General features: G+C 37.2%; 3 protein-coding genes across 4 annotated transcripts; 1 reads left to right on the forward strand and 2 right to left on the reverse strand.

Annotated features, from left to right (window-relative positions):
* The first annotated feature begins 21,492 nt into the window (after positions 1-21,492).
* LOC109241396 (serine carboxypeptidase-like 51) lies at positions 21,493-28,794 on the forward strand. The gene is made up of 13 exons (XM_019408139.1): positions 21,493-21,811; positions 22,245-22,339; positions 22,475-22,582; positions 23,120-23,360; positions 24,128-24,171; positions 24,283-24,350; positions 24,446-24,551; positions 24,641-24,840; positions 24,946-25,015; positions 25,273-25,323; positions 25,679-25,731; positions 25,959-26,091; positions 28,388-28,794. The coding sequence occupies exons 1-13, from the start codon at positions 21,664-21,666 to the stop codon at positions 28,460-28,462; spliced, it is 1,392 nt and encodes a 463-aa protein (XP_019263684.1). The 5' UTR covers positions 21,493-21,663; the 3' UTR covers positions 28,463-28,794.
* A 2,375-nt stretch (positions 28,795-31,169) lies between these two features.
* Positions 31,170-55,985, reverse strand: LOC109241397 (syndetin). Of its 2 annotated transcripts, none has more exons than XM_019408140.1 (25): positions 55,437-55,985; positions 52,741-52,908; positions 51,315-51,389; positions 49,282-49,360; positions 47,143-47,207; positions 46,640-46,725; positions 45,704-45,812; positions 45,444-45,530; positions 45,133-45,216; positions 44,496-44,615; positions 44,309-44,340; positions 44,092-44,224; positions 42,625-43,080; positions 41,155-41,690; positions 41,014-41,077; positions 40,797-40,899; positions 40,451-40,626; positions 37,921-38,046; positions 37,480-37,550; positions 35,705-35,767; positions 33,301-33,373; positions 32,001-32,120; positions 31,824-31,901; positions 31,643-31,693; positions 31,170-31,559 (listed from the first exon to the last, which is right to left on the reverse strand). In XM_019408140.1, the coding sequence occupies exons 1-25, from the start codon at positions 55,704-55,706 to the stop codon at positions 31,458-31,460; spliced, it is 3,327 nt and encodes a 1,108-aa protein (XP_019263685.1). In that variant the 5' UTR covers positions 55,707-55,985; the 3' UTR covers positions 31,170-31,457. The 2 variants fall into 2 exon arrangements, with proteins under 2 accessions (XP_019263685.1, XP_019263686.1); XM_019408141.1 differs by having other exon boundaries at positions 45,704-45,793; positions 46,636-46,725; positions 55,437-55,984.
* Positions 55,986-63,176: 7,191 nt separating this feature from the next.
* LOC109241389 lies at positions 63,177-63,971 on the reverse strand. The gene has a single exon (XM_019408132.1). The coding sequence runs from the start codon at positions 63,969-63,971 to the stop codon at positions 63,177-63,179; it is 795 nt and encodes a 264-aa protein (XP_019263677.1).
* Between the last annotated feature and the right edge of the window lie 8,118 nt (positions 63,972-72,089).

Here is a 72,089-nt window from a genome sequence, read left to right on the forward strand (position 1 = left end):
TTGATCCCGGCTCCATTTCCGTTGAGAACTTTGCTGCTCGTTTGCCTTGAGGGTGAACCTCTTTTCAAACCGACTGGGTTCAGCCTTAGGACTTCATGATGACTCGCCCGTGTGGGCTCTAGCCCTTTTACTTTATTCTGCTCTTAGGAACTTTGCCTTTGACTTTCTTTCTTTTCCAATGTCTTTGCTTCGAAAGCATCAACCACCATGGTCAATCGGGATTGGACTGACGCGTCCGCTGAGGCTAGGTATTTTCTTTGACTCTTGCCAGGCAGAGCCCTGTGAAACCGGTCTTGCCACCTTTTCTTTGTAATTGTTACGGAATCAGAGTTAAACCGAAAGGGATTCAAAGAAAAGTATGCAAAAGGCAAGCATATGATTTTAAAGAGAAGCGTCCCTTTCAGGGGAAAAGAAGGACCTATCTGGGGTACATGCTGGCTTCAAATGACATGACATGCTTCTTGGACTGGACGCCCGACCCACACAAACTTTCCAGTTTCTCGTGAACCCATTGATCCTTATTTCAAAACCAGGGAACCTTGCCAAGACTCTTTTAGTGATGTGATATCTTCTTTTCGGTCGACAGCGCCCTTTGCGGGTTTTCGCCTATCGACCTCTCTCATTTCTCTTCTCACCGTCGCCCGATAGTGCTCTTTGCGAGTTTTCACTAAGCGGACTCTCTCATTTTCAGTTTCTCTGCTCACCATCGCCTTATGGTGCCCGAAGGTTTTCACCGATAAGACTCTCTCATTTTATTTCTCTCAATTTGAATTGCATCGAATTCCAACAATGACGTTTCTATTTCCTTGCTTTTGCCAATTGATCGGAAGGACTTGAACAAGGTCTTTGGGTAAAAAGGATTTTGGGCGGAACTATAACTTTGGAACCATTTCGGCGGATTCATAGCCGACCCATCATATCATCTGCCCCAGTTTCAATTTTTGGGGAATTAGGATTTTTGTTTTGGTGTGACTGAACCTCAGGGAGAGGCTGCCTACGTATCCTTTCGGAATCAAGTCAAACGTAGTTCAGACAAAACATTTGGTTTTGTTGTTTTTGTTTTTGTTTTTGTTTTCTTTTTCTTTTTCTTTTCATCATATTTTTTCTTTTCTTTTCTTTTCTCTTTTTTCATATTTTTTTTCTTTTTTTTGTCTTTTTCTTTTCTTTTCTTTTTCAATAATACTTTCGGGTTCCAAAGAGGGTAACAAAGGAGGGGTAACTGGCTCAAAGGGTTTGCGAAAGATTGATAGTGTTTGGATAGCGGGAATGAAAGCCTCCGTCATCTCAATTGAACAAAGTCGTCACCGCAGAGAATCTAGACATAGTACCTTTTTACTGTATCTGCATTCACAGCTGCTTCGGGATCATTGCCTACGATGTCTCCCAGATACAATGCTCCTCTTGGCAATATCTTTTTGATGATGTAAGGACCCTTCCAATTAGGAGCAAATTTTCCTTTTGCTTCCTGATGATGTGGAAGAATGCGTCTTAACACGAGTTGTCCCACTTCAAAATTCCTGGGATGCACCTTCTTGTTGTAAGCGCGGGCCATTCTTTATTGGTAAAACTGCCCGTATGTGCCCCGAGTATAGCACACTCTTTTGTTGTAATGTATGTACCTTTCCAAACCGCGAACCAATTTTCCTTCAATTGTTCCAATTCTTCGTTTTATTTCCTCAAGGTTACCCCCTTTGCACTTCGACTCTTGATTCATTATTTCGAAATCTGACAGCGTTTTGGGATCTAGGCATGAAGTCCGCAAGCATGTTATGTTATTTAAAGCTGCATTATCAGAGCTAAAGAGAAGAAATAAAGGAGAAAAATAGCAAAATCAGAAAGGACAAAGAAAAATGAACGATGAAATATATATTTCATTTCTTGGAATTTTGAAGATAACAGGGTTCACATTCGGGAACTTAAAGACAAGAAACTAAAAGAAACATCCGAGTTACACCCTGTAATAACTCGGGATGCAGAAAAAGTAGCAGGACGGGTCTACCGGGACTCCCGCCTGATCGGGAATGGCGTAGCCTTCCAGTTTTGAAGCTTGGCGCTTGGTCCCATGTATAACACCGCAGCGATGCTAGTGCCCTCTCCCGGCTGGACCATGTGGGTTTCGTAGAGCATTTTCCTCATTACCCCACGTATTTCCTCAATTTCTTCAGCTGTGAAAACCTTATCATCTTCCTCTTTACTGCACTTAAGCTTGACAAAAGTTTCATACAAATGTACCACCTCATAATCGGCCATTTTCATTACTTCTGCTTCCTCAACACTCACAGGCTTCTTAGGCGGGAAACGCCTTCTGGTGGCATTGTTTACCTCCTCTACATTTGAATATTTCTCAACAGGGGGGTTTTCTAGCAGCTCTCCCAAGATCTCTTTACCCTTGTACGCAACCACCGTCTGATGATGATTCCATGGTACCGCAGCTGGGCTCGTCATAAGCTTCTGTGGTACGCGTCCAATAACCACTGGCTCACTCAGCCGAGGTGGTTTGATTGTCCCCCGCACCACATAGGCTTGCTTGGGTACGTACATTTCTGTTCCTTTTTCCAAATCAGCTTTCTTTTCTGGTTCTGTCTTAGCGATTTTGCTCTTCTTTTCCCCTTTCTATTGCTTCAGGGCCATCTTTGGCTTTCTTTCCGCATCAGCGATAGCAATTATAGCTTTTAATGCTGGATCAAATTCTCTATCTTCACAGATCATCCCGATCACCGGCCCGTTGTTGTGGGCTGGCAGTGGATTATTGGCCACATTTGGGATATCCTCATCCCTCAGTACAATTTTTCCTTGCTCTATTAGGTTTTCCACCGCTTGTTTCAGGGTCCAACAGTCATTTGTATGATGGCCTTCTGCCCCTGAATGGTATGCACACCTGACACCAGCTCTGTAGGCGGGCGATGCCGGGTTTTGTCTGTTCTTAGGGACCGGCTGCAGCAAATTCATTTGAACAAGCTTCGGAAAAAGACTAGAGTAGGATTCACCGATTGGTGTAAAATTTGGCCTCCTGGGTGGTTCACGAGGACGGAAGTTATTTTGTAGAGGACGGGGGTTATAGTGGTTTCTATTGGCATGTGGCTGCGGCCGAGCAAAGAGTTGAGCATTCATGATCGCATTCGGTTGAGGAGCATAAGCCATGTCATGGTGAGGGTAGTAATGTTGAGGGGTTCTTTCAGAGAAGATGGTCCGGTGTCTTCTTGCCCCTGATGCTGCCATAACCGTTTCTTCTTTCTTATTACCTTTGGCCATTCCTCCAGACCCGCCTTGGATGGCTTGGGAGGTTGCTCTGATGGCCGACTCGCTCAAGATTCTGCCCGTTTTCAGACCATTTTCTACCATTTCCCCGATTTTAATTGCCTCTGCAAAAGGTTTGCTCATGGCCGACATCATGTTCTGGAAGTAATCTGCTTCCTGGGCCTGGAGGAAAACAGTGACCATCTCTACCTCATCCATTGGAGGCTTCACTCTTACCGCCTATGCGCGCCACTTAATTGCATACTCGCGGAAACTATCTGAGGGCTTTTTCTTTAGATTCACCAAGGAGTTCCTGTCTGGCGCGATGTCTATGTTGTACTGAAATTGTCGAACAAAGTCTCGGGCCAGATCGTCCCAAATATGCCAACGCGAGACATCTTGGTCCATATACCACTCTGAAGCGATGCCAATTGAGCTTTCCCCGAAATATGCCATCAACAATTCTTCTTTGCCACCGGCTCCCCGTAACTGATTGCAATACTTCTTCAGGTGAGCAATGGGGTCACCGTGCCCGTCATACTTCTCAAATTTTGGTGTTTTTGAAACCTGACGGCAAATGTACATGCGGGAACATACATAGGTCTGTATAGGAGACACTCTTTTGCCCGCTCAAGCCTTGCATATTTTTAAGCTCTGCTCGAGGCTTCTCATTCTCTTTGCCATCTCATCTTGCTCTGGGGCTTTGGGGGTTTTATCCTGCCCCCGGTGTAAGCTCGTATGGCGGTGGCTGAGAGTAAGTATATTGAGGATAATGAGGAGGGTTAGCCTGAAAGACAGGGTTTTGGAATGTGAAAGTCGAGGGATCGAAAGCATGCTTGGGTAGTGATGGTTGTGTGGTTGGGAGCAGGGTGGAGCCGTGAAGATGTTGGGAGCAGATCCGGATGGGAACACCTGGGGGCGAACCTCAGAAGGTGTTCCAAGGAAACAAATGAGTGTTTGGGTGGCTAATGGGGACAGTAGTAGCACCTCCAGATCTAGGAAATAGCTCCGGGAATCCGGGGATGGTGCTTGGGGGTTCCTTTCCATTGTTCCAAGCATCCCACATTTCCATGAGTCGCAGACGTAGTATCCGGTTCTCTTCAGTTGCGACAGACTCAGATGTCGGGATCCCCGAGATGGGGCTGTCCACAGAGATGGGAACTGCGGGCAAAGTCATTTCTGTAGACATTTCCACACTTCCTTTCGATCTGGTAAAGTATTGATGCGATGCCAGCTTACCACAACCAACCACCGTTTCTAAAAGCTAGGCTGGAATTGACAGCAACACAAGGTTAGTTTGAGACAAGTAACAGATAGGTAATCGCACATTGGGGTGTGATGCACCTATACAGTTAAACGGATGTCTACATGTTTGCACTGGTTGCATGCGTCATCCCGGTTTTTCTTTTTCTATTTTCTCTTCTCTTGATTTCTACTCTTTGTTTTTCTTGCTTTTCTTTCTCTTTCTATTTTTCTCTCAATTTTCTTTTCCCTCTGTTTTTCATTTTCTGCTTTTCCTTTTTCTTCTGCCGTGGTTTTTCTCTCGATTCCTTATTCTCTTCTTGCGTTTCTTTCTCTTTTGTCTTTCTTTTATTTCCTTCCCTCGTATTTTCCTTCTTTTTTTTCTTAGGGTTACGGTCGAATCTTATGTAGATTGCCTACGTATCATGGCCCCGCATGAATCAGACCAGGCGTAGTTCTTGCAAATAAGGTGAATAAGCTAACTCTTTTTTTTGGAATTTTTGAACGAAATACTTTAAAAGAAAAAAGGAAATATGTATTTTTTATTTTTGATTTTGATTTTTTGAAAGAAAGACTTCTAAAAATTTCTTTTCTTTTTATTGGAACTTTGGGAATTTTTAGAAAGAAATATTTTATTTTTTTTGATTTTGAAAGTTGCCTCTTAATTTCGGCAAAGGGACTTTTACGAAAATGATTTGGATTTTTGAGCAAAAATATTTTCAGACTCAATTTTCAAAATTTGTAATATTTTTTTTATTTTTTATTTATGAAAGAAAGACATCTAAGGAGTATTTTTTTTTGACTTATTTTGACCTAAAAGGAAAAAGTGGCTGTTTTTGCAAATTTTTCTTTATCTAGAAAAACAAGGCCTTGGTTTTGCAGATACGGCCTTTCAGCACTTCTGGGAGGAAGATTTTAAGGTTGTGCCCGCAAACCATTTAAAATGACTCAGGGTGGCTGTTCTTGCAAAAACAGCCTTCCGGCGTCCTTTTGGGGACATTCGGCTTATTTTAAAACAAGAATGGCATCACCCGACTTATTTTGTATTAAAATTTTGGTATTTTTTGGCTATTTTTGCAAAAGGGAGGTTGGACCCGATGAGGGTTGCCTACGTATCTCACATCCGGTGAGAGTCAAACCAGCGTAGTTCGGGCAGACTTGCCATAATCAAAACTATTTTGAACAACCATTTTCCTTTTATTTTCTTTCAAATATTTTTCTCTTTCCTTTGTTGTTTTCATTTTTCAAAAATCCGGCAGCATTTCGGTACTATTTGGGCGTTGGGTTTTTCAAAACAAATGGTCACCCTCACTTAGTCCTAACACTGCTATTTTTCTCAATTTTCTCTCATTATATACAAACCGGTCAACATGCAAAGCCTAGCAAATAAATGCGCAAGTAGCACGTAAGATGCATCAGGATGGTCAATTCATTTCAGGTCACCTGTCCTAGACGGACCCAACCCCTGTGTTGAGTCCCCTGAGCCAAATGCACATGATGCAACAAACGTCCTACTAGGGATCCGGCATGAATTTTTGTTCTTCTAGGTTTAAACCCCAGGTTTATTGGTCTAGACCTGGCTTACCCGAGCGGACAACTCGAGCCGAGGGGGAGGCAGCGTACCGGGGATATAGAAGCTCCGCCGGCTTAGCAACTTATCCAAACCTCGTTCTAAATTGGGAAAGACTCTAAACAGAAGAGAAGCTACACGAAGTGCACCCTTCTCCATGATGTAGAAGACTCAGAGAGAGGAAGGGATTCGCGACAGTTTATATATACAATTTCAACAAATATCAAAGCGGTAAAATATTTAGCACATATAGCATGGAACATGTAGAAAAATCAGATAAAGCCAAATATAACAATTGTACTAAGCTCGAATTCTTGAACCCTGAATCGAAATTCTGGGTTCATATCCCCAGAAGAGTCGCCAGAGTTGTCACACCTCCCTTTTTTACACACCTACCCTGAAGGATAATGTATAAAGGGAGTTTTTCCATTTAAAGTGACATTATTCGAAATGGGATTATTTATTTATTTTTAGAGTCGCCATTTGGGATAGGATTGGCTTTTGGTGTCCCAAGTCACCGGTTTAACTTGAATCCCAAATCGAGGAAAATTTGACTTCCCAATTGGAGTCTGCGAACCAGAAATTCTGAATAAGGAATTCTATTGACCCGAGGGAAGGTGTTAGGCACCCCCGGATCCCGTGGTTCTAGCACGGTCGCTTAAATTATTATAAATGGCTAAAATCTGATTTTTATACATATCTACCTATAGTGCAATTTTAAAAATTATTCACCGCTTTTAGTTAATTTTTACGAAAGTGAACGTCGCTTAAAAACGTGTTTTTGGATCACGTCACATGAAATGCACCCGGATCCTCGACACATTCTTATTCAACATTTTGGGATTTGGATTTGGTTGCATGAAATGCACACCCGTATTTAAGAAGGTAAAATTACTTAAAAGCGCGCCTAAAGCGACTAACGGGTTATTATCTTTGCGGAGGGCAGTGAAATTTGCTAAACGGCACGCCCCAAATTCTAAGTATTTTTTATATAAGCATTTAATGAGGGCCCCGCAATTTATGCATTTTGTTCGGCGAGGCTCATCTCACTTTATTATTTAAAGGCCAAACTAAAGCAAACTATGATTTTCTATTTATTTTTTGTATCTGAAAAGGCCTAATTAATTTACATTTATAAATTCGGGTCTCGAATTCAAGTCCGAATTCAAACAAAATGGAGGACCCTCTTAATTTGAACCCGCTACCTAACCCGAAAACCCAAACTACGAAATGTTTTTTTTTTTAAAAAGCTGACTTAACAGCCCAGGTAACCGATTAATATATACACAAACAGGGCTGTACGCCATTTGGGCTTCGATTCTGCTTGGATGGCCCAGTTGCCACTTTAACGGAACGTTGTTGCTTTGGCTCAACATTGAGCCCATAAATTCTCAGACCCGCAGTTGATCAAAGCAGCATATTAAGGATTCAAATCTAATATTGGTTAAACAAATATTCCATGCTTATCATTGATTGCCTAAAATGAATAATTTAAGATTTATTAACTAATGGAGTGCATTAGGCGTTTAAACAAGCCCAAATTAGCATCTATTCAGGTGAAAACGATCCAGTGACTTATGGTTTACAAATCAATGACTGAAATCTTACAAATAGTAATTTCAATGGACAAATCCAATCTAATCTGAAAACGTTGAGCTGAGATCAGATACACCACATTAGAGCTACTTGACAACACATTTTCATAAATCTGAAGTCTAGTTAATTCAAGTGTTCATGAATCATACCAAGCTAATAGTTCAAACGATCATCATCTAAAAGTCCAACAGTCCATGTAATTACAAATAGGTATAGGTCAAACAGATTTTACTAGTATTAGAACTAATAATAACTACAAGGACAAATTCAAGTAGAAAACTTGGTATTCCTTCATCATACAACTTCAAGGTCATGCATACAGAATGATTCCTGTTTCCAGAACTCCTAAGTTGAGGAAGTATACCTGAGTATCAAATCAACAAGGAGAAATAGTAGTCAGCAGCAGTTGGCAACAATCAATAGGATCAGACAGCAGTACACAGCATCAGGAATCAATTTGGACTTTAGTTAAAACCCAGGAAAACGATATCACACAAACCAGAATCAATTTCAACCAATATACCACCCAAACAGCTCGAATAACCCCAAAACAACTTGAATTTAACTCAAAAGACCTCTGAAGCTTCAGTAACTAAAACAAATCAAGCTGAGAGATGGAATAAATATTAAGAACTCAGAATTAACCTAGGAAGTGCAATGTAACAGTGTTTTTTGGGAGTTTTCTACTGTATTTTGTATGTTTTTGGATTTTTTGGCAGGAATTAAGATCTAGAAGAAGGTTTGAACTATAGAAATGCAGATTTTGAACTTCCTTAGATTTTGAAGTTCAAATTTGAAATTCAGAACTTCAGAAAGGGATTTGGGGGAAAATTAAAAGCTAAAAAGTTTTTTGGGGAATTTTCAAAGGTCTAAAACTTTTTTGGGAATTTTTCAGATTGTTCCAAACTTTTTGGGAATTTTTCAGATTGTTAAAACTTTTTGGGAATTTTTCAGATTGTTAATACTTGTAAATGAAGGCATTAGGCCTGCTTTTTACAGGCAGGGAAGGGGCAGGAATGTTCTAGAGGTTTTCACTCATTCCCCCCCCCCCCCCTTTTTATTTTCAGAAATTGTACATTAATCCCTAAATTTGTGGCTTGTTGCCCAAGTTACTGCATTAAGAATGCAGAAACTTACACTAAGACCCCCTTCTAGAAGGACCTAGGGTGTTCTAGCTTTGTTTTCTACCTATGGAATACCTATACTACCCTCATTTTTGTTCTAAAATTACAGAGCCTTAACAAACTAACCCATTTTAAGTGCCCAAACTACCCTTGATTACCCCTGAAATTACTAACCCTAGTATGAAACTATAACCCCCAACCCCTTTTACTTTAGTTAGTAACTATGGTTAATTAAAAGACCAAACTATTCAGCTATATCCAACCAGGTTCAAAACTATAGAATTGAATTATCAAAACTAAATAAAACTGCAGATTAATCCTAATTCGTACTTTATCCAACCATCAATCAAACACAATTAACAATCAAAAATTTTAAACTAATACTAACACAGAATCATCAATCAATAAGAAAGAAAAGAGAAAAAGAGAGAACAGAATAATAAAAACGAATACAAATCATGACTAAAATTCTGGATGGAACAGGAATCACACATGAATGAGGCATGAACTAAACGAGAGTAAGCAGGAAATCTAAAAAAAAAAACCTCGAGTTCTTGCAAATCCAGAACAGTGTCGTCCTTGAAACCCTAGATCTAAAATTAAAGGGGTTTTGGCAACATTTGAAAGATTCTAGATAAGAATTCGGGAAGAGGGGGGTTAGGAGAGTACATGGTGTGAATTTGATGAGGATTGGACAGACTTGCATTTTGGTCCAAATCTTTAATTCCATATCGAACCGTTTGACTGTGATTTGAGGTAATTTAAGGCCGGATTTGAGATGAGGGGGAAGAGGAGACTCAAGGGTGTATTTTTGGGGTCATTTAGTGGTAGCGCCGCCGTGGGCGGCGGAGATGACGACGACGGTTTCGATTATTCGAAGGCTTCTGGTGGGATGTGAAGGGAGCTAGTGAGGGATTTGTGACGAGGACATTGGGGCGGTATAGGGGTGTGATTTTGAGAGCCATCGGAGAAGGTTGCGTCTTCGCCGGCGGCAGCGTTGATGGAGGGCAGGGTGTACGAGGAAGAAGGTCATGGTCTCTAGGGTTTCAGAGATTTAGGACACTTTTGTTAAAAATCGGAGAATGGAATTGGACTGTTGGATTAGAGTGACGGATGGCCCAGATTCAACGACACGAGACGACGTCGTTTTAGTTTAGGGTGGTACTGGACCGGGTATAGGAGCGTTTGGGCCTGGGAATGGGGTGGTTTTGGGCTAAGACTAATGAATTAAAAATGGCCCAATTCCGGGTCCTCATTGAGACAGCCCTCTTTTTAATTGTTTTCTTTTATTTCTTTTTTTCTGTTTTCATTTTGTATTTATATTTTTCTGATTTTATTAAATACCAAATTCAAAAATAAAAACCCACATTGACTTCTAAAATTATTATTCAATTCCCAAATACACTAATTCCTAATTAAACACAAACTAAGACAAATTAAAACTAAAAATGCAAAAGGACTATTTTTGTTATTTTCTTTATATTTTGTTTTAAAAGCAACTTAACTACTAATTAATCCTAAAATATGAAATTAAATCCTAAATGCAAATGTCAAGTATTTTTATATTTTTCACTAATTAAAATGCACAAATAAAATGCAAACAATTAACTTAAAAATGCCACAAAAATCCACAAAATTGCAAAATAATAAAAAAAATCATTTTATTTGAATTTCTGGGAATAATTCATATAGGGCAAAAATCACGTGCTCACATTACTTACAAGGTCAAGAATGATCATTCCCTCACACATAAATTCACAATTCTAGTTCTTTTATCAATCACACACATTCGCGTGACATAGCTATAATTTCCTAAATTAAAGGCGAAGTATGCATTCGCAAAACAATCTTAATAATAACAATATTAATTGAGCAATCAATGCTATAGTTGTTAGACAATTTATGTTATTTTGAATTTGTTAAACTTATTTAAGTTTATTGCGTTAGTGTATTAGACAAGTTAATTTGAAGTATTATTATGCAATGAAAATATGAAATGAAAGCCTTTGAAGTTTGATCCTTATATATTGGTCTTATTAAATAATTTATGTAGCCACTTAATTTTAATTTTCAAATTTTAAATTTCAAATTTCAAATTTAAAACTTAAATTTAAAGTTTAAAAGTATAATTTTATGCCTTAAAATAATTATTTTATTATCTAAAAGTTTGCAAACACTTTAGTAACAATTACATTGAACAAGGAAACATAATACACTAAAAAATTAAAAAAAATTAAACCCGTCCCGGTCCGGACCCGATAAGCCCGAACCCGGACAGACCTATGAAAATCCGAAAAATCCCAGCCCACTACCAGCCCGGAACCCCAGCCCACTAACCAGCCCGGAACAATAACCGGACGGGCTATTTTTTTCGTGTCCAGCCCGTCGGTTAACACCCATAGTTTTAATGCGCCAAACAATATGAGTACACGTACGCATGACTCGTTTCAAGATAATTTCATAATTACGAAGAACCATGCACTCAAAAGCGGTTTAAGAATCCCAAAACACCAAATATCCAAAATTAGTTAAGCCATGTAAAGTTATTAAGCAACCATGCTAGAACCACAAAATTTGAGAGTGTCTCACACATTCTCTCGAGTTAACGGAATTTTTTACTCGATCTTCTGTGTTCGCAGACCATATTTGGAGTCAAACGTTCCATTGATTAGGGATTAATAAAATGGTGACATAGAACACTAAAATTAAATAATTTCAAGTCTCCTAAAGTTCTAATAAATCATCCTTTTTCAAATAATCTCACTTTAATGGAAAAAATTCTTTTTCCACAATCTCCGAAAAACGGTGTGACAATACTTAAAAAGAACTAAACAGTATATGTACAAGATAAAAGTTTATCCATATAAAATATTTTCCTTTATATACCAAAAGCACATGATAAAAAAGGTTTATATATTAGTTTTTAATTAAATATTTTTCCATGTCAAGTTTTAAGAAAATATCTAACAAACTTCAGATATACGGATGAAAAACTTTGTTATTATTACATTATTACTACATGATGAAGAGGAAAAAATGTATCTTAAAAGAAGGAGTATTTGAATAGCCCAAGTGGCTTCGCTCGTAAATGCTGAGCAGTGAGCAGCCGTTATGTGAGGACCACACCTGTTTGATAGAAGTCGTGTTTACTCGATATCTGCAGTTACTTAACCCAACTATGGTTAATGTTGACTTTGTCTGAATGTTCTTTTCGTAGTAACATCTGCTGTTCTTATTCCATTCAAAGCAAAATAAATAGGTATCCCTATAGGCTATTATTAGCATTGTTTAATGATCTGTTGTCCATGAAAATGATATGAAACTTGACCAATTGAAATACCATTATTTGCCGCGGAAAAAAAAACATTAACATTTATCAATGACTTCATTTAATTTGATAAATGTCAATTATAATTGTGAAACGTTTCCATAGGTTCTTACTTGATTTTCACTAAACAATAAATTTACCAAAAAAAATATATTGACGTTGGAAAAAACTAAATAGATATAAATTTTAAAATATGCAAATATAAAGGGATATGAACTCGTAATTCATCACTCAATTAACATAGCTTGTTAAATGTTAATACTTGTACGTGCAAATTTATAAGATGCATGCATTTTGCCAACGTACTTGGATGTATAATTATCACTGTTAATAAATTATTTCCCCCTCTCCCCTATTTTTGTTATGTTACAGTCTTACAGAACTATACAAATAGCTCACACTTTAATGAGCAATTCCCCATTACTACATTAGTAGCTTGGTAATCAAAAGAAAAATGTGAATTAACGAACCTTAAGAAATTAACGCAGCTTCTTTATATTTTTCCTGTATAAAAATTAAAATTTTGATTGATTTGCTTGCGGGATTCGATAGGTTAACAATATTTACGTTGTTTTGTTTTCTTTATACCTCATTGCCAAGCAAAATTAAAATATATGCTCAGACAAAGTGGGCGTTTGGATATAAGAACTATAAAATTCCAAAAAAAAGTGAAAAAAAAAAATTTCAAGTGAAAATGAAATTTGAAAATTAGAGTTGTGTTTGGACATGTGCATAATTTTGGGTTGTTTTTGAAGTTTTGTGAGTGATCTGAATGAAAATTTTAAAAAATAGTCTTTTAGAGTTTTTCCAATTTCCGAAAAATTCCAAAATTCATCTTCAAATGAAAATTAAATATTTTAAAGCCAAATATTGATTTTGCAAAAAAAAGCGATTTTTTTTTATGTCCAAACGGGCTCTAATTTAAGCTGCTTTTAGAAAGGACTTGCATAAGAAAACTGGCCTTCCAGCTGATGTACTAAAGTCAAATACACCGCCTCATGTTAAGAATTTGAATGGCTAATATACCCCTACTGTTTACAGAGCTCCAAATTTACTTCCATTTGTTATTATCAAGGAATGAAACCGAAACTGTGTCTTTTAATAATTATCTCATTAAATAAGTAAATTACAAGTCATTGTATTACTGCATTTTTCTTTCCCTATTCTCATTAGCAGTTACAACTTACAAACGAAGATAAATAAGCCCTTCCATTTTTTAAATGGATTGCAACATGATATGCAATAGAGATTATGATTGTCCTCTAAATTGTTTGATCAAAAAGTGTTAAGCTCTTTGATAAAAACAATTGATAATGAAACAGAAGGTAAATCTTAGCTAAATATAATTAACTTTAGATCTAAACATGATGGGAATTAAAATCAAAGGGACCAAGTTTATACAATGTTCCTAAGAAAGATTACAAGATGCTCAATGTAAAACAATAAGCTTACATCTTTGATATATTCTTTCATATTTGTACAAGCAAAGAAGATAAGGGAGGAAATTCGTTGACAACTACGGGATTCAACATTATTGATTCAGTGATGGGGGATGCCAAGGTCTATGACCTGAAATCTGAACTTCTTCCTTTTTCTCTCATGAGTTTTCTCTTGAGTTCTTGCCCCCCGTCAGTCTTCTGCTTTTTCCTCTTTATATACTGTCTATTTCTCCTTTTACTCAATGGTTCTTAACCAGCGTGCCTCCTCATGACTGCATCCTTTCTCACTTGCCCCAATGTGACGTTCCGCAGTGCGAGCCTTCTGATGACCTGACCTCGGCCACGACCGTGATACTCGTCGCCATTGTGCCTCGTGGGCACGACCATGGCTGGGTCTACCTCTTACCATTCCTATTGATAACCATTTGGTCAGATTTTGACCCATATAGTTAGTCTCTCCGCCCGTTGGGGTCGCCATTTGGAGAGCTCAACGGGCGGATCTTGTCGACTCAAGAGGAGAAATCTGGACATTAGGTGAGGACGGAGTCCTTATGGCGAGGTGGCAACGCGATGTTTCAAGGACGTTATTGGAGCGTTACGTCAGTTCAGAGATGGGTCGTCACATCGATTCAGGGTACCATGAATTCCCGTTATGCGTCATTATGGCGCACATTTCCCATGCATTGTATCGTTTCTCGTGCCTTTTCAGTTTTTCAATTGGCGGCTCTCGGGTTTCCCACCCAGGGCATCTGCGTTTCAATAAATAGGGGGAACCCACCATTCGATTGTCATGCTTTTCAAATTTCCTGAGAGAATTTTACTAACTTCCACCTTCTTCATTATTTCATACTTCTGCTTTCGTCAGAATTCAGCGTAACCATCCTCTCTTTCCCTTCCTTGCTATTGTTCGTTCCGGTCTAGACAGACAAATGGCTGGTACTTCTTCTCAGACTACTAGATTCGTCGGAGCTCCGGTGCCGGAAAATGACGTACCCCTTCTTGAAGAGGAAGTGGAGGTGATGGAGGACGAGGATTTCGGACAATGGATGAGATACTACCCCGTCCAGGGAAATTAAGGACTGACTTTGACAGCCCTGCCGGAAATTAACCGGAACCTGTCCTTTCCACCATGGATGAAGCGGCTATTATGGCGCTCAAGGTCAAGTGGGGAATCCCCATTCATGTCAAAATGGTACCGGCGACGGGGAAGGACATCGTACATTTGCACCGTCCGGGGTACTGCGCATTTTACGCGTACCCCTTTGTTATCGGGTACACGCTTCCTCTCCCTTTTCTGGTGGTAGAACTCTGCCGCTTCTACGAAGTGTGCCCGACCCAACTCTCTCTGTATGCGTACAAACTCTTTATCATGCTTATCAGGTACGCGGAGCTTTCCGGACGAGAAATTTCCTTGGGGCACATGCTTCACATCTTCGCCCCTCATTTTCTTCGGGGTACAATGATACATATGCGCCACCGAGGAACCAAGAGTTTGGTGGTGAAAATGGACGATAAGGCTAATCGCCGCTTTTGGGAAAGCTGCTACTACGTGCGGACAGAGCACCTTGTGGTGGACTCGGCAGGGTTTCCAGAGACGTGGAACTTCGCTCTTAAGTTTTTCTTTGTTTATTTTTATGATTCCTCTTACGATGGTCGTCGATCATTCTCCTTTAGGTGATATTGTTAAGGACTTGTTTTTGTTTTTGCAGCTAAGAGACTACCTCCCCCGCTAGTTGACGATATCCGCGAGTGGGTGAGCGCAATTCTCCCCCACACAATGGGGATTCGTGAGTGGGCATTCTTCCATGAGAAATATGGGCGTAAGCCTCTCACCGGTGAGTCGGCCCACCGCGGTTTTTCCCTTTATTCTTTGTCTTATTTTTTAATCTTTTCGTTATATGATCATTTTTCTTTGTTGACAGGGAGGGTACGAAGGACGACGGCTCCTCCGCTCGCATTCCGTCAGCCGCACCCCTTATCCGACCTATGCCGAGAGTCGCTGCCGGGCATGCGCGGAGAGCTACTATCCAATCCGCGCCGGCGGCCGAAACCGTTCATGCGGAGTCTACTCCTCAGCTAGAGACTCCGGTTCATACTGTCCGTTCGACGGGCGAATCTTCCCGTACCGATAATGGAAAGGCCCCGTCGAAGAGGCGACGGGTGGTGTTGGAAGTGGCTCCTCATGCTGGATATCGACGAAGGGCGACCCTGCCTTCGCAGTGCCCGAAATCAGCGATAATACCAACCTAGCCGCAGAGGTTACGCCCGTTATAAGCGATTAATAGGATGGTGTGGCAGAGAGACGGAGTCCCGAGGCTGCCATTGCTGTTTCTGGTGGCCCTTCGACATCCCGGCCGAACCGTACTTCTTCCTCGGTCGAAGAGAGGGGAAAGGGCGTCATGGTTATGATTACGAGTCTGAATCCGACATCGATCATGATGACGTTAGGATATTTGAGGAGGGCTTTACCCGAATTATGGTGAGAGCGGGAGGTCCCTCCCGAATATTGGAAATTCCGTCGGACCTCAACCTCTTGCGGGACATGGTGGATTTTGTGCCGCAATTTGACCTTCCATGCTCGGCCGTAGAAAGAGAAGCTCTTCAAGATGTCAGTGACGCTAAATTGTCACGCGGCGTGGCCGCGATGGGTCTAAGGGTAAGTTCCCTGATTTGGTGATATTATTATTTTTGCTTTGTGATCTCGATCTTTACCGACTCATTTCTTCTCTTTGTTTTTAGTCTTACATGCTGGAGATCGGGAGTGCTCGTAGGGCCGAGACTCGGGCCGCAATTTTCCTGAAGATGCTTGAAAAGTATCGGCGGTATCACAACAGATGTCGCGAGATGCACGAGCGGCTCAGGGCGGGTAGTGGTGCCCAATCCATCAAGGAAGAGTTGGAGAAAAGGGATCAGGAGCTGATGCAGTCTATACGAAGATGCAGTGAGTTCGAGGAGCTGCTCCGTGCCAAAGATGAGGAACTTGAGGTGGGCAAGGGGGTTGCTGCAGAGTGCGGGGACCTTCAAGCAAAGGTATTGTCTTTGTAGGCCGAACTCGAGCAGAATGCCACCAGAGTTGAAGCTTTGAGTGCAGAGTGGATGGGGAAGTTCGCCGAGCTGTAAAAGAAAGTGGCCGAAATAGAGAGTGCCGGGGAAGCTCGGTCATCAGATTTGGCAAGGGCGGCGACGTTGGAGGATACCATCCGCGTCCTTCAGTCTGAGCAGGAATCTGATAGGTCTACGATCACGCTGAGGGAGGCGCGGCTTGAGGAGCGTAGTGGTGAGATCGACCGGGAGGCTTCGAGCCTAGGGGACCGGGTTGTAGCACTCGAGGCCGATAAGGAACAGCTGTTGGCCCAGATCGAGTCCGTCTTTGCCGCGGTCCCACGTCGTCTGTATGAGTTATGGGTCCACGCCGAGGCCCAGCGAGATATTTACAAGGGTCTATGAGAGGCGGGGACTGTCCCGGAGGCCACCTTTGAAGATGCTCGGGCAAAGGCGCGCCAGGCTTGTACTGCCTGTGGGTACGACCCTGTGACTCCGAAAGCTGGGGAGGACATTGATATCGGGGGTGAGCTCCCTTATGATGATGATGATGGCGTTAAGGTGAACGACGGTGGAGATGATGCGGAGTGAAGCTTTTGATGCATCCTGTGTACTTAGTTTTTTTTTTGTGTTGTTCTTTCGTTGTTTACTTTTATTTTTCCTCATGAGCCCATTTCGGCCCTGTATAAGGCGTGGCTGCCGCGCGTGTACGTTTGAATAAAGTGGTTGTTTCGTCTTTATTTGAGTATCTTTTGATTTTCATTGTGACGAGCCCCTAACTCTTTAGATTTCGAGTTCGGACTTGCGGGTTTAAGTGAGGCCGGCTTCCGATTTGACAACTTAGGCAGAGTTAACCTTAATTCGGACGGGGTCAAATTGAAATTCGTCAAGAGTTCGAGATTATAACCCGTTGGGAACTCGAACGAGGTCGAGCTTTCCTTTTGGCGAAGGTCGATGGCCATAGGGGTGTTATTTCGAGCAAGGTCAAAATTATAACCCGTTGTTAATTCGAACGAGGTCGGATTTTCCTTTTGGCGAAGGACGTTGGCCGTATGAGTGTTATTTCGAGCAAGGTCGAAATTATAACCCGTTGCGAGTTCAAACGAGGCCGAACTTCTCTTTTGGCGAAGACCGATGGCTGTAGGTGTATTATTTTGAGCAAGGTCAAAATTATAATGTGTTGCGAGTTCGAATGAGGTCGAACTTCTCTTTTGGCGAAGGTCGATGTCCATAGGGGTGTTGTTTCGAGCAAGGTCGAAATTATAACCCGTTGCGAGTTCGAACGAGGCCGAACTTCTCTTTTGGCGAAGGGTGATGGCCGTAGGGGTGTTATTTCGAGCAAGGTCGAAATTATAACCCGTTGCGAGTTCGAACGAGGTCAAACTTCTCTTTTGGCGAAGGCCGATGGCCATAGGGGTGTTATTTCGAGCAAGGTCAAAATTATAACTTGTTGCGAGTTCGAACGACGTCGAACTTCTCTTTTGGCAAAGGTCGATGGCCGTAGGGGTGTTATTTCGAGCAAGGTCGAAATTATAACCCGTTGCGTTATTCCCGTTGGGGGACATTATTCGTTGCCGTGTTGTATATGCGTGCGTCGCGGCAAGCTCTGGTCCGCTTAATTTCGCTTTCATTTGGAGACTACGTGTGCGTTTCTTGGGTGAGTCCCAACTCGCTCAGTTTTGCTTTCATCGGGGAATGTCACCTGCTTTATGGGCGAGTCCCAGTTCGCTCAATTTTGCTTTCATTGGAGAATGTCACATGATTTATGGGCGAGTCCCAATTCGCTCAATTTTGCTTTTATTGGAGAATGTCACATGCTTTATAGGCGAGTCCCAGTTCGCTCAATTTTGCTTTCGTTGGAGATCGTTTCCCCTTTTTCTTTAAGCAGTTGTTCTGTACCGAGTCGTTTCTGTTATTTGTGATTACGCTGCGGTTTAGTGGGTTCTGCTTGGCCATTACTTGCGAGGTGGTATGCTATGGAACTATTTTCGGGGGTTTTTTAGAGACGTTGGTCCCTTACTCGTGTATCCCTGCGAGTGCTTGCATTCTTGTTTTGAATCAACGAAAGAGTGAAGATAAACCAAAATGAAATTGTCTGTTACCTCGACCTAATGAGCCGATGAAGGGAGGAGTGGCGTTGGAGGGTTACTCGCTCCGCCTAGTGCTCGAATAGTGGCTTTTGATTTGGCAGTCGCGTTAAGTTCCGCCATTTAACTGCGTCTAGACTTCTTGTGAGTTGGGTTTACCTTTCCCGTTGGGACATCGATCCGTTGGGACATCGAGGCCGAGTCCCAATATTTTCGATATGCGTACATAATAATGGAAACACGTCATGCTTTTTTTATAGACCATCTAGCATGCGTAATACGAAAATAGTGCGGGATATGTCTGACCTCCTAAGGGTCATGCAGTGGGTTATCATCCCTTCCCCAGGGGTAGATACAAGGCGAACACGTCGCGTGGTATCGCGGTTATGTCTAGCACATAGTGACCGTGGTTCTACTTAAATCGTGCATGTGATCGCTAAACCCATCGTTACGGGGAAACGGGGGTCTCGTATAAACGTCGGTTATGGTTTTTATTTCGTGTAGGGATCTGACCCAGATTGATACGGTTATTTTCAAGAACTTATCTACCCTTTTCAAATAAGCGTTGCCACTGAAGTGGTGAGGTTGTGACAACCTGAAAGTAATACTTGACTGTATCTAGATCTAAAGGAAACTAAAGAATTTAGCTAAGAAATCCCCACAGACGGCGCCAAATTGTTTGACCAAAAAGTATTAAGCTCTTTGATAAAATCAATTGATAATGAAACAGAAGGTAAATCTTAGCTAAATATAATCAACTTTAGATCTAAACATGATGGGAACTAAAATTAAAGGGACCGAGCTTACACAATGTTCCTAAGAAAGATTACAAGATGCTTAGTGTAAAATAATAAGCTTACATCTTTGATATATTCTTCCGTATTTCTACAAGCAAAGAGGATAAGGGAAGAATCTAGTTGAAAACTACGGGATTCAACATTCTTGATTCAGTGATGGGGGATGCCAGGGTCCATGACCTGAAATATGAACTTCTTCTTTTTTCTCTCGTGAGTTTTCTCTTGAGTTCTCCCTCTTTAGTCCTCTGGCTTGTCTTCTTTATATACTGTCCATTTCCCCCTTTACCCAATGATTCTTAACCAGCGTGTCTCCTCTTGACTGCACCCTTCCTTACTTGCCCCAATGTGACGTTCCGCAGTGTGAGGCTTCTGATGACCTGACCTCGGTCACGGCCGTGATACTCGTCGCCATTACGCCTCGTGGGTACGACCATGGCTGTGTCGACCTCTTACCATTCCTATTGATAACCATTTGGTCAGATTTTGACCCATACAAAAGTTACCCTGAAATTATTATCCCGTATAAAATAAATAATATTAAGATTTTAATAGAATATTTCTATCGAAATTAGCAAATTACCATAAAATTACTAGATAAATATATAATCTTAAATTTTCTATCGTAATCGGGATTTTCTAATATCAAACGACCCAAGTCTTATTAATAGCATTTTTGGCCAAGCTTCTCCAAAGCCAAAAGCTTTTTTCAAAGTTGACGTGTTTGGCCAAGCTTTTAGAAGAAAAAAAATGTTTTTGAGTAGAAGCAGAAGCGATTTTGAAGAAAAGAAAAAACTTGTTTCTCTCCAAAAACACCTTTTTGAAATATATTTTCAAAAAAATACAATTATTGTTCCGGAGTACTTTTCAAATTAATTAGTCAAACACAAATTATTTCTCACTAAAAATCTTTTGAGAAAAAATACTTCTCAAAATAAGTTCATTTTTGCAGTTTGGCCAAATAGGCTATAAGAAACCTAAAAAACTTTTCATACGTACAATGATTAAATAAACCTTTACAATATGTCAAATGGCTGTTACTTCTAATTATTTTCAGTTTTTTACCTCACAAAATATCAATCCTTTATTTTTTTTTTTAAAAAAAAAAGAATTTACCTCTTTATCCGTGCTGAAAAAATTATACTCAACCGACAACTAACACTCATGACTTACATTAGAAAAAAAAAAAGGAAGAAGAAGGAAGAAACAATCATTTGGTATCAAATCTTATTTATATGAGCTGTCATATTCCAGATTTTCTCAATCAACATATATTTATTTTTAACTCCCCAATCACCGCTTGACTTTAGAATAAAATTAGGAAAACTTGTTGATTTATTATCTTTTGTTGCCTATTTCATCTCTTGTATGGTTTTATATATTTACATTCCTATTCTAACTCTGATTAGAATAGAAAACAATATAAACTTTGAATACCAATTGCCGAAAATTATCCTGAAATTAAAATAGGTAGAGGTCCTAAGTTCAAATCTCACAATCATCTACTATGAAAAAGAATATTTAACACATTTAGTCCAAACAAAGAAGTCAGACTTGAAAAGTGGGCCTAATAATAATAAAAAGTAATTGAAAATATAATAATTTGTCTAATAGTTTAAACTTTTAGACCATATGTTTGCATAATCCAACGTGTGTTTTATAAGTTTGTTTACCCATTAGATTGCTTTTTCATGGTGCAATTGACAATATTCCAAAAAGTTGGCCATACTGATAAGAATTTTCCTTTAACAATTGTCTTGAAAAAAATATATATATATGTAAATAAAATGAGGACTATCAACTTGCACGTCACTCCATAAAAACATTGACGTACAAAGATAGGATAAAATTGACCTATGAACCGTATAGCCAGTTGCTTTGTACATCAAATTCCAACACCAATTAATGAAAGCCTGAGAATATTATTTATTACTATTTCACTGGACAGTAAAACTACAGGTCACAGATATATGAAATAAAATATACTATAGTACTACATTATTGGATTATTATACAACTGAACTCTCTTCTGTAAAGTCAAATTTTTGGTCCTCTTTTTCCCTTTACTACTGCCACTTTTTTTGTTATTTCAGTTATAGACACAGAGAAACTGAGTTTGTATATAAAGGCTTTTCATTCTCAGTTATATTCTCTGGCACTCAGCTTCTTCTTTTCATTATTTCTGAATTCCATTTTTTAAGAAAATGGAACTGAAAAAGTCCATTGTTGTTGTTTCTCTTCTTGTTCCTCTCTTGTTTTTGGTTCCACTTTTTAATGGAGGAATAGGAACAGCCATTGCTGCTAGAAATGAAGATGCTTCAGAATCATGGGGTTATGTTGAAGTTAGACCTAGTAAGTTACTCCAATTTTTTTGGTTTAATTTGCTTTTACGTTATGTTGCTCGAACTCTTCAAAAATACTGTCAGTCGCATGCCGGATCTTTCGAAAGTAATGCATTTTTGGAGGATCCGACCAGGGGCGAAGCTACATATCTTAAAATGTGGTAAATTGACGACCCTTTGTCGGAAAATTACACTGCATATACTGGTAAAATATTAGGTTTTAGAGGTATATAACATATATTGAACACTCATTGTCAAAGAATTTTTTCACTTCATTCAAATTTAAACACCCTTGAGGAAATTCCTGGCTTCGTCACTGGTTCCGACACGTGGGAGGCATCATTTCTGAAGAGTCCAAACAACATAACTTTTATGATCTTAAATGTTTTATTTTTTTGGGAATTATGAATATTATTGACACTCAAAAAAAAAAAAAAAAACAGAAGCCCACATGTTCTGGTGGTATTACAGAAGTCCATACAGAGTTGAAGATCCAAATAAGCCATGGCCAATAATACTATGGTTACAGGGTGGACCTGTAAGTGCTGCATTATAGAATATTTGTACTTTTGCTTATTAAAGTATTTGCAGCTAATGCCTTGCATTTTTAGTAGATTGATTAATTAGTTTCATTGGTTTGCTGTGAATTTTCTTGGGATTTTAATGTGTATAGGGAGCATCAGGAGTTGGAATTGGAAACTTTCAAGAAGTTGGGCCACTTGACACTAATCTGAAACCTAGGAATTCAACTTGGTTGAGAAAAGCTGATCTTCTTTTTGTAGTAAGTTCAACTTAAACTCCTGCCTCTTTTATCCATGATTTGTTTTGATTTTCTGATTGGTCTATTGGTGTTACTACTTGTTGTTACTCTTTTTTTTTCATTTTTCCCGAGCCGAGTGTCTATCAAAATCAGCTTCGGTACCTTTTCAAGGTAGGTTATGGACTACATACAAACAACACTTCCTAAACCTCATTTGTGGGATTACGCTGAATTTTTTGTTGTTGTTCTAGTAGGCGGATCCATAATTTGAAGTTGATGGATTTCTACAACGATCTTAAGTTAATTACAATAATAATTGGGCTCATGGTAAAAAATTTATAAATATTTAATAAATTTAGTAATATATATAAAGTAGAGCAAAAGCTGCTAGGTACATGTGAACTCGTCACCAGCCCTCTTTTCAAGACAAGATCTAATATGAGTATTGCGACCGAATCAATTGCTATTGACTCGAACAATGTATACATATAAGAAAAATAAAAAAAAGTATATATATATATATATATATTTATTTTTATTTTTTGGGGGCAAATGTAGGATAATCCAGTTGGAACAGGATATAGTTTTGTGGAGGACAACAAGCTATTTGTGAAGACAGATGTGGAGGCAGCAACAGATTTGACGACACTGTTGATTGAAATTTTCAATAGAAATCAGAGCCTACAACAGAGCCCTCTCTACATAGTAGCTGAGTCCTATGGAGGAAAATATGCTGTTACTCTTGCACTTTCAGCACTCAAAGCCATACAATCTGGCAAATTGAAGCTCAAACTTGGAGGTATATACTACAGTACTTTACTTTATATTCGAGTTTAAGTTTTATGTATTATTCACATGTTAATATTTATATTATTAGAGGGTGTTGGCTAAATTTATAAGCTGGTCAAATTGGCTTATAAGCACATTTTGATTTATCTATGTGTTTGGTAAACATTCATAGTACTTACAAGTCAAGTGCTTACAAGCTAAAATCAGTCATAAGTCATAAGTTGGTCACCCCAAACTTATGACTTTTCAGCTTATAAGCACTTTCTTTTTTACCAAGGTTTTACTAGTTTATCCTTAATAATATTTTTTAATTCATAAAATACTTTTCTCAAAATAAACTTCCTAACTTTCTCTTCGTTCCATATTCATTGTTCATCCTTTTCTTTACAAAGAGACTTTTTAATGTATAATCTCCTATAAAAAAAAAATTTAAGGGTATTTTAGTCATTTAATAAAAGAACAGCTTATCGGCACTTTTTTGCCAAACACTTCAACTGTTTATTGCACGTCTATCCAAACACGTAAATGCTTAATTAAAAAATTTGTTTCAGCACTTAAAAATGATTTTCGGCACTTCAAACTTATCAGCAATTTACAATAAGATAATCCAAACGGGCTCTTAGTGCATATAATTCTCGTCATTTTATCTATTGGGAATACAATAATCCAAAAGGGTCATCTTGAATTTACTAGAAAATATTGAAACCATATTTATTTTGAATTTCATATATCATAATATGGATGCCTATTGAATATTGCTGCTTTTGTAAATAATAGGAGTGGCATTGGGTGATAGTTGGATCTCACCTGAAGATTTTGTGGTATGAAACTTGAATTTATTGTTACAATTTCAACTTTATTACATTCCTTTAGAGTGAAGTTTAAACCTTGAATATCTCTCTCTCTCTTTTTTTTTTTTTTGGAAAATGCAGTTTTCATGGGGCCCTCTTCTGAAAGATGTGTCAAGAATTGATGGGAATGGCCTACAAAAATCAAACAGGTCAATATACTATGCAAAAACTCAATTATTTCCTTTTGGTTTTAGCCTTGAATTTTCAGTTCCAATTATCTGAAATTTCCTAATTCCAAATACAGTGTAGCTCTAAAAATAAAGCAGCAAATTAATGCTGGCCAATATGAAGCTGCAACAAATTCATGGAGAGATCTGGAAAATATCATAAGCGATAATAGTAATTCCGTGGTATAAAGGTTTTTTATCTGATTGTGTAAATAATTTTTTTAACAGTGTCAGTGCATATAACTTAAGCACGTATTATTAAATAATTGCAGGATTTCTACAATTTCATGTTGGATTCAGGAATGGACCCTTTATCTTTAACAGCTTCTGAATTATCACAAGGAATTTCAATGAAGAGATATTCAAGATATTTGCAATCTTCTAGGATTACTCCTGGTAGTGATGTTGATCTTGACAGCTTAATGAATGGTGCTATCAAAAAGAAATTGAAAATTATCCCTCAAAATGTTCAGTAAGCTTTTATTTCTTAATTTTTTAAAATTATACGATATTTATTTCCTATCTTTAGTCTTTTTTTAAAAAAAATTACAGGACTAAGTAGTGTCTTTATTTGCAGATGGGGAGGACAGTCTGATTCTGTTTTTGATGCAATGTATGGTGATTTTATGAAGCCAAGAATTGATGAGGTTATTTGATTTACGTACTATTAAGTATTAACAAAATAATTTGATACAAAAACCTAATCTTTTGTCAGGTTAAAAATAGAAAGAGTAACTACGATTTTCAATACTTTGCTTATATAAAATTACAAAGTACCAAGCATGAGAAAGGTTCTTGAAGGGGAATCAAAAACTATAAAAGAAAATTTAGGAATATAACCCTTTCAATTTGAATTTTTGTGCATTTTCTTTGGAAATTTGAACACTTTTTATGTAATGTGCAGGTTGATGAATTATTGGCCAAAGGAGTGAATGTGACTGTATATAATGGGCAAGTATGGTCCTTCTTCAAGCCTGTGCATCCTTTCTTCATATACTCGTTATTTATTCACCCCATTTATTTTATTTTGTCTTCATGATAAAACTGAAATTTAGGAAAAAAATTAGATACTTCACAATTTTCAATTATAGTTTATTTATGGAAAACTGGCACTGTATAACCGCTTTTAAAATAATAGCCGAAAAATTATATTATTTTGTATATGTATACATTTTTGTTTGTTTTATACAAAAAATATATAAATTTTCCCTTTTACAGTTATCGAATGTAAATATTTTCAGTTGGGCTTTTTTTAAATCGATTCTGATCACTTCTGTATTTTCCGCAATTTTTTTGTTTGGAATATGCAGCTCGATCTCATTTGTGCAACCAAGGGAACAGAAGCATGGGTTGAGAAGCTAAAGTAAGAAATAATTTTGTGAAAAAAATCCATGATACCATCCTCATGTTTTTTGATAAAAATTTAGAATAAGTATTTCAACAATCTTATCTAAGTGCACGAAGTATGACACCGTATAGAACTTTTCATTTATGACCCTTTTTTGTGTCTATTTGTATGAATTATTCCCACTTCCATCTATTTGAATAGTCATTTTCATATTAATGGACAATGGTAATCCAAAATGGCAGGTGGGAAGGGCTGAAAACTTTCTTGAAAACGGAAAGAAGTCCAATTTATTGTAAGGGTGACAAAAGTACAAAGGCTTTCACCAAGTCTTACAAGAACCTGCACTTCTACTGGATTCTTGGAGCTGGCCATTTTGTAAGTAAATTTTCCCTTTTTTTTTTTTTTTTTGATAATTGTGACAGTCCGATTTAACTTGTGTGCACCTCAATTAATTTCATAAAGTATTTATTACCTTCCATCATCATAATAACATGTCTGTCTATTTTCATTTTAATACATACTTTACCCCTTGAGTCTATAGTCAAATTCCCATACACGCCTTATCTTTATAAGAAACCTTCTACACACCAAATATTTTTCCGAGTGTGTCTAAGACACGCCACTTTTGTGTCTTAGATACACTCAAAAAGACATTTAGTAAGTAAAAGATTTCCCGTGAAATAAACGTGTATAATAGGAATTTGACTATAAGGTCGGGCGCAAGTTATGTATTAAGCCCTCCCAAATATTATTATAGAAGCATGTGTGGTACACTTGAAAAAGCTATCTAATATTACCTAGGAACACATAGATGACTAGGCTGTGACAGGCTTAGTATAGTTCCATGGTAAATATCAATTGAAATGTCTTTGTCATCCTCTCTATCTTGTGACCACACAACATGGTAAATATCAATTGAAATGTATTATAGTTCCATGGTAAATATCAAGTTCCCTCCTATTTTCAATGGCAGTGTCAATCTATAGGGCGGTAAAGTGTTAGGTGACAGAGGCGGATCCAGGATTTAAACCTTATGGGTTCAGCTTTTAAAGTTTCTAGTATTGAACCCATTATATTTTAAAGTTATGGGTTCATATCTACTATTTTTGCAATTTTAATAAAATTTTACATATAAAATTTTACTCATCGTCGAAAGTTATGAGTTCATTGAACCTGTCGGTGATAGGCTAGGTCCGCCCCTGGTTAGTGAGTCCATATTTATTTATTTTTCTAAAATTTGTGATAAGTTATGTTTGAGACAGTTTACGAACACCATAATTATTTCACCAGATACATATTTTCTCTCACTAGTGTAGATACCAGTAAGCTCACTTTTCTAAGAGAAGACTAACTTTTGTAATACTCTATTATCTTACTTTTCTTTTTTGTCTAATAAAAAAATATTATCTTTTTATATGTGGTAAATTTTACCTTTTATATTTTATTTTATCCTTCATAACATTCTACAAGAATAACATGTTCAAGATATAATGGATATTTTTGGTATATTATACACATTTAATTTAAATCACAAATCCTTTACGCTCTTAAATTTGGTGCTCAATTAAATTATAAGAAAGAACTAAATAGTAGTCATGTGGGAGTTCAAATTAATAATGTTATCATAACTAGAAAGAGTGTAAATTACTCATGACTTGGTGCACGGAAATAATAAGATTTTCTGACACAAAAATTAAAGCACTGGCGTGTCAGAAATTAGTATGGTTTACCCGTGAGGATGAGCAAACTGAGAGTGATCAGCTTATTTGAAATTAAAAGTACTTTTTTTTAAATTTAAAAAAAAATTGATTAAAAATAGTTTGTGTTTGACTAATTAATTTGAAAAATACTTTTCAACAGCAATTAGTGTTTGACCAAGCTTTTAAAAGTATTTTGGAGGAGAAACTACTTTTTTTGCTTCGAAAAGTGATTCTGTTTCTACTCAAAAATATTTTTTTCCGTCTAAAAACTTGGTCAAACACTTAACTTTTGAAAAAAAAAATTTAACAAAAAAAATACTTTTGACCAAAAAAAACTTAAACCAACGGGATAAGAATCCCATTGTTGGAAATAGGATTGTCAAATTCTTGTCCTCCCACAAATTTTGACCTTACTTTTCTTAAAGAGTAAGAGTATTCTTTTCCTCTTTTTTTTTTTTTTTCCTTCTTTTTGATGAATAGAAAAATTAGCCTCGGGCCAACCCTTAAGTTCAATTTTAGCTTTGAAAATTTGATTAATTCGTCTCTTTATTCTTCTTCACTTAAATATTAGACTTAGTACGCATGATATGGCTCGATTGTTCACTTCTTTCTCGGACTTACTGCTTCCCTTCCTATTTTACGTAAGCTAGCTAGTTTTGTTGCTCATCGTTACCTTTTCTCGAGTAACTCTACTCGCCAAGTAAATTGAAATGTTTTTATTTCCTTTTAAAATTTGAATTGTAATTTTATAAATTTTTATCTCATTTCATTAACCGTTAGGCATGTTGCTTGCATACTTTTTTTTTCTTTAAAAAAAGTTGTCCTTTGACAAAATTTATGATTTTAATATACCCGTAGCATGGAGTAAAAAACTATATTCTCATATTGCAGGCACTTAATAGTATTACGTTCATACCATAACAGAAATATGTACAAATAAATTGTTTTATTTTTATTTTTTGTGGAAGCAGGTTCCAGTTGATCAACCTTGTGTGTCATTAGATATGGTTGCTAGCATCACGCAATCACCAGCAGTTTCAAAATGAATATATATACACAAAAATCATGGAGAGTAAACAGTGCCAGAATTGTACGAAAGCAAACAATTCCAACAATCAAAGGTGAACAATAACGTGTACCCTAAGAAAATTATAGGATGGGAGATGTAACCATAAAAAAAAAAAAAAAAGGAATAAAAATAACAAAAGAAAGGGAAATGGGATTGAATTTGTGTTAGGAAATTGATTATTTTTCTTTCAAGAAAGTATTATTTTGTTGTATTAATTTTCGAGTTGTCTTTCGTTTCTTTCTCTGTTGGTTCACCAAATAGATGTATATAATTTTTGCTCATCTTAGTAATCTTAATGGTTTCAGGGTATTTTTGGATTAAGAAGAGTACTATAGTTCTTTTCTTTCACTAGGTGGGGGTTTTCCAAAAGAAAATTTTGGAAAAAACTAGAAAGAAAACCAACGTCATTAGAGAAAAGTTTCACTTTTTCAAAAACTGAAAAACAGCTGTGGTGGAATAGAACAGTAACAAAACTGTAAAAAAAACTGCAAGTAAAAATTCTAGAATTACCTCAGAGTTAGTAATATGTTAAGAAACTAAAGTAAGATTCAACTCTTTCTCTTTCCTTCTTTAGTGGTAATAAATATTCATATTTGTCAACCTTATTATAGTGCAATATGGTAAGATTTGTCGAAGTAATAGTTAGAGGTCGCTTGGTAGGGTGTATAAGCATAACATGTATTAATAATGCAGGAATTAGTTATATTGGAATTAGTTATGCTGAAATTATTTTTTATTTTTTATAATTGTTTAGTTTGATGTATTAAAAATAGGGAAAAGGGCCAAATAACCCCTCTACTTTCGGATAGTGTACTTTTAATCTCCGTTATACTATCTAGCCAAATGTATCCCTATTGTTATACTATCCAGCCATATTTATCCCTACCATTAGCAAACTTTTAAAATTACTCTTCAGTCCGCCAGGTGATCCAGAATCTCCCAAATTATTTTAATTAAGTCACTCTTTTTAATTTGATCCACTATTTTTGAAATAATAGGCGTTTACCTACTTTCTTAGTTGGAAAAAAAACAAGATAAAGAAATATTAAAATAATACAACGGTTAGTAAACAAAGTATAGTAAATTGAAGAATTCAAATTAGGTAGCTTGTCTAAATTCTAAAAATATTTACCCCAACTTTAATGCATTCCTTGCACCGAAGGTATGAAGACTTTGCAAGTATTAGTGAAAGAAGTTGAAGTTCCTTGGAGACTTTACATTATCGAATTCAACTTTGCTTTAATCAAACCTACGCATTATGCACTCTTAAGTTATGGTCGAACTCTACACAAACCAGACAATAACAAAATATATTCGAATATACACGTGCATACATGATAAACAGCTGCATATAATACACAATAAATAGACCCCTGAATTCTACAGTATGTTTATGATTGAAAAATAAATAAAATTTTAAATCGATTCCAAACCCATTATCACAAGAAGAGAAGGTGCACTGGTAATTAAAAATATCCATGAATAATTTGTATAATCTAGTACCTTTATCATTCACATCAATAGTAATTTTTGAAAATAATGGAGCAAGAAGAACAAGTGATTTAAATAAAAGGAAAGAGGGAAATTTTGGATTACCTAATAGATCAAGAGGTTACTTTTATAAGTTTGCTGATGGTATGGGTAAATTTGGCCGGATAGTATAACGGAGGTTAAATATAGACAATATCCGAAAATGGAGGGTATACTTGACCCTTTTCCCTTAAAAATAACATGCATTGCATAATTTTTAAAAAAAAATATTATTTGTCTACAAAAATGCCCTCCACATTCTTCGGAAAGGATTTCGAAAAGGTTTTGAAAGGACAGTTGTGTCTTTATACATGTTTATCCATGTATTAAAAACTATGGTATTGCTAATGCCATAGTTTGCTTTTGTATAAGAATAATATTGAATATGGTATATAAATAATACATGGTTATACATGGGTTATATTGGAATATACATGGTTATATAACTGAATATTAGTTACACATAGATTGAAAAATACTAGTATCAAACAAGGGATTAAATACTACTAAAGCTAATACATATATTATTATTCCTAATACATCCTACCAAAAATCCCTTACTGGTACTGAAATACGTTAGGAATACAATTAATAAAGACAATTATAAATAAATTACAGAATCTATAAATTACAGAATCTATAATTAACAATCGGAGTTCGCATGTAATTCCTTTATTCTTCAGTCTATTTTCACGGCTGTACAATCAAGAAACGATATTTACCTACCTCGGCTTTGATTCTATTTCGTGAGTTAATCATCTTTAATTCTTTGTTACAAATTGTCTATTCTCACCTTTATGTTTGTAAAACAGCGTCCCACATTTGTCGTATAGTAACCCATCTAACTATGGAGTAACTCATATTGGTTGAGGAATAAAATATTATTTGGTGTTGAATAATGAACGAGCTTTTAAATTTGAATTGCACCAAAATCCATATTTCTTCATATAGTATCAAAGCCAAGCTCATCCTTTTCTTTTTAGAGTTTTCTTATGTTGGATTCCAATATTATATTATCCATGCTCTAAATGAGTTCATGTTTCCTCATATAATCTCGGAAATTTCTCACCCAATGAGCTAACTGCTAGAGTTGAATCAAGTTCAAGATCCATCTTTCTTCAATTTAAGGATCACTTTTCAAATACTAACTGCAATTCGGAAAAGGAACACTTGTATTTGACGACAACGTAATACATTCGCTGTCGACTCAACTCTGCTAATATGTAGAGTATATACTTTATTTTTGTGATTCAATCTTACAATATGCCCCTGGAAAGGACAATGTTACAGTACAAATGAAAATAACTTTACAACCTTCAAATAGTCGCGCAACAATCTAGACGTAACTTGACAGCCCGATTTACATCAATTACACAAAACAGAGGGGAAAAAATTATAATGCAAAACTGAACAAGCGTGATGCACACCTACAGGGTATAAAGCTACTCGATCTTTTCCAACACTTCTAACCTGGTTTTCCTTTTCCAGCCTTTCATTGTAGAGACTAGGTTGATTAAACCAACAATCTGACCTTTACTGTATTCCTGCAACATTTGAAAGATCCAAAACTTCTAAGGATATTGTTGAATAACAACACTAACTAGATTTTGCATTTAGCTTTCTGTACCGGATGAGCACGTGCCCAGTGCACAAACTCGGTTTCTGGAAGGTAGTAGGCCTGTTCAATGAATTTACATGGAAGAGTAATGATGGTTAATAGTGATGTAGGAAACCAAAGTAAGGGACGAAACAATGAGATCACTGTTTGATTGAGAGAAGGCATTGTTACAAGCCCCCCTTATACGCACCTTGATGAATGTTTCAACTATCTGTAATTTAGGCCTCACATCTACAGAGATGAAATGCTTCAAGCCGTTTATCAATACCTGAAGATGAGGTTAAATTGTATTTCATTTGAAATTTAGCGCAAGTAAAAACTGTGGAGAGACTAGAGAAAAAGAGGATCCTTAATGGTAAGCTGAAACCTGAATATCTAACGACATAAGAGCTCGTCCTTCATCAGTACACCTCTTCACGCGAGATAGGCCTTCAACGAGAATTTCAGCAACATTATCAACTCCATATTCTAAGAGGAGGTCTTGAACCTAGATATATAAGAGGAAACAATAAGAAGCAAATTACACATTTCTCCTCTTTCTCCAGAGATTTTCATCTATCATTCTAGCATAGAGGACAAAAGTGATTTCAAGCAATGTGTTGATAAATACATTTACCCGCCAGAGTGGAACGTAACAGGAACCTTATACCATTATCTTAGTTTAGGTGATCAAGGTAGGACTAGGACATCTAATCAGAGATGAACTACAAAAACAGGCGTTTCAACCATGCTAAGACAAACTCCATCAATTTAATGGAATTAGAAGAAATAACCTTTAAACTGTACTAGGGCAGGATCGCCACAGATTCAGAATTAGACATGCCAGAAGAAACTTTCGGCAGCTCAAAATATTCTAAACATTATTATTTACTCATTTCATATATGCACAGATGGGGGCACACAAAACCGAGGAGAGTAGGTTCTCCGCATAATTATACAACCTTTAGTCACGGTAAAACAAGAACGTCAAGTGTCACATGTTTGCCAGTTTCTACCCCTTAAGTTTTGACATTGAGAGGTTGAACAAAAACAATCGTTATATCAGCTCATCATCGATCCTATATAGACAAAGAGATTGAAACGGCTAACATTGAACTTTGCCTTCAGAATCTCTACCGCTCCTAAGTAACATATGACAAATGCAAGCAATCTGCCAGGATAATATACACCTAGATCACTACCCTAAAGCCCTCACATCAAGCGCATTGCATCTAAGACTAGGCTCCATAATAGCAAAACAGCTGACATACAAAGCAACAAGATAATAAGAAATTATTCCACAGTAATTGTGCCTCTTCAACCAGCAGAAGCATCAAAAAAGGATTGGAAAACAATAATTTGATGCAGGAGCAAGAGGATCATATTTTATTGTGCGAATGACTATTCCATGACCTCAGTTTCATATGATCTGTTGTGGTTCCCACATGTTTACTCTAATTTCCCTAGTGTATTTTTTTGAGAAGGTAACATATAATTTCCCTAGTGTACTTATGATCTCAGAAATGAGTATGAATGATCTAACAACAAAAGGAGAATGGAAGTTGATTATCCAGATTCTGATGAAAGAATAGGATAATATTCATGAAAATTGTTTGAGCTTCTTCTTCAATATTAGTTTATTTAAAGCTTAAGCACCAATTTTGACTCCAACAGTTGGTAGGCATTACCTCCTTCTGAATTCCTCCGTGAACAAGCCTTGTTTTATAATGCTTAAATTCTCCAAGCAAAAGATCTACATATCTGCAGCAACGGAAGTGGATCAAATTGGGGACACATGGATGAATATTGACGGTATTTTAGCAATATGAAATGTCAAACATCTTTTTTGTTTTGGCGCTGAGTGAGAGCAAGAAATCTGACAGCCAATGCGACAGAAGATCAGTATACTATGGCCAACAACAACAAACCCAGTATAATCCCACAAGTGGGGTATGGGGAGGGTAGTCTGTACGCAAACTTTACCCCTACCTTGAGAAGGTAGAGTGGATGTTTCTGTTAGACCCTCGGCCCAAGATCAGTATTATTGCGGCCAAATATCATAAAGTGCCATGAAATCAAATACCAGAATACCTGATCGTAGGTTATTTTTTCAGTTTAATAAGCGCCAAATTTAAAAGAACTACTAAATCTCAATCCCAAGCTAGCTGGGAAGTGCAAAATTCAAACATAGAAGTTAAGATATGCTTGTATGCAAATTAGATTTACTGTTCTTACTGTGTCTAGAATGATATTCCCGTTTGAGAAAGCTTGTTAGATTTGTATTGGCTCCACTTACTTAACGGCGGCCTTATTTCACTATGAATCAAAAATTGTAAATTTTATCCTTATTGCTATAAATATTTCTGTACTCACCACCATCCACGTACTTCTGTTTAATGAATTAAACAGAACCCTTCTCTCAAAAACAGAATTTTTCAAATTAAGAATTATTAGAATTAAATATCTCAAAAGGTCAAACCGATTATTCCATTCCTTAGAAAAACTATAACTAGTTAGGAAGCGCATAAGAGAAGAGACTTCCATACAATTTTGTATCTTCAGTTTCTACATAGGGCAGCCGCAAACAAAAGTATCTAGTATGGTAAAATTTACTATCCCCACAAGATACAGATACAAAATCACAACATTTCCAATTATGTTGAGGTTGACATGATGTCTTTTTAATTCTTTTCTTTACAGCTTTAACCACTCTCTATGCCCCGATTTAACTCAACAAAACTTGTTTTCCTTGTCGGTTACTTTTACCTTTTTGTTACAATATTAAACACTTTTTTATTTTAAAGTCTCTATGATCCCATTTTTCTACGATGAAAAGTATCTCACAACATTCTGTATCCCTATTTTTGGGCTCCCACTTCGTTAAAATCAGCCATGATAATTGCTATCACAGATCATCAAAGGAATGGAAATCATAGTCTTTTATAGTCATCTTATCCAACATTATATATCTCAAAAGCTTCATTCATAAGATTATAAGCAGAACTAGAGGTGCAAGAACACGAGTCAACTCCGGAGAGAGAGAGAGAGAGAGAGAAGAGAGAGAGAGAGAGAGAGAGAGAGAGAGAGAGAGAGAGAGAGAGAGAGAGGGTAACCAGTTATAGAAAAGATTAAATCAAAGTACAAAAAATCAACTATTTGCCTAGAGTATTTATTTAGTTGGGCTTATTTGTCCCCTGTAGATTCTCCTGATAGTTATCCGTAGTTGGGCTTATTTGTCCCCTGTAGATTCTCCTGACAGTTATCCGAACTTTGTTAGCTCCCTAGTATTAAGCTGATCTTTTGCCTTTTTGTATTGGAGCTAGCAACTTTCATTACTTGTGTAACTATTCTGCATCTTCTTGATGACATCAATGAAACCAATTACTTCATAGAAGAAAAAATTAAAGTACACAAAAGGCCATATAATTTAATGTGTCTTCGATAATAATGAAACATTAAAATATGGATTTCCTCATATATTTTAAACCATGCAAGTCTTTAGGTGTCTTTGATATGCTCCATGGCAAGTTGTTTAATATAGAAAAGTGAAAAAATGTTAAAATATCTGACACAAAAATGTTAACAGTTCACCCAAAGATATCTTCTCTGCACAGCACGTTGAACACACTTTCTATCTTAAGCGATGAAACCCAACCTTAATAACACAATTTAAGTTGCTGTCTTGCCTAGCTCTTTTCTCAGCTCTTTTCTCAGTGACTATTTTAAACCATGCAAGTCTTTAGGTGTCTTTGATATGCTCCATGGCAAGTTGTTTAATATAGAAAAGTGAAAAAATGTTAAAATATCTGACACAAAAATGTTAACAGTTCACCCAAAGATATCTTCTCTGCACAGCACGTTGAACACACTTTCTATCTTAAGCGATGAAACCCAACCTTAATAACACAATTTAAGTTGCTGTCTTGCCTAGCTCTTTTCTCAGTGACTATTGAACACTTGCATCCTCAACTTCCCACGACTGACCCCCCCCCCCCCCCCCCCCCCAAATTCCAATTATGACGAAAAAACATATAAGGCTAGATTTCAGTAACCTTCCAAGGATTCTGAAAGGATGAAGAGTTTGGTACATACCCATTGTGCTCTACTCCAAGCTCTTTCACCTCCCATTTAGCGTTGGCAATCCGATCAACGTACCTGCTTAGATCGTTCCCAGTCAACACTATTTTAAGCACTTCAGCTTCGCAATTGTCTTGTTAGGTCAAATATTATATGAAAAAACAAATTACAAGTCCAATTTCAAGAAATACATAGGTAACCAATGAACCAAGTTCCAACATTTGCTGGGAATTCAGTCGGAGGCAAGTAACATAAGTCCTAGAACTGAGTCTGTATTCACATTTAGTATAAAAAACAACACAGATCCTGCCGTGTTATATCTCGAAATTCCCATTTCCTGTATTTCAGTATAAATGTACTGGCTTTTTTCATGATTTTTGTTATTATTTATTGCATTTTGGGACAAAAAGTTAATTCTTTTTCTTTTTCTTTTAGAGGGGAAAGTGGATTTAACATCTTAATCAAAGCATAAAGATCCATCAGTAGAAGAAGCATTTCAAAGACAATCAGAAGTCATGTTTTCCATAAAGGCTAAATAATACTCCTTCCGTCCCATTTTATAGAGTTGCGTGATGGAGTTCAAGGTGTTAATTTGACGTTTGCATAGTTTAATCGAGAAAACATCATAATAAAAAGTTCAAGATTTGAATAGTTATATGAATTTGAATTCTTGAAATGAAAATTTGTTGACAACGATATTAATGGTTTTGGAACGTCACAAAATAGAAAGAGTATCATGTAAATTAAGACGGAAGTGTATTATATAAAAAAACTCTGACTCAAGAGTTGAATACTAGGTAGCACAGACACCAACTTCTAGATTTTGTATTTGAACCATCTGGGCTAAATTTTCCAGCACCAAATCTTTTACTTTTTTTTTTGATAGCCCCAAATCTTTTACTCATAAAAGAAATTTAATTGTGACGCTTTACTCTTCAGAGTTCAGACAAAGAGAACTTTAAAATAGTTAATTTGATCCTTCATAAAAAATGAAACATAATAAAACATCTATGCGTCATTTTATTCAACTAAGTCCTATATTAGAGTAAAGAAGAAAAGACTTGCTCCTTGATTCAGATATTCAATATACGCTCCTCAATTAACATGACAGTCTTTTAATTTAAAACGTCATAAGAAAACTGGCGTTCATTGATAATATTACTCTATACAACTTCTAAATATTTCAAAAATTATTTTGATAACTGAGAAATCCCTGAGGGCTAGCTAGTGCACAATTCGAAACTCGATGGATTACGGGTCCGCCCCTCCATGCTTCTCCATTCAAATATCACTCTTTTGTTCGCAGCAGAGTTCAAACTCGTGAGGTGCACCTAACGTGGTGCCCCACACATCACGTGTTGCGCTCTTACCACCAAACAGAGGCTTTTTTTTTTGGTGGAAATGGAACAACTAGACAGAGTTTTCCCGTTATTAATTTTTGTAATAGCTTCTATTGTCCTATATTTGGCAGATCTAGTTACCTTACAAATTTATCCCCAAATTGCCAGAACTTTCATGCCTGGGTCATCATGTTTCATGTAAAAAAAATTAGGGTGGATCCTCTCTCGAAAATCTTAAGGTGAATCAATCATCAATATTTGTCATTAAAATCCCCAATACAGACCAAAGAGACAAGATGAGGAAAAAATCAGAGCATCATTCAAATTCTTAACCATACAGACAAATGAAAGCATAAAACTGCATCAATCATGATTGGAAACAACTCCCAAGGAAGTATATTAACGCAAGCCAGTCAACAAAATATAATAGAGCAAGGACATATATCTCACCCATTTATGTGGAGAAGTAATCTAGCAGTTGTTTTATGAATATGATCTACAAGGTCCGGTACAGCATCCACCTATGAAAGACGGATGGAATATATCACTTAATAATTTTTTTTTGAAGTATCAAATGAAACTACAACAGCATGTAAGTAAGTCCTCGATCAAACCTGACATAGTCAACAACATTTCATCACTTCAGGACATACAAATAATTTGAAGAACCAATTAAACACTTGGAAGTGCTTATGTACCCTTTCTATTCATCTCTACATTAAATTTTATCATAAGTCATAACTATCATTTCTGTGTAGTCATGTTAGTTTTACCAGGAGCCCATGCCACTCTTCCCATGCATAGTGAAGAAATAGCTCACTTCAAATTCTAGATACATCAAAAATAGAAATAATTACAAGGAAATTATGTTACAACAGGTGAGAGACATACCAAATGCACATAGAAATCCTCAACAAGTGCCCCGTTATTTTGAAGAAGCATTGACTGAAGATGTGCTTTAGATCTATGCAATAACCGAGCAACGACGTATATAGTGTCAGCACCTGCACATCTTTCCTGCAGCACAATATTGATAGATATTCAATAAAATGAAAGATTAAAGATGTTAAATTAAAATAGCTATACATGAGAACAATCAGCAGATGATGCACACTCTTCTAAAGAAAAGGAAAGATAAAATTACATTCATAACGCTTTTAAAGGAGATCTTCATGTTTTTTCTTTTAGACTGTTACACCGATCCAATATAAATTGCATAATTCTACAAGAAAATATTAAACCAAAGAAGTTACAAAAGTGAAAGGCTTGACTCAATGCCAAAAGTACTAGGAATTGTCCAAGACCGTGTAAAATGACCATAGTCCATATGCTTAATTGATGTGGGATTCCAACACCCAGTTGAATTACATTATCACGCCATCTAAAAGCTTAACTGTTAGAGATGGAATACTTTAATTTTTTAAGACACCTCCTCACAGGCTGATCTAATTCTCTTTTCTTTTTTCTTGGCATGTGGAAGTATTTTGCGAGAATGGTTGGCAGTGAGACTTGAATTTAAGACCTCTGCCTGCTCTGATACAGTGTTGAAAATGAACCTAGGGTCGAACTCAATCCCAAAAGCTAGCTCAAGCGATGATGATCAAAAAACATAAAGAGACAACAGCTCATAGGCTTAGCCGATGTGGGATTCAAACATAAGCAAGAGGAAATGTCATATGAGCCATATCAGTTGCTTCAGAATGGAAGGTACAGCTTGGCATTGGTAAAAGCTTCCATAACAGAGCATCGTAGTTCGGCTAATCCGTCAGAGAGCCTCTTTGCAAAGGGAGTTGTCATTTACCATACCTATCACAAAGGGCTCTCTGTTCTAAGAATTAGACAGTTATCAACACAAACGTAAGAAGTTTTTCCAATAAAGATCTTGTTTATAAAGCATATAGATTCAAATTCCAGTTAGTAACCTTGAAATTAAAAGGGGAAGAAGTTACAAGAATACAGTGAAAGAAAAATCATCTGCATATTAGGCTTAGTAAATCAAGCATAATACCAGGATAATGTCTGAACATGAAAGACCAACTCATTATATAACGCAAATAAGCAGGCCTTCACCGACATGCAAAACTACCAAATCTACTTGGTAAGAGCTGTTAATTACATAGGTTTCTTCGACTTAGACAGACTGTTAACATATTTGGTATTCAGGTTTTACACTTACAGTAGGTTCAGTGTCTGTCAGGAGTCTTGTTATTCTAGTTAGAGAGGTGTATATCCGTGTATCGGTAAGTGTGAGATTTAGACAACATCTAGTTCTACAGAACCTCCTATTAGTATTAGAAGACAAATTATTTAGTATCGAAATAAAACGGAACTGAAGAGAATAAGATGGATACAACGGATTCACATAGCCAACCCCAACTAATTTGAGATTGATTTATTGAAAAACTTCATATTTTTCAAATTGCGGGTTGGGGATTTTAGAACTTGATTTAGCCTTTGGTAAGGCAGTTTTTATGATTATACTGAAGGAGGTCACCATAAGACAATCTAATAAGATTCTGTTTGGTAGTTCTAAAACTAAACTAGATCGGATATAATGAGATCTTGTCTCATAATCTAGATTACAAAAGCAATCTAGTTCTAGTTTCTTCTTTTTTTGAAATAGCATTTGATCCTAGTTTGGCAATCCAGCTAGCGAATTGATTGACCTTGACTTACAAACCAACAGCCTTTCATAATCTAGAGCTCCTGATGAGGAAAGGACCATACAAGCGAAGGGTGTAGATTGTAACAGGAGTAGATTTTTTAACACATCATTATTCATTGCCATCCATTTGACAGTTCAAGGTAAAATGAAGCCAGCAGTAAGGTGAAGCATTCATATCAAGACATGCCAAATATTGGATAGCAACTTGATCGTGAAGCTTTAAGATGGATACGAAATTAGGAAAATTCAACTGTAAGCTCATTAGTTGTATTCTCCCAAGAACATATAAATTTTTTTGTAACCATTTATTTATATAGCTCTGATTCCTAATCAATAACCTTTCATGATTTAGAGCTCTTTATGAGGAAAGGACTACACAAATGAAGGGAGTAGATTTTAACACATCATTATTCGTTGCCATCCATTTGACGGTTCAAGGTAAAATGAAGCCTGTAGTAGTTTAGACACATAAGAGGAAGAAAGGTAAAGCATACATATTAAGACACGCCAAATATTGGACCCAACTTGATCATGGAGCTTTAAGATGGAGATGAAATTAAAAGCTCATTTTTTTGTATTTTCCAAGAACATCCCAACCCACTTGTCTAGCAAGAATTGAGAAAGGTCAGAGAGCAAGCAACATCTCGATTGACCAAGCAAGTAGCAATACCAGCACCAGTTCAATTATCTCACAGAAGTGGACCAGACATTCAGAAAAAAAACATCCCATAAACCATTACTTTTGTACAGAAGTACCTTCAGTCCCAAGGATGCACCAGTTAAGTAACTTGGCGGGCTGGTAGGAGTGACATCCATGTGAGAAAATGATGTGCTTGAGCTGGAGGGAGGAGAGGAGGAAAATGATTGAGACTGGGGTTTCATCCATTGGTCACAATCCTGTGTTATTCGTGATAATGCAGTCTTAAGCCTATCTGGGGACCATGAGAGAAACAGGGCTTTATAAAGGACAAAAGGCAAGCAAAATATTTAATATCATACAAGAAAATTGAATGGAGGAAAAGATTAAAAAAATGCAATAAAAGAATGAATATTAAATAATTCCATTTTGAAATTATGGAAGTGAATGAATAAAATTACTTACACGGCAGAGTGTCAGTCACAGCCTTTCCACTAGGATGAGTACTTTGCTGACCAAAGGTCTCAAAGACAAAGTGAAAGAAGATCCCAAACAATTGGCAAAACCCCTGTTGAGGGAATTATATTCAAAAAGAAGAAAGAAGAAAAGAATACAAAAGAAAATCACCAGGCAGAACGAATATTTATTGGAGATCAATGTCATCTAAAGGCAATAAAAGTACCTTAAAAAACTCAACATTAACAATCTCTAACTTCTGAATCAACCTCGCATATTTATCCAATAACCTGTGTTGCATTTATGTTCAGCTTGACAGAATTCATCATCATCAGCAGCAGCATATCCAAGTATGACCAGTATTTACCTCAGGAGGCTAAGTGATGATCCTGTTTGTGCTTTTATTTGTTCAGTGTTCCAATGTGAAGAGCGATTTCTTGAATGACCAGGTTTAGCAATCCGGCTAGGTAGTTGGCTATCTTCGTCAATAAAATCAGCATGAAGATCTTCATTTTCATCTTCAGATAAAGAAGCATTCCCATTGACATGATTTACGTCACTGTTTGTCAAAGAAGAACTCTTATCAAAAGAATCTTCATTGGAGTTTCCACTTTCTTGCGTTGCAGATCCATTAAGCAAACAAGAGTCCAAGTATTCCTTCGAACTACCATTTAGTTTGGGCAGAAATGGGTTTCCACCCTTAAGCCAACTTGAAAATCCATTCCTCTTAGAGTCAGTTTGTATAGGATGTACAGATTTATGTGGCAGTCGAGCACTGGGAGAAGTTTCAGATGAAACTATCAAAGCTGCTCCATCACCAACAAGCCCAGCAAAGCTAACTACTTCTATTGTCTCCGGTGGCAATATCAGCCAATTCTCCTTTTCCAGCACCATCTTGAGAGCCTGTATTAGAATAGATATTTAATATCTTATCATGCAGAGGGTGCAAAAACACAAACAGGATAACTCTAATGAAGGGTCTTTAATGATCAAATTACTAAATCTGACTTAAATGATCAATATGTTTATTGTTATTGCTTGTTTTTCTACTTTCTGGTTCCTACGTTGCTGGTATTATCTTTCTGTCTTCTGTTGTTTTGTTGTTACTGATCTACTGTCTCTTTTCATCTTCTTGAGCCGAGGGTCTATCGGAAACAGCCTCTCTACTCCTCCGGAGTAGGGGTAAGGTCTGCGTACACACTACCCTCCCCGGACCCCACTTGTGGGATTTTACTAGTTTGTTGTTACATGAGTTAGGTGGCATAACCAATCAACATTTCTCCAAACACTACACGAGCACCCCAGATGATGAGCATTTTCATGAATTTGAGGTTGAGTACAGAGATTATCAAGCACAACTCTCCACTAATGTCATTATAAGACTTAACAAATCAAATACGAATGATGCTAGTTAAGATTGAGCTTTGACTGATGACTCTGTAGAAATGTGACTAACATGCAAGTAAAAGCTTGAACAATTTCTTTTTTATACAAATGACAAAAAAACTACCTGTAAATTGAGGGTCTAACAAATTTCTTAGACATCCTGCAATAGTCCATATCTTTTATGTCATGAATTTCCACAGGTCATTCTTCCGAGTAAGAGAAGTACCCAGAGTAAGATCAAATTTATAGGGTAATTCTTCTATACACATTTATCAAATCTCAACCAAAAGCATTCTCTTCTCATAAAACTGAAATCAATCACAAACATGAAAATATTTTACCCTTTATTATAACTCTCATCCCCCACCCATGGGGCTGTCACGCAAGCAGTTTTGCATAATACTGGTACAAAGGCATGCATAAGTAAGTCTAACTAAAACATTTAACTTACATAAATATTTTGCCGATGGAAAGCAGCTAGATAATTTTCACAAACAGATTTCACTTTCTGCCTGAACTCAACTGCTTTACTCCCACAAAATGCTTCCCCAGCAAGTACAAAAATGTTTAAATCTTCATAAGTTGTTAAGAATTGATGGATGCTAGCAGAATAAATAGCAGGTGAAGAAAGCAATACAGCTGCACGACTTGTTGTAAGTTGCCAAAGATTCTTTCGACCTCTAAGTAATGTATGTGAAACAAAGGTCGTGGCATCTTTCCTCAGTTGAAACCAGGGGGATCCACTGCTTGATGCTGTACTTCCGTCATCCCTTGCCTCTTCAACCCTAAAATTTATATTGGACGAGCCGTGCATTTCGGTGTCGCATGGAGCAGCAGAAGTAGGTAGTGGGTCTTCAACAGAGGATAAAATTGGCGCTCTCTCTATGCTTGGTGACGAAATATCATCCTGTTGTCAATACAAGAAAGTTTGGTTAATGTGTCAACTCTCCCTAGTCTAGTATCTTAACCGTTTCTTGATATATCAGCAGGGAAAAGAATGAGAGGCAAACGGCTTGTTTTAAGTAAGTGCTCAGCATACTTGGGCTATTCCAATGCAGCTCAAACATAATAGATTACTTAATTACTATCTAAAATTTCAAGGAGGTCAAATCACACATAAGTGGCAGAAGGGATGCCACATGACTGGCCTTCACCTTAAATTTACTGAAAACTGATAAAGTTAAATGATTTGTGCAGCTTAAAATCTCCAAGAAGTTTATGACACAAAAGTACATGTGATACAGAAATTTGCATGACCATTTTAGAAAAGAATCAAATATGCAGTATCTGCAATTTGACATAATTCTAGAGGTTCCCCAGCATTTGGGTGCTAGATGTCAAAACACAACTAACCAGGCCATCTTATCAATGAATGTAAACTGGTCCAATCCAGTTATCCATTCAAACCTGTAACGTCGAAATCATACTGCACTAGCTTCTTTACTGAACCCTACCATAAATATTCCCTTTTCTAGATACAACTGGATAGAACCCTAATACAAATTCTACAGAGAGAAGACAGATAAGCATTCACAAAACTCAGGCTCAGGAAGGGAAATACCAACAACATCACATAGCAAGAAAATCTTGAAACTGGTAAGGAGAGAAAGTTTAGACAAAAGGGTGGGTACACAAAGTTGCCATCATAAGAAAAGATCCCATGACCTATGGAAGAGCATAATCTTTGAGAAAACTTAGCTCTTCTATGCTTTGCAGCTAATATGATAACTTTGTACTAGTCAATAGAGAAAGCTTAGGACTTAGTAGGGTACAGCATGATGCCCAACAAGAGACCACAAGTCCAGATGGAATAATTTACAAGGTATACCTACGGTTCCCTGAACACATTTGGACGTAAGACATACATGAAGCACTTAAGAGCTGCCATGGAGTAGACATTAATCATTACTGTATATACCTTATCCTCGGGCTGGAAGCTCTGTATTGCATGATATGAACACATCAACCTAAAAAGTACAGCTAGTGTTGCTAACAAGCATTGCCTGAACTTGGATTCGGATATCTGGGTGCACAGATCACTATATGTGAGCCTGGAAAATGGGGCACAAACGACAAATCAAGAGAGAGAAGAAAAGCACAATAGTGGAGAAAGTCAAAAGGCATGAAATATATACCTAGTGCTTTGCACATTGGTGTTGTCCAGATCCTGCAACAAGAGGAGCTGTCGTTAGATAAATAAAATAAAAAATTAAAGCTCTTCAAATGTCACCCTGCAAAAAGGGCATGCAAAACTAGGCTTAATTTCATTCCTTGTATACCAAATACTTTAGCCATATATCCCCAAAACTGAATACAACACACCTCTTGTACGGTAGTCTTCAGCACAGAGTGGGTTTCAGATAGAACCTCCTGCATAAAGAAACTCTGTATCTTCTCAGCAAGGCCAGCAACATCTCCAATAAGTGCATAAGCGTCAACTACCTGAAGATCAGTACAAACACAACAATGATGGATGGAAGAACCAGAATCACTATTTCAAAGAAGAGAGAGAAGGATGCACCCCTTTAATCCCACAACGTTTAGTGCAAGTGAACTAGTTCTAAATCCAATAGCAGTTGAAGCAAGAACTTTTAAGGTGGTGAATATCCCACCTGGCAACAAAGAGTGTGTGTGTGCGTGCGTGTGTGTGTGTGTGTGTGAGAGAGAGAGAGAGAGAGAGAGCCTGCCAAAATTTCAAGGCACTACCCAACTTCAATAGTGATTCAAGGAATTGAAAGAACAGTTTATTTCTTTGTGCTTTTATAACAACAGAACTAAGGGGGGAAAGAGGGAACGAAGAATAAGAGAGAAGCAGACACAAAATTGAATTTGAATACAGAAGCAATCTGTCTCCTCAGTCCTTATCCTCCCTCTAATTACCAATCCGTATTCTGGACGGAAATAAATTTCATGATATGCTTTACCAAATTTATAACGTATAGAAGGCTGGTTCACTCACAGTTACATAGTTCTCCTCTTTGAAATCCTGGCACACTCCTAATAAAAGTGAATCCAGCTTTTGAAGAGTCTTCCCTAGCCAAACCTGCAAATGTTTTTAGAACATCAAAGAGCACGATGAAATTGTTCACATAGATCAAGACCACAACAAGAAAAGATGAGAAAATCAACCACAAGGAAACTGAAGGAAAAAAATTAGGTGAATAAGTGTACACATGATAATTAGTCAAAAACGAGGAGAAGATGCGCAAAAGAGTTTGTCAAAATTAAAAAGAAGTGTTTTTTTATTTAGATAGCGGTCTAACTAGTTACCTCAACACCACGGCTCATCTCTTGTGCGGCAGAAAGCTCCGAAAGTGTGTCCAAAATTTGTAAATATTCTGATAGTACTTGGAACGCCTGTAAGTTCATCGTTTGAGAATTATGGAAAAAGCATGTATGCAAGAATCATATACCAAACATGCGAAGCCATAAGAAAGAAATAATTTCACTAGGGGGAAGAGAAAGAAAAAGAGGGAAAGGATGTGCAAGATGTCATGCTACCCTAAGTAACATCAGAAGTTGAGTGGAACCTTTGAGAATCTTCCTTCCTCAACAAGAGTTTCAAGAGTTGATTGCATGTCGAGTGCATGACGCAGCTCAGTCAGGACCGGAAGCACATCCTGCAAGGGGAAACAATTCCTAAAAGGCCTCAAATACATACCCAAAAAAAGGAGGGAATTCTAGCCTCTGTATTGGAAAACAAGCGGTAGATCATAAAGAGAGATGAACAGAACACCCCTACCTGAAAATAAGAAAAGGAGAGCAATTTTATATACATACATACATACATACATACATACAGTACCACATACATTACATACATATTTTTTATACACATACACACACATTTCTCCGTATGTATACACATGTATACAGAGAGAGAGGGAGAGAGAGTGTGTCAGTGTACTACAATCATCTGGTGCAAGAAAAATGCAAGTGCCTTTCTCTTTTCTCCTCAATGTGTGTGTGCATGTGTGCAAATTGGCCAATCAGCAAGTTTCAACAGTAGAGTGCAATACATATCACCACCCAGAGATAGCAAAGCAGCTATACCAAAGTTCTAAATTTGTCAGAAGGAAGTGGAGAGGAACTTAAGGAAAATTTAGGTTGAGAATTCTTGGTAAAGATCGTGCAAGTGGAAACACATAAAATATCAAGATTTTTCTTCAGGAATGCAAAAGGATTACAAGATCATACAATTTATTTGAAGCTAATTTTACAATGGGAAATACTTTGATGAAACATTTCCAGGAGAAATGTGAAATTCTAACCATTGACCAGGAATGATATGACCATCTCATTGCTCAACATGGACGTAAGTGTGGTTTAGTAAAAAAAACTTTTCTTAGTTCGGACTAAAGGTTATACATATGCTTGTTTAACAAAAAAGGGGGTTGGGTGGGGAGAGCAGGAGCAATAGTATCAAACTGATTCGTGAAGGAATTTAAGCATGGGAAAGTACCAACAGTGCTTGTTTTCTTTTAGAATTTGTGGAGACAATGAGATCCCTTGACACCTCGTTCCTTGAAGAAGTTAAATGTCTGCGACCATTCTGCAAAACTCAGAAGAACGAAGTTTGGTAAACTGATGAAGCTGCTTCTGCAAACCAAACTGTTATAGACACTATTAGAGGTTGTTTGGTTGGTGAGATGAGGGATAAAAATCCCAGGATAAAATGCGTGATTATTTTATCCAGCATTTGGTTATGGGTATTAAACTATTAATTATTCCCGGGAATCATTTTGCACTAAAATGGTGGGATTAGCTATCCCACCCATGGGATATCCCAAAACCATGGGATATCCTTGTCTATCTCATACCTGTAACCAAACTACCCCTTAGGATTAACTAGTATTATCTTATACAGGAAAATGTAAATGGTGATCTACCACTAATAGAGGTTGCAACTATTAGGAATCTTTTCAGTAGAACAACAAAGAAGTTCCAATACAACCAATCAGCTGCTTACCATGCATATGACATTTGCAATCTTCAAGTCTCTTTCCAGTTGTCGTACAAGATCCATTCCCTTCACTGCCCAAATAACAAGAGATTCAGAAAGTAGAAGGAAAAAGGCCCGATGTTGACCAGATGATAATAACGAAAATACTACTCTGTTGCTATTTGGAGACGTCCCAAATGTTTAACATCAATTCCATCAATAATATTATTTTATAGAATTTTCACAAGATTAGCAATTCAACGAGCCCCCAGAGCTTTGGTTCAACAGCAAAGCAGGGAATGTGTCGTGAGACATCATGAGGTCGAATCATACTGGATAACCAAGTCAGACTTTTAAGCGGAAAGGTCAGGGACGAGTAGTCCATTATCCATCGAATTTCGAAGCTGGAAACAGCAAATATGTCGGTTATCAAAAGGATTTAGCAATTCAATGAATTTAAACGAACATCATAATAATTGTGACAAGAACATTTCCCAGTTAGACTTACATTTTAACTAGTATTACTTCAAAAAAAAGAAAATTGATAAGGTAGTATTACTTTAATATTTTCTTCCTCTTATAACTTTTCTCTTCTTTCACTATATTTCCTCTACCCTTTTCCCCTTCGCTTCTTCTTATACAATATACAAGCTAATTAAGTGTCAGATTCCATGCCTAGTAAAGCATTGTAAAATTTTGGGGGGAGCGGGAATGATAAATTAACGGAAAAGGGCCTGATATATCCCTCTACTTTGTTTTATTGTTCAATCCTGTCCCCCGTTATACTTTCCGTCCAAATTTATCCCTACCGTCCATCAAAGTTCTATATTTGCCCCTATTTTAACGGCCGGGACACGTGGTACATTCTGAATACGGAAAAGGGCATGATATATCCCTATACTTTATTTTATTGTTCAATCCTATCCCTCGTTATACTTTCCGTCCAAGTTTACCCATGCCCTCCATCAAAGTTCTATATTTGCCCCTATTTTAACGGCCGGGACACGTGGCATATTTTAGGAGAAAGAACCAGTACAAAAACAAAAAAACTCCAAACCGCCCTAGAACCCATGACCCGCATGCTCGTTTTTCCTCTCTTAATTTTTTTCCAAACTTCTCTTAAATAAAAACTTTTAATCCGTGTAAGAGATTATCTTAGTCTGACAAAGAGATGAGGTTCAAAGACACAATTTCCGGCGCCGGCGTGACTTCGTGAATGGTCTTGAGTACTTGGGCATGTATGAAATCTTACTATATTTATTTTAGCCGTAGAAATTACTTCCCCAGCTTCATTGAACTGTTCGAAATTGGACCCAACCTCCTATCGTTGTTTTGAGATCGCCGGAGAAAGAATTCCATCAAGCCCGTCTGAAGTTTCAAATTTTCTGCCACACCTATTTCAATTTTTTCTTAAATCAATGAGATTGAAAGAAAATACATATGCAAGGAATTGTGGGCAACTTCGAGCAGTTTTGTTTTCAAAGGTGGAGTTTCATACAGTGATAACAAGAGGAAGAAAAAAAATGTGAGGGACTGAGGAGTAAGAAAATAGAAGTAAAGAAAAAAATGGTGGCAACAAGTAAAGAGATGACACAACCTTGCGTCTTTGNTCCATCAAAGTTCTATATTTGCCCCTATTTTAACGGCCGGGACACGTGGCACATTCTGAATACGGAAAAGGGCCTGATATATCCCTAATCTTATTTTATAGTTCAATCCTATCCCTCGTTATACTTTCCGTCCAAGTTTACCCATGCCCTTTTCCGTATTCAGAATATACCACGTGTCCCGGCCGTTAAAATAGGGGCAAATATAGAACTTTGATGGAGGGCATGGGTAAACTTGGACGGAAAGTATAACGAGGGATAGGATTGAACAATAAAATAAAGTATAGGGATATATGAGGCCCTTTTCCGTATTCAGAATGTGCCACGTGTCCCGGCCGTTAAAATAGGGGCAAATATAGAACTTTGATGGACGGCAGGGGTAAATTTGGACGGAAAGTATAACGGGGGACAGGATTGAACAATAAAACAAAGTAGAGGGATATATCAGGCCCTTTTCCGATAAATTAATTATGTAGATGAAACAGAGACCACAATAACCTTTAAGCACTTTCAATGGTTCCAGTAGATTTAAGCAAACAGCACCATGAATAACTCTTACCCATCACTTCATGATGCTCCATAACATGGCGTGACAAGCGTTCAGAAATTCTGTCCAGCTGTGCTAATCTAAGAGCAGCCTACAGTTTAATACAAAGCAAAATCATTTATTTAGTAATGAAGCATTCATTTATACAGTTGATAGATGTCTCATAAAAGCATACTGGTAAGTGGTAAAAGTTCCGGGGCTCTTTTATCCATGACAAAGCCAATTATAAAATGTGGTCCCTAAGTTTGTTTCTACTATGAGTTGCTTTTCCAATGAAACGAGAATTGGTGACAAAGTAGGAAAGAAGCTGAAAAAAGAAGTGGATTCAATTCCATATAATAAAGGCAAAAATCGAGGAAAGCAAGCTCCTTCATGTCATTGCAGATTACCAACTCGTACAACAAATAATATCAACTGTTTTTTACAACAAATAAATGTGAAGAAAACTAGTACAAGATCATAGATAGAATGGAATATTCGACTACTATACTCTACCACACGCACCAATTGCAAAATATTAGTAGCATACTTCCAAGCTTACCACCCTCTTTGCATGCAGACACATAACAAATTGCATAAGAAACAATCTTCAACATGCTTGGGGCCCCCAAACATAGAGAAGAAATACAAATGAGAATAGAACTCATTTCTAGTCCGCGGTTCTCAAGTTTTCACAAAATATCATTTTTTGCTCCGATTTTCTGTTGAGATGGGACTACACTTTAAGTAAAATGTTTAAATACTTTACTAGTCAAATACTCAAAAATGATATGAGTATAAAGCTTGCTTAAACCAATGCGCATGGACTGCACATTTATGTTGACTACCCAATTTACATCATATATATATATATATATATATATATATATATATATATATATATATATATATACAGTAAAAGAGAGTAGCATCCAGAGAGTGGACAGTTTAGAGCCATGTCCCTTTGACAGTTATTCTTCTTTCTTTAATAAGAAAAAAACAACTCAAATTGATATGAAAGGAATAAAAGATGAGTACATGTTGTCAATGATCAATCTACGTCGAATAACAAAGTTCCCAAATCTTGTGAAAGATTGTAATAGAAACATTATGCAAGTGGTAAATTGCTTTACACACAAAGAATGGAGGAAGACTGCTGTACCCAAACATCTTGCTGCGAAAGAGACCACTCGAGAAGAGATCTGAGCTTACACTCCTTATCTTAAAAAGGGAGAGTTCTGGGCTTACACTCTATCTAAAATCCAAATGCGCCATAGAATAGTCAATAAAACACCTTGCAAGAGAATTTTACCATTCATTGTGCCACCATTTTATCCGTTAAACATTAACCGACTAAATATGGAATCCCCAAAAAATTGCAACCCAAATGATCTCTGCCACAGTCCACTTGCAAAAGGAAATGTCTAAACAACTCAATGGGACATTATAACATCCAAATGACGACGATTTTTTTTTTACCAAGAAATTTGTTTTCCGGCTTCAAATTTCGGGGGACAATGGCTCCCTCTACCGTTCTCCACTTAAATACTAGACTTGGTCCCCAGCCAGGATTCAAACTCGTGATATGTGCCTACCACACATCTCACGATGTTTCCCCTTCGCCGTTGAACCAGAACTTTGAGGCGCATGAGGACGGTTATGCCTAAATTTTGTGGATCTGTCACTGGAATGTATCATTACCCAACGCGTAATTGGCTGGATCACTGGATCTAAAACTAGTGTGTACTGCCATGAGCCTATTGAACCTAACATAGATCAAGCACCACCTTCTTTTATCAGCCAACAATTAAAGGTGACTGTTTCTTTGCCGACAAAGTAATCTGATGCAGATATTGGGTACGTATTTGCAGCGGAAGTAATAAGTTTCAGATTCTTCATAAAGCACAAAGCGGATAACAATTCTTATCTTAAAAAAAATACTCTTTTGCTAATTGATATACAGTTAAACATAACAAACAATAATTAAACTTGTACAATGACAAGCATTTGGCAAGTCAAATATTGAATTCTCCCTCAGCACCCAAAAGAAAGAATTGCAGTATTACCTGTTCTTCCAAGTAAGCCAGTTCACCATCTTCAGAAGGAATATGCTCCAGAATATGTCCGACAGGATCAAATTCCTACACGTAGATATCCCAGGAACCATCAGGAGAATTGGAGTGATATGGATCGCAAATGCTCAAGCACGGAGACAACTAAGGGGAAGAAAAGAAGATAAAAATTGAAGCAACTAAGGGAATAAAAATAGATCTCCAACAGATTGGCAATGGAGGAATATAACGAGTAAATAACATGGCCAGGAATCAAGATGTATGCTGTACTCAAAGATCCTTTCATTGTAGAAAGACAATAACCCATGCATATGCTGCAGCTTTCACACGAATGAAAGCTAGGTTCATTAACAGAACAATCTTGATGAAAGAACTAATAAAAGACACGAGTTGTTTGCTGACAGAAGTAATAGCCTAACAGGCAGGCCAATCCTTTCAGTGATTCAGTCTACACCCTCACCAAATTGTAATTAGTAGAAAGTCCTCCCACAATTGACATTTCTTGTCTACAAATCATAAACACTTGTTTCTCAACCAATGTTAAGTGTGCAGGTAATACTTTCAAAAGAGCAAAGTCTGGATTGAGCTGATGGAAGAATTTTGACTAAGAACACAAAAGAAAAATCAAAAACTAACATCATGAAGAGAAAATTAGAGCTAATTATCCAATAGCAATCAAACTACAAGCAACAACAACATGACAACTTTTAGAGACTGACAGCGTTAACGCTGTTCAAATTTCATGGAAAGAGCTTTCATACATAAATCCTGGGGAAGAAGTCTGGAAATTACAGATCATATGCCTGGTAACTACTTCAATAATACTCGTGCAAAGATTGATGCAGATCTTTCCAATATATAAGAAATGAGGTATATAACGACTTTCATAGGCTCATTACCAAAGGACAAATATTATCACATCAATGAAATCTGTATTAGGATCACCATCCGTACTATACCAAATGATCCACTAGAGAACGTATAGGACAGAAAGACAACAACAACAACAACAACAACCCAGTAAAATCCCACTAGTGGGGTCTGGGGAGGGTAGTGTGTACGCAAACCTTACCCCTACCCCGAAGGAGTAGAGAGACGGTTTCTGAAAGACCCTCGGCTCAAGAAAACAAAAAGACAAAAGGAGACAATATTAGTATCACCACGGAAATCATAGGAAAAATAGGAACAACATGAAATCCAGAAGAAAGATGCAAAGCAAAAGCGATAGCTAGTAAATAGGTCCAGCACTAAAAGGCGAAATAGTAAGGCACAAAATTGCCACTAGCTATCTTAGACAAAAACCCTACCAGACTAATCTCACAAAGGTACGAAGTAAGGCAAGACTCGACTACCTCCTAACCTACAACCCTATTAGTAAGACACGCAATTATAATATTTATTAAGATGCAGAAGGTCAAACCTCTTCATAGAATTCTTCCTCCAGCTCCTCAACAACTTGACCAGGAGGTTTGCTCCCATATATAGAGCTCAATTCCTCTGAGCTTGATGACAGAGCATGTCTCTGATGGGGAGGTAGTCCAGCTAGAACACGTGCAAGTGCAGCAGCAGCTGCAGCTCGTTCAGGAACCTGCACGAAAACTTTGATCTTGTAAAAATAGAACTGAAGGCCGTTTCTTGCTTAGTCGTCAAAAATAATAGAAATGAAGACAGTTAAGGAAAATGTCGACAACCTTCACGCAATTTATAGTCCTCCCTCAGAAACAGAGACGGAATGATCGCGTTTTTATTTCCGTTCATGTTTAGAGGTGCACAGAGGGAGCACGCATGCGACACATTAATTGTTCTTTAAGTGCTTATACCCCAAAAATTGACAGAAATAAGAAAATTTCAGTCATAAGATACAGCGTACACATAAGAGAAGTGGATGCCTTCAAGAAAATACATAATAACCATGCCCTCCAATTTCTCCAAACATCACTCTAAGGTATACCAACCTTTTTAATGTCACTTTTGCCTATTCCAGTGAAGGTGGAGAAGAGAATAAACAGTCTTAGAAATAATTTCTTATCGGATGGCAATGCTGAAATTAGAAAATTGCATCTGCTTATGTAGAAAAAAGTTGACTTGGGGTAAGGATACTAGAATATAACAGAGGCTTGCTATATAAATGGTTGTGGAGGCTTAACGATGGGAAAGCTGCTTTATGGAAATTGTTACTTACTTATTATCACTAAGTATCTGAAAGAGGGTTTTTGGGATGCTAAACCGGTGGATTCCCCTTATGGAGTTGCTGTCTGGAATCAGTTTTTAATCTACGGGGAGAATTCAAGAATTCTGTTAAACTGACGGTGGGAACGGGAAAAATCAGATTATGGACAGTCTTTTGGTGTGAAGATGGACTGCTTAAAGACCTCTTTCCAACCCCGTGTAGCATTCCTATCACAAAAACTGTTTGTTGGCTGATTACTTGTCTAACGCTGGTGATAAGATTCAGTTAAGAAGAGGTCTTAATAACTGGGAAATTGCTGAAGCTGGTCTATTTCAGCAGAAAATTCAGTCAATGACAATTGATGACTGCAAGGGACTCAAACTGGTGGTTAGTGAAGGGTGGAATGCTTCCTGTTAACGGTTATGACAGGCTGCAGAGAGCATCAGAGTAGTATGTTGATAACTGGCCTTGGAAAAATGCTGTGGAAAACTAATGCACAACCCAAAGATGCTTGCTCCGGAATGATTGCCTCGCATGGACTTCACTCAAGACTATCTATAGAGGAGAGGTTTTATATTATGTAGCAGGTGTTCTTTATGTAATGTGCTGCAGAAACTGTGAGTCATATATATTGTTGCACTGCAATTTTACTTGGCAATTTTATTTGGTCCTTATAATTGAATGTTTTTAGGGTCCACTGGGCGATGCCAGACAGCTCCAAAGATTTGATGATTAGTGTTTAGCAGGCACAAAGGATAAACAGAAAGCTGAAGAAGATCGAAAGTCCATCCCTTTATGCATCATCAGTGTGGTTGGAAAGAAATAGAAGATGTTTTGAAGGAACAAAGGAGTTGTCATCTTTTCTGAAGTATAGATGTATTCAAAATTTATTTTGTTGGCACAAAGGGATATTAGTCACAAACACGAATGGATTTATGGATTTGTTAGATTCTTTTATTCTATAGTTATGTACAAGTCCAAGAATTTTTTATTTACTAAAGTTTCTTGATAATTTGTTAGAAATAAAATTACCTTACCATTATCAAAAGAAAAAAAGGATACCATGAATGAGAAGCTGAGCATTGGATGTTGTGCCCCTAGCATTCATGTGTGTACCATAACATAAGAGAAAGGAAGAGGAGATGTTTCAGAGGGGAGTAACATGACTTCGTGCAACTTAGACTTGTCTTTTTTTTAGCTCAACTTTTCGACAGCCACAAAGCTCCTGTAGGCATTGATGATTGGTTGCCTTTTGTAGAGAACTACATCTTTATGTAGGCTCACTAGTTTTTGTATACCTTGCATTCAGAGTTTTTTCCTCACTGTTTCATATAAGCTTTTCAACAACCATTAAAAAATCCTCCAAGTAAAAACACCATTTTACTCGCAACCAAAGCCCTAGAGATGCTAAAATACTTCCATATCTACTATATCTCAGCCAAGTCCACTCAAAGTTTTCGTCAAGCTGTGGCCTCAAATTTCAATGCACAATAGTTCACTGCATTCTGATACTGTATATCCAATATTTCAAATATAACCAACTCAAGTACAAGTTTCTATCAATATTTTTACACAAGCGTTCACCAAAACTGTCCAAGAACACCAGTTTCCTGGTACAAAATTAAACTAATTCTAATCAAAATATACATTTCATTGTTCCAAACAATGCATAAAACTCAAATTACCCAACACCTACACAATAATATCCATTAAGAAATAAAGATCACCACTAGGAGCTGATGGCAATTGTTAGACCACGTCTTTGCCCAAACCAACTGCCATCGACTTGACCTGTATAACAATTCTGCTCCCTCTGTCAATTTGAGCTGCAGTGCACGTAAATTGGGACGGAGAGAGTACTAATTTGGCATCCATTGTCAGAAATGACTTAAAATCCTGAATCCGCCTATGAGACAACATTAGCAAAATAAAATTGTAAGAATTACCTCAGGACGATCGGAAGAAGAAGGGAGGAGGCCAAGAGATCTAGCGGAGCGAACGGAACTCAAAATCTTCTCTCCAACTTTAGACAAGTCCATGCCACCGTCGCCGTAGCCAGCTCCTTGAGAAGAGAAGAGCAAAGAACCTAAGAACAAAAACCTAGATAATTCGAACCCACCTTCGCTCAATTGACCTTGACCCCCATTTAAAAGAACCAGTGGAATTAAAGGAAAAGGCGGAGCAGAAGAAGAAGAAGAAGAAGAGTTTGACTGCATTTCAATCCAAATCAACCCCTTTCGATCTCATTCTTCCCGAGATCGGATGGATCAAACTACTGTGTGTCTGTGTGTGTTTTAGAATGACTTCGGCTCACTCGCACTGAGATGATGAGATCAGACAGCTGCTTACAAAACGAAAGCATATAATTAGTCGTTTGTTTGACGAAAAAAAAAATGGTCTCTTGGCAAAAAGTCTGAAACTAGCTAACGTGTGAGCATTTGAGTTCTTGACTTAGCTGTGCCAAGACAATGCTGGTGGGGTTAGACTCTGGAGACATATCCGACTTGAGAGGCACGATTGGTTGTTTGGTAAATTAGGCACAGATTCAAATAAGTTAAAATCAGTTATCTGTTATAAAACAATAAAAGAACAATAGCAATATTGCAGAGAGAAGTAGAGAGAGAATTCTTATTGAATTTTGGGATGAATTATAGTGGATTAGAACCCTCTATTTATAGGGAGATGGTGACTTAGCCACCAAGTAATAAACCTTAGAATCTCTCTAAATATGGACATTCACCATAAATAGAATTCTATTTATAACACTCCCCCTGAATGTCTATTCAACAGATAATGTGCCTCGTTAAAACCTTAACTAAAAGAAAACCCAATGGGAAAAAAAATTCTAGAAAAGGAAAAAGAGTACACATGTTTAGAAATGCGCCTATTGGTTGCCTCGTTAAAAACCTTGCAAGGAAAACTCAGTGGGACAAAACCTTGTAAGGGAAAAAGAGTGCAACGCGCATTAACTCCCCCTCATGAGAGCATCAATTCACATCCTTAAGCATTTGCATTCTAATCTTGTGCACCATCTTCAAAAGATCGTTGGTAGATATTTGATAAACAAATCAACCATATTAACTTGAATGAATATATTGCACCTTGAAATCATCATTCTTGATAGATATATAATGTCTTCATATAATGTCGTGGATGACTTTTCAATATCTCCATAGAGGTATTCTCGCTATCACATTATCATGCTTATAGTTATAGCAAGATACATATGTGCACAAATTGCACTGAGGATGTGGTACTTCAAGATCAAGAATTGTATATGCTTCAAGCAACTTAAATCCTTCATGGATTGTCATATAAGTTAAGTCGTATAAGTCATATAATAGACTTTTGATGCATATCGAGTTTTCATGTCATGCTAGACATATAAGATACCCAAAACTGATTGCACATACCATTGACTTTATACTTTCAAGTGTTTGAACTACATGTCCAAAACTACATGTCTTTCATATGACACCAATTCTATTTGAATTGTTTCTCTAGACTTAAGATCCTCATATATATTTAGCGCTATTATAGATGTCGTCGACAAACATTTTATATCGGTTCCAACCTCCTTATTTTTCATAAAGACATAACATAGAGATCTCTTCATTCATATATTCAGGTACCCGAATCTCTCATGAGATTTTATGAAGTGTTATGTCATGTGATCTTCTAGATCACTTGCCTCCTTTATTATGATCATTTAGATCATTTGCTCATCTTCTTTATCAAGAAGTTTATTTGAAACTGATTTGTCTATACGCTTCAAGCATACCATAGACTTTGTCATTCTAGGACTTAATAGGAGCATTTGCAATGAGAATATAATTACTTTCTTTGGGTCAGCAAATGCGTCTGGCGTGCTTTGCAATATATTGCAAATGAATTATCCTTTTATGAACTTCAAGTTCATATTATTTTATTCGGGGATTCAGGTGTATAAATGATAATTCATTCCATGTAACTTTTTCTTAACTGTTGTATCTTGTCTCCCCCTCATGTTAGAAAAACTAACTTGCTTCCTCAACTTTGAGAACCCATCTTTGTGCGTTATGGTGTTAATCAAAATATACACTGCACATCAATAATAATAAGATGGAATTATTTGGTTCCTGACCTTGAACCACTTGTGAGGGGAGAAAATAATATACTTGGTATATAACATATATCAAACTGATATAGATAACTTTGTTCTCATAAGCAATTGTTTAGCTATTAAGTAGAGACACTTAATAAATCATTTTGCTAAACGAACTGTGATGTAAACCAACTTATCAAGATGAACTTCTTGAATAGAAAATCTGGAAATTATGCTCGAAATTAAATTATTGAGCAAGTTACCTCGCAAAACACCATGTTGCGCGTTATTAGTAATCGCACATGTAACCATCTCATAGATGCATCTTATGTGGTATACATGGCAGGTGAATGGGCCCATATTCACCTTTGATATTTCCAGCATTCATGGGATTCAATCCCAATTTTAGTTGATCTATTAATTAATGAGAACAAGCAATATAAGAGAATTCGTAAAGAACTTTCTAGTTCTTTAATATTTACCCATGTGAATTCTCTATTATTTTTGCACATCATACATGAATTAACATGGCTAAACCAAGTATGCCAACTGGATAAATTATCAATATTGATAAACTTCAGGTTTACACCATGATGTGTGCAGTTATGAATAAACTCCAAGTTTATTATGATAAGGGTTTTTATATCAATAAATATCCACTTCATTGTGGTATTCTTTTGTTTATGTAGTACAAATTGGAGAATAAAGCGGGTAGCTTTTCACATACATATTACCCCGCTACAAGATGTAGTAATAGAAGATATTAAATCTTTCCTTTATTTATAGTCACAATATAATCAACCGCTTTCGCGTATACTTTGGAAACTGAATAAGTTTCTCTGAGACTTACTACAACACAATACCTTATTGGTAATTAATTGTGTTTCTCCAAAATAGTATAATTGGCTCTTGCAGAGTTCTCAATTAATTTTGTAGTACCACATATTCACCAACACCCATATGGTGAATATCTCTTTTAAAGAGAAAGTTATACCATTATGGTTATGGTCAAAATTATATGCAAGATCTGTTTCTTGCATTACCGTTGACTTTTATTAATCATAATGCCAAAATATTTTGGCGTACAATAGGTACGTGACCAATGACCATTCATGCCATAATAATGATATTATTTTCTTATATCATCTCAAACCTCCTTCTAGAGGTGAGTGTGGTATATACCACTAGCACGCTCATATTCTTCCAAAAATGAATATGTATTCATAAATCAGATGTTGTCACTTTCACATCATGAATGGACCATAATCATCTATATGTACTTTATAAAATCTCATGTCAAATCGTTGACATATATTACTTTCATAGAGTGAATGATTATTTTGAGAATCCTTATTATTCTCATTATCACAATGATGACGATTATAATTTCGTCTATTGCCACGTCCACATCCATTAATACCTTTACGATAATAATTTTGTCTTCTTTCAGACGTATTACATACTGCTATCACATTCTCTTAAGGGAATGAGAATGAAGCAAATTCAATGGGACGGGTTTCTACCTCTTTGCCCACAATCATACATGAATTTGATCATGGCAAGGCATAGAAATTTTACCACTTCAGGTGGTTATAATTTCTTACAAACTCCATTAGAGTTATAATCAAACTTTGTTGTCTTTGCTTGTATATAAAATCAAATTATAGAATTTCAAGAATTTAAAAGAGAAAAATAAAGTAAGATACTTACCTTAAATTCAGAATTTAATCATGAAGGAAGTTCATGGAACAATTGACAATCATTATGCTCAATCCCAAAGCTTCTACTCAATTGGTTAGAGTCTCGTGCTGATAACGTGTTATAAAACAATAAAAGAACAAGAGCAATATTGCAGAGAAAAGTAGAGAGAGAGAATTCTTATTGAATTTTGGGATGAATTACAATGGAATAGAACCCTCTATTTATAGGGAGATGGTGACTTAGCCACCAAGTAATAAACCCTAGAATCTCTCTAAATATGGACATTCACCATAAATAGAATTCTATTTATAACATTATCTAAATTTTTATTATTTATTTCCCTCTGGTTGAACTTTTTCTATTATACAGAAAAGGAAAGTTGGTCGACATGGGTGTAATTATCATTTTACCTGCCATTTTATTTTTTAAACCTATAATTACGTGGTTTTCTTCTACACAAAAATCCTGACAAAATTCCAGAATTGTCCGTCATTTTTCTCTGCTTTTTACTCACAATTAGCAGCATAACTGTGAAGCACTATGCGTTTCCTTTTTCTCTTCTGGGTTAGTGAACTTTTCCCTAATCTTCTTTTTGAACGGTAGGAAATATATTAATAATAACTAAGTGTCAAGTTTTGACATATTACAACCCATATTGCCGCAGTTGGCACTGCCATTTGAACTACAACCTTCTATTGCATCAACATTCCCTAGAGCAGCCAACTTAGTGCATAACTTAGTAGAAGTAAGTTTTACATAACAAAAGCCCTCCATGTCCCTTTGATATTGTGTCATCGCCGGTACAGGTGGAGTTGCCAACAGACAAAGCTTATTTATGTTGGACTGCATGAAGTCTTCCCTAGCCAAAACATGTGCCACTGCGTTTCCTTCCCTGAAACTATGCTTGAGGGTTACCTGCCCCTTCCGCCTCGCTTGAAGAAGTAACCACCTGCATTCATAAAATAAACTTGCATAAGTGGGGTGGTCATGTTTAATCATGTTTATTGTTTCTGATGCATCCGTTTCTATTTCTACTAGAAACAGGTTGTGTTTGATAACCACTTGGAGGCCTTCCTGGAGAGCTTGAAGTTCCACTTGAGCAGCTGAGAGTGTGTGCACTTTCATGGTGAACGCCATTATCCAATGACCTGCATGATTTCTTACAACTCCACCAAGCCCACCTTGGCTTTTATTTATGTTGAAGGCACCGTCTATGTTTAGTTTGAGCCATCCCTGTGGTGGCTTGTGCCATCTTACCTTTATGGATTATGGACTTTTCAGTCATGAGCTTATACTCAAGAGATTGTTTGATTATTGTGGGCCATTGTAGATTGCTAGTGGTATTATTGTGATTATTGTTGTTCCTGTTTTTCCAAATGTTCCATATAGCAAAGGGGAAGACTTCGCTCCAAGTAAGATAGTAATGGTTAATGTGGCTATTATTTTGTCTAATGTAATCAAGCCAATGATTATTTTGAGTGGCAGTGTTATAGTGGAGGCCATAGGTGTACTATAAGTTGGTGATGCAATCCCAGAATATGTGACGAATCGTTTCCTCCCCTTGTTTGCAAACTGGACATATAGGGTCAATATTGATCCCTATTTTTTGGCCAAGTAAGATCGAGTAGGGAGTCTATTATGGTAGCACTTTCAAATGAAGATTTTGATTTTGTTTGGGCATGTAATTTCCAAATCTAGCTGAAATCAATATCATTCATTTCTTCTTCGTTAATGTTTTGATAGCACGAAGAGGTCGAGAAGAGGTCGTTTGAGGACAGGCTCCATATGTTGTTAATATTAGAATTGTTTTCCTTAGGTGATATGATAGCCTAAATGTTATCAATTATTTGAGCTGGGAGGTCGAAAGAAATTTTTGTTAAGTTCCATTGACTCCCCTTCCTAATTTGATTAACCGTAAGTTTATCCTCATTTTCTGTTAGGGGGCCCGCTATCGTCTTTCTAAGGTTCCTTACATTAGTAATCCAGTTGTAATTCCAAACATTTAGAGTTGTTTTGCTTTAGTATCCCATCTTGTACCTATGTTGCAATAGTACCATCCTCTAAGGATGCTTTTCCAAGTGTGAGCATTTGAAGGTTTTCCTCTAGTATTTGCGTATTTACTAGAGATTACCTTTGTCCACGGGGAGTTAGGATTGTTTATCATTCTCCAAGCTAAGCTTGTGAGGAGAGCTAGGTTTTTGCTTTTCGCTTTCCTTATACCCAGCCCTCCCATGCACTTATCTCTTGTAATGGTATTCCAATTAATCATATGAATTTTCCGCTTGTCTGGAGTTGAGTTCCATAGAAAATCCCGTTGAATTTTGTCAATATCCCTAAGAGTTTTCTCAGGCAACATAGAGGATTGCATGATGTGATTTGGGATTGTATTGAGAGTAGAGGAGACTAGAGTGCACCTCCCCGCTGTATTAAGCTACTTTGCTTTCCAGCTACCTAACTTCTTTCTCATTTTTTCAATGACAAATCGGTAATCCTTTGGTTTGGGGCTTGAGTTTAGTGTTGGGAATCAAAGGTATGCACCAAAGACTTCGCTGGGCTTTATATTCCAAATGGACGATAGGTTGTTTTTTATTAAAGTTGGGCACTGTTGAGATATTATTAGCTTAGATTTTGATTTATTAATAGTTTGTCCTGATAATTGGCAGAAGTTATCAAGCCAGCTAATCATAGAGTGGGCTGTCTTCGTATTAGCTTTGCCCATTAGGGTTAGATCGTCTGCAAAGAATAAGTGGGATAGGGGAAGACTTCTAGGTGAGATGTTTATAGTGTCCCATTTTCTAATGTCCACATTGTGGTTGATCATTATTGACAGCATCTCCATACATAGGATGAATATATAGGGGGACATTGGGTCACCTTGTCTAATCCCTCTTGTTGGAATGAAGGATTCTGATTTAGAGCCATTGACTAGGATGATATAACTAGAGGAGGTAATGCAGGACATTATTAAGTTAATCATTTTAGAAGGGAAGTTAAAGAAGGTTAAGGTCCTACGTATGAAGGACCATTCCAGTTTGTCAAACGCTTTCTCTAGGTCTATTTTTATTAACATATTACTGTTCTTGCTCTTTGAGTTCCTAATGTAATTCATAACTTCTTGGATTATTACAGAATTGTCACAAGCCCTTCTTCCTTTGATGAAGCTGGCTTGATGAGGTCAAATTAGTTTTTGCAAAAAAGGCTTCATTCTATTGGCAATTATTTTGGTAATGATCTTGTAGATGGTGTTGCAAAGGCTAATGGGCCTAAAGTTTTTTAAGTTGTTTGCATTTTTAAATTTGGGTATTAGGCAGATGTAGGTTTTGTTAATATCCTTTGGTATATGAATTTCCCTAAAGACTTTATGACAAAAGTCATTTACATTTCCCTTAATGTTATCCCTGTATTTTTGGAAAAATAACGGGTGTAAACCGTCCGGACCTAGGGCTTTATTTGGATGAAAGGAGAAGACTGCTTTTGTAATTTCAGAATCCATAAGGGTTTGATCTAGGCACGAGAGATGGCATTGTTTATTTGGTAGGTTGCTACTTATTTTGGTATGCCAAGAAGATAAGGTATGAGTAGTGGTGAATAAATTCTTGAAAAAATTGACAGTATGGTCCATTATGGATTTGGGGTCATCTATCCAGTTATTCATGTCATCTTTGAAGAAGTTTATTTTATTAATTCTTCTTTTATTTGTGGCTGTGATTTAACAAAATTTCGTGTTAGCGTCCCCCTCTTTCAGCCACATAATTCTAGATCGTAATTTTCAGTAGTCTTCCTCAAGCTTTAGGATATCATTATATTTTTGTTGTAAGGTGACTTCTAACTCTTGGAGGAAAATGCTAGTGCTATACCTAGGACTAAGTTGAATTCCACCTATCCTTGCAAGGAGGTTTTTTTACTTCCTATTAATGTTACCTAAAACCTCTCTACTCCAGGACTTAACATCCTCCCCAAAAGACTTGGTGGCCGTTATAAGGTCATTTGTGACCCAGTGCTTTTTCACTAATGATATGAAATCAGGGTGTGAGCACCACATTGTCTCTAAACGGAAGGGTTTGTCAATGTAGGTCATATTTTTCTTTTTGAGGGAAATGAGGATGGGATTATGGTCGGAGTGGATGTTTGGTAGATGAATTGTAGAGGCTTCAGGATATTGATCTAGCCACTCCGTATTAGCAAAGATCCTATCTAATCGTTCCATTATCAGACCTTTACCTTTTCTTCTATGGTTCGACCAAGTAAAATTACACCCTTTAAATCCTAGATCAAAAAGATTACAGTAATTTAGGCTCTCTAAAATGCTTTTAGCACGCTTTTGGTTCACTGCCTTGCCACCTAATTTTTCTTGGGCCATAATCACATCATTAAAATCCCCGCCCATAAGCCAAGCCCCTTTATAAGAGTTGTAGATATTTTTTATGTTTTGCCATAAGATATCTCGATTATGCTTATCAGTGCTAGCATAGATGGTACGAAATAGCCAATTTTTGTGATTGGGTTTTACCTCGATCATGGCATGGATTTCTTGGTTACGCCTAGTGAAGTTGTTGACGATGACTCTAGCATGATTCCATAGGATCACCAGCCCTCCAGCTTGCCCTTCTGCTGGAACCTCTATCATCTCTGTGAAGTTGAAATCTTCCAGTATTGAGAGGTGATTAGTCATTCTTGTTTCCAGCAAAGCTACCATGCTAGGTCTGTGAGTATCCATAAGCTCCCTAGAGTTCCGATGAAAGTTTGCATTGTTTGCACCCCGGACATTCCAGATTATGAAATTAATTGGCTGGTTCATCATTGACTGGTTGGATGGTGTTTGGTTGTTCTCTCTTGCTGCTGGTGCATTGTTCCTCCTGTGGGAGGGCCAGTATGACTACATTCTTCCCGACTATGGGATCGTGTGGGGGTTGTATATCCATCGAGCATTTGAACATTGTGAGTGGACAGCTGATGATGCACTTCTTGTTGAGCCATTCCTTGAAGATTAGTATTTTTACTTCGCTTAGGTTTGAGAATGCCACCCTGGGTTCTCCAAGATGAGGGAGTGCTTCTTCCTCTTCCTCTTGGTTTTCCTCTTGGCTTTGCATGTCCATCTGTTGTGCTTCTACCTGCATGGGTGGTGGGGGATTCTGAGGAGGGACTTGTTGTACAGGAGGTGGTTGAACTGCACATGGGGGTGAAGATGGGGTTCATTATGGACAGCTCCTCTGGGGCAAAGAAGGGTAGATTGAGTGGGATATTCTGGGCATCACATTGTTGGGGATTCCTGGTATATTCCACATCTCTTGCATGTTGGTGGTAAGATTTTGGTTTAGAGAAGGAGCCAGTGGTTGAAGGATGTTGGATATCCACATTTGGTTGATATAATTTGTCATGGCAAGATGCATTCCCTCCGAGATCAACTAGGCAAGATAGTTGGTATTTTGAATAATTAGGAAGAGTCTTGCCATTGATCTGGAGGTTGAAAGAAATTGCATGGCCCATGAGGCCTAGTTCTATGCAGGATTGTGGTTGGTGGTTGGGTGGATTTGGTGGCTGAGTGTAAATCACTGGTTGAGAGGGGAGTTGGGGCGATAGCGGAGGTAAGTTGTCCATTGGATATGGACGATGAAGTAGTTGGATTTGAATCAATATGTATCTCCTTCTCAGTGTGAGTGGGGTTTGAGGCATGGTTGGAGTTTAATATAACTTGGTGATGGCTAGTAGCTATGGAGTCCGGTGGTGTAATTGAGGAGTTAGAAATTATAGGGTCTATATGCATGGAATAGGAAGGGTCTTGCGTATGGTTTTTAACAAGATCCCTTGTAGAGATCACGTCTGACATTTGGAGTTCACTTTTTGCCAAGTGTTCCTCCTGGGAGAGGTTATTAGCATGCATGCAATCTTTTTTTTTGGAGATCTTCTGCCTTAATATGATTACTGGGAGGGATTATTATTGGTGTAGAATTATTATGGACTTTATTATTGGGTGATGAAGGGTCGTTTGTAGGCTGTTTAGGCCCTTGATTAGTAGTTGTTGATCTTTGGAGATTTACCGTGGAGTTTGTATCCAACGAGGACACGTTAACTCCACCTGTCTGCTTTGGGTAACTCTTGCCATGCAAAACCATAGTGGTCTTCTTTTTACCACTGGTTTGGGTAGAATCCATGTGCTCGTTTTTGGGATTATAGTAATTACGATTAGTAGGGTTGTTAATGACTCCTGTATTAGTATTGTTGGTCTTAATTAACTCTAATTGGTGATTATTGTGATTTCTTGAATTTCCAAGAGGATGGTGTGAGAGAGAATTTTTCTCCACATATTTCAAGTGCTGAGTGTTAAGAAACTTACCCGTTGAAGCATCGAATATTCTGACATTTATACCTGGAAGTTTTGTTGTTGTGGATCCTACCTGCATGCTTGATTTAAATGCTGATCTCTTTTTTTTTGGGAATGAGACAGTCTGCCATTCGCTATCGTTGTCTTCAGAGTGTTTTGGCAATTTGTCTTCCTCATTGGTCATGTGTGTGCTGTGATTAATTTTGTGGGGGCATTTGACAGTTGAATGGCCAAGGCAGTCGCATAATTTGCATAGAATGTTTTCCCATTCATACAATATAATTTGCTTGTGTGATCCTATGAGGATATAGGGTTGGACCTTTTCCTCCAGGGGTAATTGAACACATAGTCGTGCATAACGTCCTCTCATAGTGGAGGATGTACATGCATCTATTTTTAGGAGTTTTCCAATAGCATTCCCAATCTTTGTGAGTATAATTCCATCGTAGAATTTCGTTGGGAGTTGGGGTAACCTCACCCAAATAGTTGTGTAACTTTGGGTTGCTTGTGTGGCTACAAAGTTGGGTGTCCATTTTTGGACTGAGAGGAAGAAGCCGTTAATGAACCATGGTCCGTTTTGGAGTGTTTTTTTCGCATTTTCTTTCTTATTGAATTTAACCGTATAGTAGTCCTCCCCGAGGTCTATCAGGGAGATGTTTTCAGTAGGTCTCCACAGGGCTTCGACCTTTGACTTTAGGTATTGATGGGGAACTCTTTTCCCTATCAATTTGATTATAACTGAGAATTTCCATGGTTCATATATTCGCTTGATGTCCTGTTCCGTCAAGATTATTTGTTGAACTTGTTTCCCTTCTCCCTCTTGAGTATATTGGTCGTGTATAGTGTGTTGCACTTCCATGGGTGAAGGTGAGTTATTTGGGTCGTCCAAGTCCCCTAGATTGTTTGTTGATTTCCCAAGCAACTTGTCCCTATAGGAATTCTTCTGCTCGCGAAGGCTTTGATATGGGATTGTTGGAATATCAGGTGGCTTTGGAGGGATTGATGTTGCTAATTGGCTGCCTGTTGTTTGTGTTTGCATTCTTTGTGGATAGGTTTTTAGCGGAAAAAGAGTAGAGAGACGAAGGAGCTTCTCTCACTAATGATAACTAACTTTTCCCTAATCTTCTTCTCTTTCTTTTTAAAAATTTTAATTTCATGTTGTCATCGTTGTTGTGGTAGTAACAAAGGGTAAACTGTTTAATTTGCGTCTTTTTGTATAGCTTTTTGGCTAAGAAAATTTTGGATTTTTCAGGTTAAGGTTTACTGATGTGAGAATCTGAACATTAAAGAATTAGACCCATTTTAGGATAACCTTTTTTTGATGTTCTTATTATCTGATTCCGTAATTTATATGATAATGGATTAGAGAAGATTTTATATTCTTTTCTTTTCTTTTTTTGGACTTAGAGGATAGCTCCAATGAAAACGGATGATGTGTTTTACTTAGATCAAATCAGATATGGGAACTCACAAAATTGGGTATATAATACAAATGGCCTACTAATAGATGTTAGTTTGAGAAGTTTGAAAGTTATAAAAAGAAATTGCAGAAGTTATTCCTTAAAAAGAAGACACATGAACTTTTTCAGAATAGTAGATTTTTAAGTTGAGGAAATTCAATCTTTTGCATAGGACTTTCCCTTATCTTAATCAACTTTTTTGTCTCTCATAAATCTCATTTATTAGTATTGAAAATTTATTTGTACCCCAACGTTTATAAATTGAAGACATGCATATGTCTTTTATACACATATTTATCATTTATCATATTAAATTAAGAAAAATATGTCTTCTTACTTTAATTGCTAATGTAAATTTATTTATTTGATTAGAGTATCATACACAAGTAATCTTTGAGTGTATATATTTAAATTTCAACATCTGATTTTCTTCTAATTTTTTCTCAAACCTCATAAGATTTTCACAAATCAGAAATATATATGGGCTGCCAAACCACCTTTCCAATGTATGGCAAAAAAGAGTTTGTGTTCAAAGAGATTGAATTGAAAGAGTTTGAACTTTATTTGTGTTCTGAATTTTATTAATTCAGGATTTGAGTTTGAACTTTCTTTGGCTTTCCAAAGTGGCAGAAGACATAGTTTCAATTTTCTTTGGCTTTCCAATGTTCTTTAGCTTTACCCATTTTCTTTTGTTATTTTAAGTGTCTGAAAGGCTATCTGGAAAGCATATTTTTGAGATTGAAAGTAGATAAGGATGAACAAACATACTATTGTAATTTACTTGCTTTAGAATACTTTGAAAAAAACCCCTTCAAACTTTTAATGGATAATCCGATTGTTACAACTTATCATTTACATCGATGAAAAGGCAACCTTCGACAAATAATCAGCAACATTCATAAGTTTAAGTAGTTTTAATTTTTGCAGCATTACATGAGGATCAGAAAAAAATAATCTGAAATTGGAAAACGAAGTGGGTTAAGTATTTTAGATGGTGTTAGTGTATCTGGTATATATAATAATGGCTACTTTCCGTTGAAATGTGTCACGACCCTAGTTCACCAACCGTAAACATGTCATGACGGCACCTGGTCCCCATGACCAGGTAAGCCTAACATTTGCGGAAGTATATTAATTGCGAAAAAATAGAGAAAAATCAAATTAAATATCTAAAAGAAACTGTACTGATTGCCGCTTGGCAAGTACAACTCAATATCACAAGTCTAAAACAATTCGCAAAACCCGGAAACTCACGGGCAACACAGGCTACAGAAGTGTATAGTAAAGGTTCCCAACTCCAGAATTTCTAACAACTGAAAGAAGGAAAAACTCGGTACTAAAGATAGAATAAGAGGGAGACTCGTCGGTCTGCGGACGCAGCAGATCTACCTCGAAGTCTCCGTAGTCCTCCCGCCTCACTGATAGGGCGCCTGAGTAGAGGTACCTGGATGATCTGCACATGAAAAAAACATGCGCAGGAAGGGCATGAGTACACCACAGCGGTACTCAGTAAGTGCCAAGCCTAACCTCGGTCGGGTAGTGACGAGGAAGGTATGGGCCATACTGAGACAAAATATAGTAATAACAATAATTAACAGGATGATAATCTGACAGAAATAATAAATACAACAGTGTAATAAGAGAGGTTAAACAAGGCAATAGCAAATACACAAGAACGGAACAACCACAGAATAAGTACAACTCAACACCAATGGTAAAAATGAGGATCTCCCAGGATACCGTCCTGTAGTCCTTTTCTCAACGGTCCAGTGGATCTCCCGGGATACCGTCCCGTAGTCCATCATAAGTGTATATCCGAAGGATCTCTCGGGATGCCGTCCCGTAGTCCAACTATCAATGTGTAGGGGGATCTATCGGAAATCTAACCCGCAGTCCCAAAGTAAAAGTGCAGGGGGAGATCTACCGGGAATCGAACCCGTAGTCCCAAAGTAAACAAACAAGGGGGGAGCTACCGGAATCCCACATCCGTAGTCCCAATGTAAGTGCGCAGTCACAACCAGAAGGTACACGGAAACGAACTACGAAAGACAAGCAGCAGGTAGTAATGGCCTAGCATGCTTCACGTAGTACAGTTAAGGCAACTTAAGCAATTAGGCAAGTTAAATCAACTAATCATGCTTTCCTAATCTAGCACAGGTTATAATTGCTAGTATAATAAAGCAAAATGAAAGGAACTAAATCTCAATATCTTAAGAAAAACCGGGTTTCTAACAATTAGCTCAAGTACACGCCCGTCACCTCGCGCACAAGGCACTCAAATCAACAAATAACAAATCCTAAGGGGAAAGGTCCCCCACACAAGGTTAGACAAGCCACTTACCTCGAACCGGCTCAATATCAATAGAAACCACGCCTTTGCCACGAGTATCCGACTCCAAATGGACCAAATCTATTCAATTCAATTACATATCGTAAATAATATTGCAAACAACTGATTCCACTATTAAATTTAGAGCTAGGGCGCAAAAATAGGCAAAATGACCAAAATGCCCCTCCAGCCATCGTCTCGGAATCGAATAATTTTTATGTTTTCAGAACCCTCGTACTCTCACGAGTCTAACCATATAAAAATCTCCCAAATCGGAGGTCAAATGACCCCAAAAACCCCATAGTTAGGTCTAAGAAGTTTACCCACTTCCCATTCAAAACACGAAATTAAAGGGTGAATTTGCGATTAGATTAATGGGTTTTAGTCATAGGAGAGTAGAGAATCGTTACCCGGTGATTGCCCTTGAAATTGCTCCCAAATCCGAGCTCCAAACCTTGAGTTTTGATAAAAATGGCTAACCCTCGATTTTGAATTGTTTATAACTGCCCAGGTATTTGTTCAATGCGATCGCAGGAATTGGGCTGTGATCGCGAAGAGTAAAGTTAATAGGCTCCTGAAAATGGTCTATGCGGTCGCATCCCAAGCCATGCGATCGCAGAGGAGAAGGAAACAGATCTATGCGATCGCGAACTGGGCCACGCGATCGCGAAGAGGAAATAGCAATGAGGCACCAGCTCCTAAGTTCTACTATGCGAACGCGTGAGTGCATTTGCGAACGCGAAGAAGGGGGAAGCTGGCTTCTGCGATCGCGAACCATATAATGCGATCGCGTAGAACAAAAATATCACCCTCCAAATTTACACTATGCGATCACGGAAGAAATGATGCGATTGCAGAGAAGGAAAATGGTCTGCAACAGCTGAAGCAAAATCTGCAACTTTGAACAACACAAAAATGCCCCGTTGAGCATCCGAAACAAACCCGAGGCCCCCGGGACCTCAACCAAACCTACGGACATATCCCATAACATCATTCAAACTTGTACCAATCCTTAAACCACCCTAAACAATGCCGGAAACACGAATTAATCAAAGATTCAAGCCTAAGAACTTCAAATTCCAACAAAAAACGCTTTCGATCAAAAACCTAACCAAACCTCGTCCGATTGACCTGAAATTTTGCACGCACGTCCCAAATGACATGACGGTGCTACAGAAACTTTCGGAATTCCATTCCGACCCTCGGATCAAAAATTCACTATCGGACTGGAAACTTCAAAAACTCAAACTTCGGCATTTCAAGCCTAAATGAGCTACGAGGTTCCAAAATACATTCCGAACGCGCTCCCAACCCCGAAATCACCTAACGGAGCTAACGGAACCATCGGATTTTTATTCCGAGGTCGTCTTCACACTGTTCCAATTACGGACTATTTTTCAACACTTAAGCTCTCATTTAGGGACTAAGTGTCCCAAAACTTTCCAAAACTCAACACCGAACGTCCTGGCAAACCAAACTAGCAGAAATGAACTTAGGGGAATCAGTTAATGGGGGATCGGGGCGTAAATTCCAAAAACGACCGGCCGGGTCATTACAAAATGTCATTTGAATAAGCTTGAAAAAATCAAGTGGGTGTGAATATTAGACCTAGATTATACTCGATTTATTTCATTTTCATCCCTTTCTTCAAGGCATTTCTTTCACTATTTTTATTATATACTCCATTTGTAAATAAAAATATTATCTTTATTCTATGTTAGAAGAGAGAATTTTATGGAATATACTAGATATGGGCTGCCCGTGCTGAGCACGGGCCCAACATGTGATTCAATATGTTTTTTGACATGTTAGCTTCATAGCAATTCAAGAAGATAAATTCGGCTTAGTAGTTTGCGCATGCTATAGATAAACTAATAAATTATATTGTCAAAAGTAATTTGGATCAAATTTATAGCTATTTTGTGAAGATAATTGAACACTAATTTCCCAAACTAATTTGGCTAGTAGCAATAAAGCCTCTCTTAGAAGAACTAAAAATTATGCTGATAAATAGTCCAGGATTCTAAAAGAAAGAGAAAGCATGAAACATAAATATGCCATACATTAAAAATAAAAAGAATTGCGTAGCTGTCACAAGGAGCATTTCACCTGGACAAAACCAAATTTCTGGTATCCTTCATGTTAAGAAACAATTTTGGTGTTACAAAGTAGAACTATGATTTTGGTTGTACAGAGTTGTGTGATTCTACCTCTATGTAACCTGATTTTCACTCCCATGACGGTTGTTTAAGAATGCCTAGAGATAGGTGAAAAGGTAATTATATTTGTAATGCACTCAAGCAATAATTCAATTTGAACGAAGATGAAACTCTTCGAAATTTCACTATCTGAAATGATTCAAAATGCTATATTTTGTTCTTCTCTTCAGATATTACATTTTGCAGGTGTACTTTCTGAACTTCTTCTGAGTCTTACAACACCAAAAGATAGGAAAGTAGGAGTATTCTATTCGACTACACGTTTGACGTCTCCAAAAATTCTGTGATACTCTTCTGAATAATGAAGTGCCACAATCCTCCCAAGGGCCTGGATGCATTTGCTCCAAAGTCTACCTTTCACAAAACAGACACAAAGATATCTAAGTGGTTTCTTTATAGATTATCGCATACTATTCATACTTCAACCTCATCGAAAATTGGGAGTAATACAGAAATATGTTATTATTTCACCTTCTGGTGAAGC

Source organism: Nicotiana attenuata, unplaced genomic scaffold, assembly GCF_001879085.1.
Source record: "Nicotiana attenuata strain UT unplaced genomic scaffold, NIATTr2, whole genome shotgun sequence".
NCBI lineage: Eukaryota > Viridiplantae > Streptophyta > Magnoliopsida > Solanales > Solanaceae > Nicotiana > Nicotiana attenuata.

Bases quoted from the DNA above. Each gene is read 5' to 3' on its own strand.
- LOC109241397 (XM_019408140.1), bottom strand. From the start codon at position 55,706: ATGCAGTCAAACTCTTCTTCTTCTTCTTCTTCTGCTCCGCCTTTTCCT. The intron at 40,900-41,013 runs GTACTTTTATTG...TTCCCTCAACAG, and splicing joins TTAATGTTGAGTTTTTTAAG to GGGTTTTGCCAATTGTTTGG. The intron at 33,374-35,704 runs GTATGTACCAAA...CCGTTGCTGCAG, and splicing joins CTTGGAGTAGAGCACAATGG to ATATGTAGATCTTTTGCTTG.
- LOC109241396 (XM_019408139.1), top strand. From the start codon at position 21,664: ATGGAACTGAAAAAGTCCATTGTTGTTGTTTCTCTTCTTGTTCCTCTC. The intron at 22,340-22,474 runs GTAAGTGCTGCA...TAATGTGTATAG, and splicing joins TATGGTTACAGGGTGGACCT to GGAGCATCAGGAGTTGGAAT. The intron at 24,172-24,282 runs GTATGAAACTTG...TGGAAAATGCAG, and splicing joins TCTCACCTGAAGATTTTGTG to TTTTCATGGGGCCCTCTTCT.
- LOC109241389 (XM_019408132.1), bottom strand. From the start codon at position 63,971: ATGGTAGCTTTGCTGGAAACAAGAATGACTAATCACCTCTCAATACTG.